Source organism: Stegodyphus dumicola, chromosome 4 (genome assembly GCF_044657685.1).
Source record: "Stegodyphus dumicola isolate Sdum_Otavi_A_Nest chromosome 4, ASM4465768v1".
NCBI lineage: Eukaryota > Metazoa > Arthropoda > Arachnida > Araneae > Eresidae > Stegodyphus > Stegodyphus dumicola.
Genome location: NC_140771.1, coordinates 244,169,134 through 244,241,222, shown reverse-complemented (window position 1 = coordinate 244,241,222; position 72,089 = coordinate 244,169,134). Strand labels below are relative to the sequence as shown.

Below are 72,089 nucleotides of genomic sequence, written 5' to 3'. Positions count from 1 at the left end.
TGGCTGCATTAACACGAGATTTCTAAAAAATCCATTAACAGAAATGCTTCATTCAAAATGAATTCTTTATAGATCTCTACCTAATTTAGCTATAATATCTCGAGATTTCTAAAAATACATTAACGGAACTACTTCATTTTAAATTCATCTCTTTAATCTCACCAATTGAATTAAAAATCGACTGCAACTTTGGCCTTATCTTAAAATTGCCAGTTTGGCATCATCATTCTTACTTGAGAAAAAGGCGAAACACCTTCCCATTAATTAATTATTGTTCACTGAACGGGGGTTGGTTTGTTCCACTTGAAAAGGCAACCAATTTCCGGTCAATGACGATAATTACTTGGTTTATTAGTTTTCATTTTCAAAGTTTGAATTTCTATTTTTCTTGATTTAAATTCAAGTAACTTTAAAAATTTTTTGGAATAAATTTCATACTTCTGGGTTACTTCATTTAGATGCATTCTACTAAATTTATCTTAGGAGGTAATATAATGAATATTTCTTTAGTAAATAAATTATTATCTTACTTTGCAGCTATTGCGCAAGTATTTCAATTTCAATGAATTTCAATTCATTAATTCAATATATATATATATATGATTGGTGCAGCCGATTGCAATGAAAAGGGAAGTGCACAACTACATGTTATAGCAGTCTCATATATAAAATTTCAACGTTTTACGGCTACTCATTCTTGAATTATGAGAGATATATACATAGTTACGTACGTACAGACGTCAAGGGAAAAAAACTCTTGTAAATGCATTTTAAATCCCTTTTACAACCCATTTTGGCAAAACAATCCTTTATTCTGTCCGTACGTAAAGATGTCACGTTCCTTGTAGGTTTTTGAATTCCTTGCAGGCTACTGAGGTTGAGGATTCTGTTGCAACTGATGATAAGCAACAACACTTTTTCTAGATTTCAGTCAAATATTATTGAACATTATTATCTCCGAGGCTAACGTTTCTATTACATGTCCTGTCAAGTTGAGCATCTATCTAATATTATCTTTTTTTTTTTTTTTTTTTACTTAATTTAGTAAATTACGAACGGCAACAGTTGAGGTTTTTTACATTTAGGTTTTGAGCTTGTTCTTTTTTATGAGAAAAATGAGAAAAAATGGTTTTGAGTTGCTTTTCATGTGTATGTGAGAATTAGTGATCTCGCGCAATTTATATTTTGAGTGTTGTTTGAGATGTCACTTGTTGGATTTATAAATAAAACTAAAAATAAGCTGTTTGTGTTGTCATAAGCTGTTTCATTGAAATTATACTCATTTCCATCGCTATTCTCCTAATATTCGAAGGCAAAACGGAATATGTCCTATGCCAGAATAAATGCCATGCGAGGTTTAATGTATTTTCATACTATCATAACACGAAGAGCTTTAAATCTAGGTTATTCTTGTCATCCTCACAGAAGCGAATGGAATGCGCTGTATAAATCTTGTCAGATGCTGAGTTTTTTTTTTTTTTTTTTTTTTTATCATCTTTGAGGACAGAGTGTGTTCTTGAGAGCTGAGGGCGGAATCTCAGGTCATCACCAAAACGCTTCTGTTCCTTGCTTTTTTTTTTTTTTTTTTTTTTTTTTTTAAGTATGTTAAAAGTAAGAATGTACTCTCAACTAGTACTATCAAAATGTGAAATAACAGAAATGCAGAAAATTCGAAAAGTACATTTGACAGTCAATTTGCAACAGTCATAATCGGGATACTTGGATGATAAAGATAAATTTGATTTTAAATTTTTATTTTGAAACAATCTTTGCAAAGACTTTAAAAAAAGGTATTTTTAAATATAATTTAAAAATTTTAATTACAAAGAGAGTATATGTTACCGGCAAAGTACGAAATCCAGTATTCTATATAATACCTAGGCATTTTATGGAAGGTCGAAAATTGGCCGCCAATGTATATGAAACGGTTAAACATTTCGCCTATTGCCTAGGAATTCTATAAAATACCAATATCAGTTGCACTTTAGCATCTGAGGCTGATGGTTCGATAAAACCATCGGAACTAGTCCTGTGAAAATTATCAGATATAACAACGCGGATTTGTGGTGCTTGACTTCTAAATTAATACTTGTTCTGCGTGTTATTTTTACCTAAATTATGAAATATATCTTCAAATTACTTATGAGACGGAGGGAAGTATATAATAATTGGCGCTATATGTTTATACTTGTAATGAGTGTGAAAGAAGATAGTTTCTACCGAACTTCGAGTTGGAGCTTCTGAAAGTATTTTGGAAAAACTACATAAGAAATCACAATCCATTTTATGTCATGTGAAAAACAAGTAATTATCGCTGTTGATCGGAAATTAGTTAACTTTTCAAGGGGAACAAACCAACTCCCGTTCAATGAACAATAATTAATAAATGCGAAGGTGTTTCGTCGTTTACTCGAGCAAGAATGATGTTGCCAAACTGGCAAATTAAGTTAGGCCCAAAAGGTAATTCCGTCAAGTGATGGGATTTATAATCAAAGTAGAGTACCAAAGAACTCATTCTGAATGAAGCATTTTCGCTAATACTAGATTATTTAGAAATTTTGAATAAAAAGCCAATTTATGTAGTAAAATTTGCAAAATACTTGAGTAAATTATCAGGACTTGTGTTCCTCTTTACTTGCTTTGGAAACATGAACTGTCCTGACTCGGAACAGGGAGCTTACTCAAGCTATGTTCAATAAATTGTGAAGCAGACAATACACACAGGAAGGGTATACGAAACCCTTTATTTTTCTATCTTTACAGAGATTTCCGGAACTTCGGAATACAGAGACCAACCACTTGTGGTCTGAACGTAAGAATATAAAATTACTAACTAAAAACTCTAACTAAAACTAACTTTGGATTAATATACAAGTGCCTAACTTCAAGATTGGCCGTTATTTAACAAAATCCGTATGTAGTACAGAGAGCTGCTAAAACTACGATACGTTTAAAATTATCAAGAGGATTAAACCTCTGGCCTTGAAGGCAACCAGCAACCGAGTAAAACTACTATGGCAAGCGGCCTGCTTCTAGTAACTCCTTCCTCTCTCTTGCTTGGCAAAAAGCCACAACTTAAGTACTTGGCGTTAGCAAGAGAAATTTGCATAAATAAGTTAAAGCTTTTAATTCTGGCCGGAAGTAGAAAATAAGAAGTGATAGTAAAGATTTAAAATAAAATAAACGTTAGTAAAACTTAGGATCCTTACAAAATGTCCCCCGACACCTTCGCTTTTCCGCTTGTTAATTCAAGACTATTTTTATAAAAATAAACATAATAAACAGTAGTAATCTTAATTGGAATTGTGAAATAAAACTCAAAGTAGTTGAAATAAACAGTAGAAACATAAGAAACATAACAATGCTATCTTTGAAAAAAAAAAAAAAAAAAAAATCAAATAAAAGTTGAAAATTGTGATATGTATAATAAGAAAGTAACATGTGAAATGTACATGAAGATATAAAAGGCCAGAAAATGCATTAATTAACTCACGTTCTTTCTAGTGGGATGTCGGTAAAGTGTTCTGTTCTGTGTCTTACTCAGAAGGGCTGTGTGTCCGAAATTCCGTTACCGGCAGTGGGGATATTTTGAATTATTCCAGGCTTTGAAACTTTTGAGAAGCTATTTTTGCGAGGGACTAGGAATGTTTGAGGGACGTTTGTTGCGGAGTTCTTATGTGAGTGAGAACGTCTGTGAAAATTTTGAATATACTAACTAGTGAATGGAAATTAATTAATTTCTGGCTAGGAAGATATACAACTGCGTGTTATAACAATCCCATACACAATATTTCAACGTTCTGCGGCTACTCGTTTTTGAGTTATACGTACATATGTGCGTGGGAAAAAAATCCCTTCTTAATCCATTTTCTATCCATTTTGCAGTTTTTTTTTGGGGGGGGAAGAGTCTTTTTTTCTGTCCGCACGTATACAGATATCACGCAAAATTATAGTTCAGATGGTTTCGAGAGCAGTCAAAATGGATATTTTCTTTCAAATATGATACCCGACATTTTTTGCGATTACTATACTTCCTTTACTGCGTAGAAGGAAGGAAAAATAGTCAAGAAGGCACATATCGGCACACAGGTGGACGTCTCCGGAATAAATAACGTTCTGGCGAACTGCCAAAGCCGCCCTTAGGTCTCCCTCTCTCTTTCTCAACTACAAATTCGATCGCTATTTAAATCCCTTATTAAACCGACGGATGTAAAAATGCTATTAGAAATTTTTTCAAGGAATTAGGTCCTGTAAATTCCAGTAAAATTTTCCTCAGTTGATCTACGCAAAACATAGACCTTTTTACTTCCTTTTGCTTCGTATACTTAATGTGCTCCTTTAAGCTGAATTTTAGAGATCTGCAGGTTTATGTTATATATCCAAGATCACACTGGCAAAGAGCTTAATAAATGTTTCATGAACGAAAGTGTTCTATTTCGCCTTTTACCAATGAGGACTTGATTTTATGTTGTTGTTGTTACTCAAGGTGATTCCCTTCTTATAAGGTCTCCCACTTCCCTAGCGTGCCTTCGTGGTGGAGTGGTTCTATACGCTGGGCCGGTATTCCAGAGGTCCGTGGTTCGATTCCCGGCGAAGGCGGTTGCTAATTTTTCATATCTCAGGCCTTCCAAAAAATCCTAATATCTCTACAATCTCACTTGTCTAATATCATCAGATCAAACCCACAAATTATTTATTACATTTAACACACAAAACGTTAATAATAAAAAGCAAAAAAAAAAAAAAAAAAAAGTTTTGTAAAGCCATCTGAGTAAAACTTAACATTGATATGATGAACTGAAGAAAATAAATAAAGTAAAATAAATAAATAGCTCTGAAAGTTTCTAGATTTCATTTTATGCCCAAAGGGGGGACTTTTTTTTTTTAACATTTTATATGTTACCTTTGTTTATTAAATATTACGTTCTTCGCACGTAAACCGTAAAATTCAATTCAACAGCAATATCGCAAAATATTTCGAAACAGCATATCTTTAGAATTTCCGATACACGGTCTCTCACGCTAGAGACATTTATTTTTCCGTACAATCTTCCCATTGCTCGCTTTGAAATCTTCGAATTTGTGAATCAAAAACTCGTTAAAGTTTGTCAAAATAGGAGTAGACAAAATAGATAATAAAATAAATTCCAAATTCTAAATTTGGGCTTCCAGACGCCCATATTCGAATGGAGGACTACGTTATTCAGAATTGGATGTCTCTAGGTACTGCTGTTTTTCACAGCGCGAGAAACATACATACTTTTATGCAGATTCTTTATTTAATTCTTTTAAATACAATGCAGGGCTCTAATATTTGGTGGCAACAATTTGAAAAGTGAAACGTCGTTTATAGTGAACCGCCATAATATGCCAAAACGAAATTAATAGCCCTTTTGGGCTAACACCCTTTGGACTCAAAAAGCAGAAAAATGAATGCCAGCTTGTAAGGATCTTAAGTTTTACTAACGTTTATTTTATGTTAAATCTTTACTATCGCTTCTTATTTTCTACTTCCGGCCAGAATTAAAAGCTTTAACTTATTTATGCAAATTTGTCTTGCGAACGCCAAGTACTTAAGTTGTGGCTTTTTGCCAAGCAAGAGAGAGAAAGGAGTTACTACTAGAAGCAGGCCGCTTGCCATAGTAGTTTTACTCGGTCGCTGGTTGACTTCAAGGCCAGAGGTTTAATCCTCTTGATAATTTTAAACGTATCGTAGTGTTAGCAGTTCTCTGTACTACATACGGCTTCTTGTTAATTTACGGCCAATCTTGGAGTTAGGCACTTGTTTGATTAATCCAAAGTTAGTTTAGTTAATATTTTTATATTCTTACGTTCAGACCACAAGTGGTTGGTCTCTGTATTCCGAGGCCCACCAGCGGCCGAGCGGTAAAGTCGCTGAACACTGGTAGTTCGGTCCGAGGTTCGAATCCCGCGAACGGGCTGGCTGCATGGGTGTTTTCGCGGTTTTCCTCATGTGTGACGTGTATACGAGCCAGTTTCCCTTAGAAAGTCCTGCACGAAGGCATCCCTCCTCTTAGGCAGATAGCCCTAGTGTGCTTTGCCATAATTAAATACACCACTCTGTATTCCGAAGTCCGGAAATCATTGTAAAGAGAGAAAAATAAAGGGTTTCGTATACCCTTCCTGTGTGTATTGTCTATTTCCCAAATTTATTGAACATAGCTTTAGTAAGCTCCCTGTTCCGAGTCAGGACAGTTAATGTTCCCTAAGCAAGTAAGGAGGAACACAGAACCTGATAAGCTCTTGACGCTGTATCGGGAATTTTAAACGTATACCGCTATGCAGCTTTTAAAATGTTTGTAATTTTGCTGTTCAGTTGTATATTGGGGAAGTGCGAAGAAAACGTAATTCTTAATAATAAAGCTAAAAAGACAAAAAAGAAGAATAAAAGGGGGGTTAGTAAGAGTGAGTGTAACAGGAGGCTAGTAGATTGCAAGTTCAGAGACAGGGTAAAAAACCATAAGAAAACCTTTTGGGAGATACATAAAATCTAAAACTTTTCAGATATTTTTATCTTTTTTAGTTCAAAGGGGCTTTGTCCCTGAAGGACTATTGTTTTCGTTTTGCGATTTTGCGTCGGACTCATAAATGTCGGTTCACTTTTCAAAGTGTTGCCACAAAATGTTAGAGTCCTGCATTATATTTGAAGAAATTAAATAATGAAAAATCTGCATAAATGATTGTCTATTTCTCGCATTGTGATAAAACAATGTTATATAGAGCCATCGAATTTTGAATGACGAAATCCTACTGCGAATATGGGCATCTGAAATCCCAAATTTGGAATTTGTTTTATTATAGATTTTATATTTTGTAAAACTTTAACGAATTTTTGATTTACAAACTAAATGCTTTAAAAGCGAGAAATGGCAACGTTATATATAAAAAAAAATACTTTTATCTCCAGCTCGCGAGACTGTGTATATCGGAAATTCTAAAGATATGCTTAATTTAACATTATTTTGCGATATTGCTCTTGAACTGAATTTTATGGTTTAAGTGCAAAGAACATGATATTTAATAAATAAAGGTAACACTCAAAACGTTAAAAAAACGCCCCTTTGGACGTAATTTAAAATCTGAAACATTTCAGATTTTAATTTTTTATTATTATTATTATTTATTTATTTGGATTTTGGATAGGCAAAGCTAATGTGAACAGCATGAAGACAGCTAGCAATTTCCTCAAGTATTTATGTTTGAAGACTTCGGGACTTCATGAACTTGCTCTTGTTTGTTTTGCGTAAATAACTTGTTAAAAAAATCCCACTGGAGGAAATTGTTTACAACTGAGAGTCTTTTTCTCTTCCATCTAAAATAATCCTCCTAGACTCAGCTCGAGCCAGTTGGCAACAGCTATGCTCCTAAAAACACTTTAATCTAGACTTTCAATAAATATCTTTAGTAGGTCAGTGACATCAGAATCAAGCCCACGTTCAGGGTTGAATTCTTTGCTTAAGCTGCAACTCTGAAGTTTTTTCCTTCCCATTTAGTTCCCATTTTTTTTTTTTTTTTTTAACCTCAAACAGATAGCGTATTTGTATATCCCAGTTATTCTTCACCATTTTGTCTGCTGATAACAGCATTGTTATTAAGAAAAGGTTCGGAAGAATAAATAAAATGTGAATTGTTTAAATGGTCTGTTGAAAAGCTTTACGTTTGTTGTAGCAAAAAATTTTAACCTGCAAATTTTGCGTCACAAGAAAGAGAGAAAGAATAAGAAATAAATAAAAAGAAAAAAAAAAAGGGGGCGGGAACCTCGCACACGTGCGTAACCAAGCAACCTATGCTTTGTTATGTATACTGTGTTAGAAAACGTAAAATGTGTATGTGTGGTATAGGCTAAAAAGTTTGCACTTTTTTTATGCATAATTCGGAAATTAAACTATACGATTTATCTTAATCATGAAAATAGTTTTATATTAATTACAGAGTAATTAATTCTCGTTCACCTTCTTAATATTTCGGCACATTTTTTTTCTAGAAACAAATTAAATAAAGATGGTTGTATTCAGGCTCTGATTCGGTAGCTGTAAAAAAATCGTTTCACATGCATAATTTTCATCAAACGTACTTTATAATCGATTAATACGCTGTTAGCCGAGCGGAGAAGATCGTTGACTCCTGGTATTTTGATCTGGACTCAAATCCAGGCAAGTAACATTGCTGGGACGTTTTCGCATGCGTAGACTAAATACGAGACAGGTTCCTTAAAAAGTTCTCTAACAAAACCCACCTTAAGCAAACAGATTTCGGGTTTTAAAAATTATAATAAATATTTACGTTTGCATGATGGATCCAAAGATAATTTCGACACTACTTTAAATACACTAGTTAACATTAATTTCATTAAGCATGTCGATTTTTACTTTTGCGGGTGGTATATAAATGAAACCATTTTTTTTTTCCTTCCACCCACAGTTCTTAGCCCAAAAAGGGCTATTTGTCTGAAAATGGGATTTTGCGTTGGTTCACTATAAGCGGCGTATCACCTTTTAAATTGTTGCCACCATATATAATAACCCTGTATTATTTTTAAAGAAATTAATTAGTGAAGAATCTACATGGATGTATGCACGTTCCTCGCATTGTGAAAAAACGACGGTACGTAGAGCCCTTCGGTTTTGAATAACGTAGTCCTACACTCGAACATGGCACCTGAAAGCACTAAATTTGATTTTCGAATTTGTTTTACTTATTTATTTACTTGTTTATTTATTCATGTTGTGTAAAACTTAAATAAATTTTTGATTAAGAAACTCAACGCTTTTAAAGCGAGAAGTGGCAATACAGTTCGAAATAAAACATTCTTTTTATCTCCAGTGCGCATGACTGTTGCCATTAGGAAAAATGTAAGATATTTACCTTTTAGTAGTAAATTCGGGTCTATGAAAGCAACGAATCACCGCGGCTGTAAATAAAATACTTTTATCCTGCACGCGTCTGCGTGTTGCCATTCAGTAAAGCCTAAGCTATTTTCAAATTTAATCTGCAAGGTTATTTAGTAATAAACTAAGCGATTTAAAAGCAATAAGCACAGTTCTTAAGGATATTTTATTCTACTTTTTAATGTGATTCAGTTAAATAAACATGCATTTAAATCATGAGATGTCTAATTAGAAATATTTAATATTCTTTATGAAGTTATACTAGCTGACTCACTAAAATCATTATATACTTTTCTTTTTTTTTTAAGATAACTATTTTAGGTGGCTAGTTATTAAAGAAATAATATAGCAAATATGAAAATATGTGTGGCAACCTCTAGCGCTCTGTCGGAAATTCCAAAGATGTGCTGTTTTTAAATATTTTGTGATTTTGCTGCTGAATTGAATTTTATGTGTCGTATGTTCGAAGAAAGTGATAAATAATTTAGGCATAAAAAGTTCATAATGAAAAGACAACAAAATTTTTTGTTAGCCATCTTACTAAGAAAACTGAATATGGATATGATAAACTGATAAAGGACAGAAAAAAGTATAAAAAATGTGAAAAATGTGTGCTAACACTTAACACTGCATTGGAAAGTCTAAATATAGGCTCTTCTGCAATTTTTTAAATTTTGTGATTTTGTTGTTGAATTGAATGCAGCATAAGTGTGAAGAAAACGATTGTTAATAATAAAGCTAAAAAGACAAAATAAATAAAATTAAAATAATAAATAACTATCAATAAAAATTAGTTAGCAGGAGTGATTGCAAAAAACAGATTGGTAGACTGAGAAAAACCTTAACAAACCCTTCTGAGCGACCGTTAAAATATGAAAAGTTCAGCCTTTCCCCCCCCCTTAATATGAAATTATCTTTCGTCTTATTTAGCATTATAATTGCATTTCTGGCCTAAAGTTATCCCTGCAGTTATACAGTGCGTTTCAAAATTTCCCGAACTGTCAAAGTAAATACAGTAAGACCCCGCTTAACGCTGTTTCGTTTAGCGCTGTTTCGGTTTAGCGCTCTTTTATTTCAACCCGGGGATTCTCCGAAATTGTGCGCAGCGCTAGGTTTCCAAATAACATATCCGAAACAGTGTAGTTGTGTTTCTTGCTTTTTATCATTTGAAACAACATTTGTTGACATTATTGTAAGTTTAAATTTGTATAATACTATAACGTATTTGTATATACAGTGACAAATATTATGATCTTTAGTTTTTATCATGGGTGATAGTAAAAAACAAGAAAGGAAAGCAACCAGAAAAAGCATTTCACTGGAAACTCAAATGCAAGTGATTAGAAGATTAGATTCTGGTGAACGTCCATCTCAAATTAGTGCTGCATTGATTTTGGCAACTTCAACAATAAGGACAATTCTTAAGAATAAAGAAAAAATACCGTCATCGGCAACTGCAACTACGTCCAGCTCTGCAACTAGAATTACCCGTTCTAGAAATAACATTATAGAGGAAATGGAAAAACGACTGTCTATATGGATTGACGACGAAATTGAACGCAATATGCCATTAAGCCAATCTATCATAATGCCTTCTTGACAAAAAGGCATAAAATTGGAAACCCAGAATAGACTGAATGATCTGACTGAGAATTTTATTTGTTTTTAAAAGTATATGCGTTTATATTGTTTTTATTTTTGTAAGAAATAAATGTTTGATTTTATTTTTATTAAAAAAAAATTATTAAATTTAATGCCTAACCATTTTTTATCCGTCTTCCCCTAACCCCATTATTTACATGTTAAGATAGCCTCGCTTAGCGCTGTTTCGCATTACGCTCTACTTCGATGGAACGTATCCCCCGCGTTAAGCGGGGTCTTACTGTAATGCAAAATATTCGCGAGTATTACTATTTGGGGTAAATGTATTTCAGGTGAAGTGGTTATTTGTATGATAGGGAGGAATATCAAACACAAGAGACTAGAGATGGGAAGAAAGGAAAATTAATGCTCCATGAGTATTTTTGAATGAACAAAATGAGGTTGTTCCGTTGCTGTTGTTGTTACTAATCTCCATGCCTAGACGAGGTCCACGAGTCCATTCACCTTCAAAAAATCGAAAACAAGCTTAGGGGACCTGTAAAGGTCCACAAGAGACAACTCCAGGCACTCAAGGATATGTGCCGGTGATGCGGGTGCATTGTGGCACTTAGAACAAATTGGGTGCATCTTGATACCAGTCTCAAAAGTAAGTCCCCTCAGGTGCCCACTGAAGAATCGGGAAAGTGTTGTCTGAACACATCTTTCGCAATCCATAGCAAGGGATCTTCCACGACAATCAGCTTGAGAGCAGGGATGACTCGGGGAAACGAGTCAAATTTGCCTGTCAGCATGTCTTCTAATGGAATGCAGTTCAAGATATGTCAGTGAATTGATAATTGGCAAAGGTTCTTCAGAAGCCTCCTTCGCCAGAATGTCTGCCATTTCATTCCCCCATATATCAACATGGGAAGGAATCCACTGAAGATGCACTTCACAGAGTGACGAGACCTGCCTAATGAAAGATATTTGATAGCGCTACGACTGTCAGACAAAATCCATACTGCCCTAAGATTTGTAAAGTACAAAACAGCATCTAGTCCCTCTTCGATGGCTATAAGCTCAATCTTAAAAAACCGAACTGAAGTCAGAATTTCTTTTCTTTATTTTAGCAATATTTCCATTTGTGCATTTAATGACAACACAACTACCGGAGCGAGAGTCTTCGCTTTTACTCCCATCAGTATAGATGAGGGTAGCTTCAGCGGGAATTGCATGTATAGTTTCCAAGGCAGATTGACGTAACAGGGCCGGAATATCATTTTTCTTGTTCCGTTTATCAGTTTAATAAAAGTTGAAAAAGATGTGGAAAAGGGTCTGAAACAGACGTCTAGTTAGCCCCGAGAGGCTGCTAGAGTACCTGATATTCTATTTAGCACTTAGAATAAAGTGGCGAGAAATATACGTCCTGATTGTGGATTTATTTATTGAAGAACACAGCTGTCATTTCCAGCATCTTCTTCATGTTTTATTTTGTCACTTAGTCGTCTTTTGTGTTTCTTCTTTTGCTTTTGCAATCAAAAAACGGAGAAATTTTATTTCATTTGTTGGTACTTTGTTTGAATCATTAATTAAGACTATATGTTACACCATTAAAATGAGAATGTTTAACCATTATTAGGAATATGTGGAGCCATAAATGGGAATAAGGTGAACCATAATTTGGGATTAGTGGGAGCCATTTTTGAAGATTACTCACTTCAGACCGCACAAAAAATTTTTACTTATAAAATCGGTATTAAGTCTCTAAGCTGTAGTGTAAGCAAGTCTATAAGATATAGCGATTTTATTAACAGAAAACATATATATATATATAACATCCAGGGATTCAGATATTAAAGAACGTTACAAAAGAAATGAGTTCCCAAATAACATTTTTTGTTAGGCTAAAGAAATTAATTTTTCCGGCAGTAACAAGATAATTTTGGCGCCGTTTGGGGGGGGGGAAGACTTTTCTTGAAGTATAGTTCAATTATTTCAAATTATTTAATTTCAAATAAATTCTATCTAACTTAGTTGCTTTTTTTCTTCTAGCCCAAAGTGGCAGTTTGCCCAGAAGGGCTATTAATTTCGTTTTGGCATTTTGCGTTGGTACACTATAAACGACTTTTCACTTTCCAAACTGTTGGTACAAAATATTAGAGCCCTGCATTATATTTAAAGAAATTAAATAATGAAAAATCTGCATGAATGTATGTCTGTTTCTCGCTCTGTGAAAAAACAACGATACCCAGAGATATCTAATTTTGAATAACGCAGTCCTCTACTCGAATATGGGCATCTGGATGCAAAATTTTAGAATTTCGAATTTGTTTTATTATCTGTTTTATATTTTGTAAAACTTTAACGAACTTTTTATTAACAAACTCAACGATTTCAAACACTGTACGAAAAATGAAGCATTTTTATCTGCGCCGTGTGAGATTGTGTACCAGAAATTCTAAAGATAGGCTCTTTTTAAATTATTTTGCGATATTTCTGTTGAATTTAATTTTATGATTTAAATGTGAAGAACATGATATTTAATAAATAAAGGTAACACACAAAATGCCCCCCTCCCCTATTTATTTTTATTTATTTATTTATTTATTTATTTATTTATTTTTTTTTTTTTCTAGTTCAAAGGAGTGGTTAGGCTATAAAGGGATGTTAATCTGGTAACGGCATTTTGAATCGGTTGACTTTAAATTTTTAACTCACTTTTCAAATTGTTGCCACCGAATATTATCACCCTAAATTGTATTTAAAATTAAATAATGAAGAATCTGATGCATTTTAATATGTTCTTCTTATCGTGAAAAAAAAAAAAAAAAAAAACAACGGTACCTAGAGCCATCAAATTTCGAATAACACTGCCCTCCACTCGGATATGTGTACCTGGAAACCCGAATTTGGAACATGTTTTATTGTCTATTTCGTATTTTGTAAAACTTTTTGTATTTGTAAAAAGAATTTTTATTAACAAACTGAAAGATTTCAAATCGAGCAATGGCAACACTTTACGGGGGAAAAATATCTTCAGCTCTCGAGACTGTTTATCGAAAATTCTAAAGATATGCTGTTTTTAAATATTTTTAGCCCAAAGGGACATTGGCCGAAGTGCTTTCGAAACGTGTATGTGTGCGTAAATAGAATAGCACCCTTTAAGGGTAATATAAAATCTAAAAGCTTTCAGAATTAAAAAAAAAATTTTTTTAGCTTTTCAATGTCTCCCATTGTACAATAAAGCAGTTCTAACAGATCTCATGGTTCTAAAGTTTTACTATGTTTTGTGAAGGTGGTTATCTCGCAGAACGTGGCCACCGTTCTTATTTAATACTAATGTTTAGTTATGTGATCAGATATCCTTTTAGAGGTGGTCGCTATGAGAGGTTTCACTGCCTTTATCATATAAATATCCGCTATGTTAACTGTAGTTAATTCCAACAAGCGCAGTTTTTAATGTTATTAGATTTGAAAGAAATATTATTGTTTTGATTATGAGAAAAAATATAGTTCTGCTTCGCTTAATTTTACTTTTATGGTCGGACAATTGTTTTGTTTTGTTCCGCACTTTTATCTAATAAGTAAGTGTGAAGGAATCTAGTGAACAGCTAAGCGAATAGTCGTTTAAGTTCAGTAACAGAAACATAAAACTCACGAAGGTTTAATTATCCTTTATTGCTCAAAATAAGGATTAACAGAGGACGCCTTTCTCAGAACGTACAACAAAGCCTCCACTTAGGCTTATACTCAAAATTAGAAGAAATAAGAACCTAACTAATGACTAACTAAAAAGATTTAGCCGAAGCTAACACAATTCTAAGTAGTTGGCCCCTAAATATCGAATTAGCTAGCGAAACTATCAAGGGTCATTCGGTCCAGCGTAGTAACAGCTTAGAGAGATGTGGAAAACGTGCGCTAATCAGAAACTCTTTTTCTCTCTCACCAAGTCAATAAAATTTCGACTTAAATACTACTCCTGCTCATTTGCATTAAACGCGATTCTAAAAACACATTTTGGCAAGGAATTTGTAAGCTGAAATTAAGAGAGATAGGAAAGGAATTTAAAAATAACTATTATAGACATAGGGTAAACCTTACATCTTAATATTTCACCTCTTGCCCCTCCTTTAAATACTATATTTCACTAAAGAACTTGTTATCAGATAATTATTCTTTGACAATATATTTTGTTTCGAAAGTTAAGTCTACACATGTCTACATTCTACAATATTTTCGAAAGGTAATCCATTTAAAATGCTTCATATGATTTAATTTCACTGTCATAGAAAGAAACGCCTCTGGAACAGAAATATGGAACCACTTTCGCAAACCAATCTTTACATGGACCTCGAATTGCCTACGCGTTATCCGTCTTAGAGCACGATTACTTCGTTATTGAATTTATAATTCTGGTCCAACAAAAGCACATTCCTGGCCGTGTGGCACAGGAATATGTACAGAAAAAGGAATATATCTTGTTGTTAGTGAACGTTTTCCACCAAAAAAAAACGTTCTTAATAAAATTACGAAAAAAAAAAAAAATAATAATAATAATAATAATAATAAAATTTAAATTAAAAAAAACACGAAAGCAGTGCCATTTTGCGGGCCATTATGATGCCTCATCAACATCAGTAGATCGGCCAAAGCGTTCTGCTTCTTGAATACTATAGTCCTTGCTTCTGGACTTTCGCTACCAAACCTTCACAGGTGACATGTGAATGCAGGGCCCGGACACCCGGACGGCTTAATATGACAAATCGGGTGTCGTCCGGTACCCGCACCTATTTAGAACAACACAACCCTGGCGACTTCCTGAAAGGGCTGCATCGGAAATATATTAATGGAGAATATGTGGTATTGACGTGGCCAAACAAGGGCGTGTGCATATATATGCTTCAGTATACAATTAATAAAATGTTTCATACATAGGTACATTGGTGGTATAGGTACATTCGATACATATGTATATTGGTCTAAGGGGTTAATGAGATAGGCAAACAATAAACACTTACACATTAAAAGAAATGAAACACTGACGCAACTGGCGCAATAATGCAGAAGATGACAATTAATGAATACACGTAATCGTGTGTCATCCTATATGACTATACATAAATTACTAGAAATGATATGCATAAACACATACAAATGATGGCGATAAATGAAAACACATAGTCATACATTATTCTACTGGACTATACACACATCAATAAAAATGATACGTTGACAGAAATGATACACTGAGAATGAAAATTGTGTATCAGTGTGAACGATGACAATTAAAGGTTACACATATTCGTGTATTACCTTACTTGGCTATACATATATATTAGTACAAATGATACACTTAAAGACTTATACATTAATGGAAATGACGTTTCGGTAGTTCGGTAGCTTTCGTCCCAGAAACTTGGTGGCCGCGAGTCCAAAAACAGATCAATCTGGTTTCGGACGTCCTGTGCAGAATGGAAGATAGCACCAGCAAGATGTAGCTGCAGGTGTGAAAAAAGATAAAAGTCCGAAGGAGTGATTTCGGGGCTATATGTTTGTGACAAAAGATCCCATTCGAATCCATAAAGAGTCCAGCCGGTGAATGCAGACACATGCGGTCTTGCATTATCTTGATGGAACATTACCTTTCAGCGTCTGAACTCAGTTCAACGTGTTCTCTTGATAGCCGCGTCAATACGGACTAGTACCTCACTGCACACCTTAATGTCGAGGGTTTTACTTTTTTCCAGATGCTCTTCGTGGATAATACCACGGCAAGCCCACCAGATACAAAGCATGATCTTTTTGTTAGTCAAATTGCCCCGGGAGCAGACCAACCCACTTTTCGGCCTGTGTCGTTGAAGCAAATCCACTTTTCCTCCCAAGTGACGATCCGGTTCAGAATTTGGTCCTCGCGCTGATATTCGAGCAGATTAGTGCAAGCCCGAACACGTCTGTTCTTATCTGCTGGAATCAGTTCATGCGTCACCCAGCGATTGAAGTTGTACGTCAAGTTTATGGGAAGCATAGTGCAACTAATGGACATGGCACTAACGTCTAGCTTTAACAAGCTCTCGAGTTGTTGCATACTGATCTTCTTCCACCAGTTCTCGCAGGCGGGCCACATCAACATCAGTAGATCGGCCAGAGCGTTCTGCTTCTTGAATATGGGTCCTTGCTTTTGGACTTTCGGTACCAAACCTTCACAGTGCCATATGATACAACTTTAGTGCCTAAAGCTGATTTATTGACATTCTGTAGCTGACTTTTTGCAACAGACCTGGAAGTATATAAGGTATTTCTTCCACTTTCTTAGCATGCCTTCGTGGTGCAGTGGTCAGCACGCTCGGAGCGTATTGAGAGGTCCGTGGTTCGAGTCTCGGCGAGGGCATTGCTCATTTTTCATCTCTCCTGCTTCGAAATAATTTAATGTTTCTACAAGTAAAAGATGGTTCTAATCTGGTAACCTGATAGTTCCATTTCAGACATCTTGTGCTTAATGCTAACGGTATTTTTTTTTATATAAATTTCACATAAAACATAAAACATTTCAGATTTTTTTCTTTTTCTTTTCTTTTTCTTTTTTTTTTTTTTTTTTTTTTTTTGTTTACATTTATTCAATCACGATAGCAATTACAGTTATACATGGACCAGACCAAAATGTCGTCAGGTTTAGCGACTTTTGGTAATTTATCGCTAAATTGCAAGATACTATTTACTCAGAGTTAAATAGATTCGCTCCTGTATTCTTATTTTTCCCTCAAAGCTTCGCCTCTTCAGATTTTCGCGTTATATTACGCAAAAGATACTACAATTTTAAATATAATTTACATGTATACAAAATTGCTAACAATACTCTTGAGCATTAAAAACGGGCATTTTTTAAAGCGGAAATTGTTTCCCTTTGAAAGAAAGGCTGTACGCTTGGGAAATGGGGGGGGGGCAGCATTTTGTTTCTGTTTATTCAGGCACTCGTCAATGTTTATGTTTTTCCATTCTAAGAAGCGGAAAAACGAACCATAACCAGTCTTCCCGTTATCTATTTACTCTGCAATCTATAATCTCTCAACATACTATAAAAAATAAATACCTCGTTTATCAAAAATAGAAAAAGCAAGCAAGAACCCATTATCAAAGAAGAGAGGGAAAAATGCAATGAAAAAAAAAATGTCCAACATAAGCCAACAACCAGCTTACACACACACACAAAAAAAAAAAGAAAGATTAAAAAAATTCTCAATAAAAGAAGGGAGGAAAAAAAGAAGCTCTCATAAAAAATTGCTCAATCCTTCCTGGAGTAAAAGTTGTGCCAATGCCCTAGTCCAAGGCCGCTGGCGTGCGTTGGCACAGAGACCGTTAACCCCTTGAAGCAATGGCACGTGCCTACTAATGTGTGGCAGTTGGTTGAAAACTTTCTAGCAATTTTTTTAGTGTTTGCTTTTTTATATTCGATTTTCGACCTTGGCCCTCATAATTGCAGACTTTTACTGACCTTGCCCTGGTGTGTTGACCGCCTCTGGTGATGATTGCGAAAGGGTAGTTTGATTATGGACGGGTAGGTAGGTTTCCATCGAAGAAAGTGGAAGATTCATTTTTTTCCCCTTGCTTCCGGTTTTCGTTTTATTTTTTTCTTCGATAGTTTTCCTTTTGTACGGTTTCGAAATATGCTACGAAAGAAAAGGAAAGCTGCGTTTTATTGTTTAGAAACGTAAACAGAAAAGTACTGCTAGTTTTTCTGGTAGGTTCTTAATAATGGTTTGTCAGAGACGAAGCAATTTAAATATTGCTAAAATATTTGAAGTGTGTTAGTGATTAATTTTGCTTACATAAATTATAGCAATTTTATTTAAAGCCCGATTTTAATAAACAGTCACCTTTTTCAGCAAACGATCTTTTATTACCGCTTAGCAAAATCGTCTACAAAATGTGCGAACAGCCTCTGTACAATGAACCTCAAAGGGCCTCTAGTTAAAGGACCTAAGGAAAATTAATGTTCTTATTCAAGAGCTACTGCAAATTTGAATAAATAATATTTATATATAAAATCTTCAAAATTTTACAGAGAGATTAAAAAACATTTGTTGTATAGAATATTGCATTAAATCTTTTTATGATTTTATTCTACCAGTTTCCGGTTCAGTTATTAGTTTCAGTTATTATTCCAGTTAATCTTAAATGGGCTCATTTAGAAAGCGTTGTTCATTTCTTCGTCCTTATTAGCCATTTTTTCAGCAGAGTCACCTGCATATCTTTAGGGCAAATACGTAGAATTAATGACAAAAATAGGAGATAAATATAGGCCGAAAAGTAAATAAAAGGCAAAGAAAATGGTAAGAATCATTATTTCAATTAAAGAAAGAACGAAACTCAACAAAATACTTCAAAGCTTTTGAAAGCTGTTGGATTTACTGCAAAACATTTTGGCTTTCCTGTAATTTTCATTCATCTGTTATTAGAAACAAAAACATTCTAGTTCAAAAACTTATATAGATAAATAAACATATATATATATCAAAACCTTAAAATAGTAATTTAGTAAAAGTACATTAAACTATCCAAGGAAGATGTTAAATTGTATAAAGAAATTGAGCATTTACAGGTAAAAGTAAAATACACAATGAAATGAAATGGAAACTGAAAAAGAAAAATCTGATGTGTACACCACATGACTTCCTTGTATGGAATATTAAATTATACGCATTTTTTCTTGCATTTCATTTAAACTTATTGGATTGAATTAAATCTACTTCGCCGACAGTGCATAAACCACAATAGAATAAATGCATTCTTTGAAATTCACTCTAGTATTTGTTTACCATAGCGACACTCTGGCGCTAGATTCACTTAACAGCATTAATAATTATATAACAGTTAACTTAAATATTTCGTTCATATTATAACTCATAATGCACAAAATTTATATCATTTAAATAATAGAATTATCTAATCGTTGCCACATGTTCTATTCAAATACTATAATAAAGCCAGAATGATGTATAAAATAAAACAAGCAAACAAAACAAAAAAGAAACAGTTTTTCACAGACGATTGAGTATTTCTCATTGAATTAATTCAGTTCTCACTTCGCGAGAAGGAAAAAATACATAAAAACTCAAAATATCTACATTAAAAATTACGAAGTAAATCTCAAACACTTATTTCCTCGAAAAAATTCCAGAAAGAATTAAGCAGGATTTAATTGGCAATAATAAATGAATGCGTTATCTTTGTTGTTGCGAAACTAAGTTTCTGTAGATTGGCAACAAATCCACTAGTCTCATGTTTCAAATGTAAACATCAATGGCCGCCATAAAAAAAAGGCTTAGCGGCACTTAGACAACTTTAAAATTGATGATAATTCTAAAAATATTGCATACAGATTTACTAAAGGCATAAAAACCTTAACCGGAAGATAAAAACAACATAATACAATCATTTTTAAAGCAAAAAATGTACAATTAACAAACATGTAAGAGTAAAGAAACTGAGATCACTGAGCCGGGTAACAGATTGGATATATATATATAAATATATTTATATACGTTTGGTGCGGGCAGATTGCAACCAAAATACGAGGTGCACGTCTACATGTTATAGCAGTCCTATATACAAAATTTCAACGTCATGAGGCTACTCTTTTTTTAGTTATGCGAGATATGTACGTACCTACATACGTTCGTACAGACGCCACGAAAAATTCTCTTCAGAATTAATTTTAAAGCAGTTTTATAATTTTTTTGAAGGAAAAGAGTATTTATTCTGTCCTTACGTACAGATATCACGCAAAAACATCGTTAAATTGCATTCGAAAGCGGTCAAAATGGATATTTTCGCTGAAATATGCTGAATGAAACTTTTCGCGATTACAATACTTCCTTTTTACTTCGTACAAGGAAGTAAAAATGAAAAATATCTTACATTCCGACGTATAACGCGCTTTTTTAATACAAAATATAAGCTCGAAATTTACAGGCCACGTTATACGTCGGATTTAAAAATGATAGATTTAAAAATAAAGAAAAGATGAGCATACAAAAATTAGATTTCCGCATGCAACATGCTGTTGGTTTAAAAGAAATGACTTTCCTTATGAAGTTAAAAAATTTCTTAACTCTGATAACATGAAAATATCATCTGATTCCTCTTCCATTATATATATCTTCGGGCACATCATCGAATTCTGCTTCATCTTCCCCAACACTGTTATTCTGATTCATAAATAATTATCTTCCGTTCCATCCAGATTCCTTTTTAATTATATTTTAAATCTAGAATCTTTAAATTTTTTTAATGTAGTGTAAGGATTATGTTAATTTTATTCACAGTTAAATTTTGAGTTAAACTTCCTTTCCTATCGCTTCTTAATTTCAGCTTACCACTTCCGGCCTGAACGTAGTTTTAGAACCACGTTTGAATGCAAATTAAGGAAGAGCGGTATTTAACAGCGAAGTTCTACTGTCTTAGTCAGAGATTCTGGTTAGCACGCGTCAGCCTTTTTTAGGCTATTCTCTCTTAGGCTATTATTACGTTCGGCCCTTGATAGCTTCGCAGTCAATTAGCGTTAAGCAGCCAACTACGTTAGAAGTTTGATAGCTTTGGCTATATCTCTTTAGTTAAGATTAGTTTATAAGGTATTTCTCCCACTTTCCTAGCGTCCTTCGTAGTGTAACGGTAGCACGCTGGGCAGGTATTCCAGAGGTCCGTGGTTCGATTCCCGGCGAAGGCGGTTGCTAATTTTTCAATCTCTCCGTCTTTTAAAAAATCCTAATGTCTCTATAAGTTTAGTTTAATTCTTAGTCTCTTAAGTTCAAGCCCGAGTGTCGGCTTTATTGCACAACTCCTAAACGGAGTTCTGTTAAATTTTAGTTGGAGTAATAAAGGGTTATTTCACCCTTCTTACTTGTTGTTTTCCACCCCACAAACTAAAGTGATTATTCGCTCACTAGTTCTTAAGATTCTTCGCATTCAACTGTAACTTAGAAGTACACAGTACAGAATCTTTACAGTAGACTACATTTTTAAAAATTACTTTTGAATTATATTGGTTTTCCATGCTTTTACAATCCACTCACACACTATTTCTAGGCTGGCATGACGCATTTGGTCACCTTTTCCTACCTTGTTCCTTCCTTTCCTTCGATGTTCACTTCAAAATCACGGCTTCAAATAGCTACGGAAAGAGAAAGCATCTAACTGTTCATTCCGCGAATTCATTCGTGTAGGAAATGAATTCTTAACTCAAATAATGTTCCCCTTTTCCCGAAACACTAGAATAACATTTATTGCCACACCTACACTGAATACAACGCACCCTCTTTACAGAATTATTTTTCTTACACACATATTTTTGCCCTTATTGCTTGTCAAATCAGTATAACATTGTTCGAAAGCTTGAGTAAAATCTTCGAATGAATGTCTTTAAAAGATAAAAGCGTCGCACATGCATCTTTCAGGTTTCTTCGTAGAGAAGGGGTTCGTGTTACACGGCGAATACACTAAAAACTAAAAAATTTAGCTTTAAAATTAGTTGGAAATTATTGGTGCGCCTTATACGCTGGAATACACGGTACGTTATTTACTCCCCATACTAAAAAAATTGTGCAATATATATGGTCTACATTAATTATAATATATATATGGTCTTTAATGTATATCATGTAAATTTCTTTTTCCTACATTTTTAATATTTCCTTTTAGTCTTACGTGAATATATTTTCATTCACCTTTTCTTCATTGTTTAATTGTTTTTACAAAGATTGCATTGTGTTAATTATTTTGACAAAGTTTGTATTGAGTTAATATAATTAAAGGCGAAAGTGTCGGGGAACAATTTTCTCAAGTAAGAGAATAAAACTCACTCTTATAAGAATGTATCCCGATTTTAGAAGTTGACTGTACAGCCAACTTCGTACTGAATTCTAATTAGCAATTTTACTTAAACTCAACTTACTTAACTTAAACTCATCTTACTAAAAAGCTTTTTTGTCATAATTCTTGCTTAATAAAAAGACGAAACACTTTCACGTTTATTAATTATTGTTAACTGAACAGAAGTTAGCTTGTTTGCCTTGAAAATTCAACTAATTTCCGGTCAATGACGATAATTACTTAGTTTATTGATTGCATTTTCACGTTTAATTATACCTTTTTAATGTTTCCATTTTAAATTTATTCAAGGCTCAATTCACAATTTCAATGGAATTCTAACGACTTTTGTCAAAGGCGATAATATACTAAATAATCTGTTAGAAAAACAATTGTTATTTTATTACTTTGCTGCTTATATATCCGAAAATGTTATCAGAAATAGTTTTATAGTTCTTTAAAGTTTTTTTTTTTTTTTCTTTGAAATTTAGAAATGACAAGACACGGAAACCGGAATGAGTAACCCATTAGCGAACTGAAAAATACTTTAAGAAAAACATTGCTTCTAATCTCATTGATCTTGTATAGTAAGTTTTATACGTGGCCAATGGTATTTCATACAGAATCGTTCATTGGAACGTGACCAATGGTAAAATGGATATGACCTCTTCTTATAAATTTCATCCAAACTTGCTAAAATTAAAGACAACTTTTGACTGACTGACTATCTTAAGGAAGTTATAGCAATGTTGTTGAAGGTCTTTGTAGAAATTTCTGCATAGTTTCTAAAATTCAAGTAGAATTTACGTCATGTTTTTTAATTTATAAATTTAATGCAGTTACGTACTTTTATAGAAGAAAAGGAGGCCTGAAGTTCGAAGAATTTTTCATGCCTTGCTCCTCCAGAGAATCAAGCCTTCCCTTCACCATATTGCAAAATTCCTTCTTGTGTGGGTAATAGGGGTTTGATTTTGTAGCTGGCTCCAAGCTTGCTGTGCATGGATTTCCGATGCTCTCCACAGAAAAAGCATTTGACCTGTGAGGCAAAATTTCTTTCGTTACTTCTGTGACAAAACTTAAGCTTGAAGCTACACATCTAGCAAAAGGATGAAATCACAGCTGAACTTTGTAATTCTAAATGAAAAGGCATACGGTGGAAAAAATTCTCAACTTTTTTTTTCCACATGTCTTGTAATTGCTGTTTGAATGAAGTACTGAAAAAAAGGGTGAGAGTCTACATTCACTTAAAATCGCATGTTAAAAAAATTGTTGACTTGGCTGTGGGGAGGTAAACTCGGTTCAAATAACATCGGTTGTTAAAGGAAAAAAAAAAAAAAAAAAAAAAAAGACTTTTCCCCTTACCGTTGTTTTACTCATCTTATGGCAAAAATGTTGACCCACTTTAGACTCCCCGTGTCTAGGGTCTATATTTGACATACCTCGAAATAGTCTTAGAATAGGGAGGCGTGCAGGTCAAAGGGTTTTTTTCCTGCTTTGCTCCTCCAGAGAAACAAACCTTCCCTTCACCTGACGGCAGCATGTTGGTAAACTCCTTGGTTGCGTGGGTGATAGGGGTTTGATTTTGTTGCTGTCTCCAAGCTTGCTGTGCATGGATTCCGATGCTCTCCACAGCAAAGGCATTTGACTGTGAGGTAAAATTTATTTCGTTTCTTCTGTGACAAAACTTAAGCTTGAGGATACACATCTAACAAAAAGATGAAATCACAATCGAACGTAAAATGAACAGGTGATAAATTCCAAATGCAAATCCCTCGACTTTATCAGCTTCAAAAAAAGCATTGAGAAAATGTCTAAAAAATGGTTCAACAAAATGCTGTCTCATTTAGTCGTCATAGGACAAAATATTTTTATTTTGAATCTATACCTTTTCTTAAACTATAAGGAAAGTTATTTACGTTAGAGACTATGAGCATACTAAGGAACGTAACCGATTGTAGATGTTTGTAGATCAGCTTGTAGAAGCCAGAGAATCTGTCGCATCCAAGTCAGTGACAAACAGATTAATTAATTTTTAACTTCGAAAATAAAAAAAAACTGTTTTAATGAAGACATTATAATGGAAAAGTAATGTTATACTCATTTTTGTATAAATGTATCATCATATGATCCTATTTCAGATGTCAAACGGGATTCATATGTTGGCGGGGCGGGATTAAAAAAGAAATTAACATTCAGTTTTAAATTATGATAATGGAATCCAATGCTATCTTAAGGGGACTCATACACCTTAAACCCCTTATGATCTTCGAATATGTGACTATTGCAAGAATTGGGATATTTTATTTAGTTTAAAAGCAATTACTTCCAACTTTTTACATCTGACTACATAATATAGCTGCTTTGGAAACTAGTAACCAGAAAGTTTGTGTTGCCACAAATATTTTTGTAATTTAATCCTCTTTGTGACAAAATATTTCGCCGTGTTTCCACCTTGCGCGCATGATATTTTAAAAATGGCTAATGGTAAATACTTGAAATTTGATGGAATTCTTTATATAGGCACTATTTTCTAACTGAACCAACAATCTGATGAATATTTTAATATTGAAAAATTTTATGGACGAAAACATTACAAATTTTTTTAACAAAATACATTTTATAAACTCAACTCAAAATAAAATAAAAATTTAACATGAAATTTTTTGAATTTTAGGTTCACGGTAGTTTCCAAATGTTATAAAAGCTTTATATTTAATATGGAATTAAATTATGAAAAACTGTGCGCGCAAGTTGGAAACATGACGAAAAATGTTGTCACAAAGCGGATTAAATTATAAAAATATTTGTGGCAACACAAACTTTCTGATGACTATTTCAGAAAGCAGCTATATTATGTAATCAGCTGTAAAAAGTTGGTAGTAATTGCTTTTAAAATAAATAAGTTATCCCAACTCTCGCAACAGTCACCTATTCGAACACCTTATTGGTTTTAAGGTGTATGAGTCCCCTTAACTTATTTATGCAAATTGTCTTGCTAACGCCAAGTACTTAAGTTGTAGCTTTTTGCCAAGCAAGAGAGAAGAAGGCGTTATTGGAAGTAAGCCGCTTGCCATAGTAGTTTTTACTCGGTTGCTGGTTGCCTTCAAGGCCAGAGGTTTAGTCCTCTTGCGACAGTCACCTATTCGAACATCTTATGGGTTTTAAGGTGTACGAGTCCCCTTAATTTCTAAAATCTGTAATATGTAAAATATATGATTATGATCATACTAAATTGTAGCTTGCTTAATTTTTGTTTAAACAGAAGTGAATAATCTTTATTATATATATATATATATATATATAGAGAGAGAGAGAGAGAGAGATATTTATCAGGAGCGAATTAAAGGAATAAATTTATTATGGTGTATAAAAGAGAATTTACTGGAATAGAGGTGATTCAATCTAATGGGAACATAAATTGGGGAAATTAGTTAAATACAATTTGCATAATAAAATAATAACCTAAAATTTAGGTTATTTATGAAATAGCTTACCTATAGGTTCATGTTCACGCGTACTTGAAGGTGTCTATTAGATCAGAAAAGTATCTGTACTTAAACATGTAATTGTTTATATGCATTCTAAAGCAGTTTGAAACTTAATTATTCACTGGAGTCCAACATAGCCCTGTTATTTAAATGGTTTCAAAAACGTCTTTTTGAAGTATTTAATTTAATATATTTCTTGTTATATAGGATCTCTATTCGTACTTCAAAAAATAATTACAGGTGCTGCATCATTTTTTCCCAACTTGCGTCGAAATAAACAAGAAGCATTTTTGTTGCAAGAAATAATTCTTTGCTGTGTCTCAATTGTATACGCACTAGATCAAGAAATTAATATATTTCTGTTGTCATAAATTATAGGTCCAAAACTGTACCCAAAATTGTAAATATGCACTGAAATATACGTTTGCACCAATTAAGCTGAAAATAAGTTTTACTAATAACTAAAATACTGGTAAATTTTTAAAAGACATTTGTATTTATTTCTATATTTAAATCATTTACACTCTAATGTTTCTGCTTACATTTGGAATATCAGAAATATATAATTTAATCAACTTCTATTAATAACATTATCTAAGCTTTGTTTTATACAAATAATTTTCTTGCACAATGCCCTCCACAAAAGACATATTCTAGAGACAAATATGTCTTCTTGTTTTTTGCAATAAAAAAAAAATCAGATTTGAGGTTGATGAATTGAGAGGTAGTTTCGTGATAAGTAAAATAAGAGTGTGGCGCAAAAAAAATACATTTAATCATCTGCGAAATTAACGTTACTTATATTAGAAACTTTGAAAATGTCTGCATACATTAATAAACTTTCTCCAACGAGTCCATCTTCAAAACTCAAACTTAATACTACTGGTACACTGAAATTGTGTAGCATTTAAACTGAACTGCTGCTATTAAAAATTGGGTGAATCTTTATAAAGTTTCTAAAAAATAGACAGAATTTATGTTGCGTTTCTTAATTTATAATTTAATACAGTTATATGAGTTTTTTAGAACAATACATATTGAAAAGTTGTGGGAAGCCTTTGCAAAGTCACGCACTTTATTAAACCTTTTACAAAATGAAAAATCTGATGTGTACACCACATGACTTCCTTGTACGGAATATTAAATTATACGCAATTTTTCTTGCATTTCATTTAAACTTAAAATGTATATGCATTTGAAGAATTATCTAATCGTTGCCACATGTTATTAAAGATAAAGCTAGAACTATGTATAAAAGAAACAGTTTTTCACAGACGATTGAGTATTTCTCATTCAATTAATTCAGTTATCACTTCGAGACAAGGAAAAATACATAAAAACTCAAAATATCTGTATTAAAAATTACTAATTATTAAAAATTAAATTATTAAAAATTAAGTAAATCTTAAACACTTATTTTCTCGAAACAAATTCTAGAAAGGATTAAGCATGATTTAATTCGCAATAATAAATGAAGGCGTTATCTTTGTTGTTGCGAAGCTACTATTTCTCTAGATTGCCAACAAAGCCATTACTCTGCTGTTTCAAATGTAAACAAGCAATGGCCGCCATCAAAAAAATTATTAGGCTTAGCGGCACTTAAACAACTTTTAAATTGTTGATAGTTCTAAAAATATTGCATACAGATTTACTAAAGGCATAAAAACCTTAACCGGAAGATAAAAACAACATTATTCAATCATTTTTAAAGCAAAAAATGGACAATTTACAAACATATAAGAGTAAAAAAACTGAGATCACCGAGCCGGGTAACAGAGTGGATATATATATATATAAATATATTTATATACGTTTGGCGCGGCCGATTGAAACCAAATACGAGGTGCACATCTACATGTTATAGCAGTCCTGTATACAAAATTTCAACGTTCTGAGGCTACTCGTTTTTGAGTTATGCGAGATACGTACGTACATACGTTCGTACAGACGCCACGAAAAATTCTCTTCATATTTAATTTTAAAGTAGTTTTATAATTTTTTTGAAGGAAACGAGTCTTTTATTTTGTCCTTACGTACAGATATCACGCAAAAACATCGTTAAATTGCATTTGAAAGCGTTTAAAATGGATATTTTCGTTGAAATATGCTGCCTGAAACTTTTTGCGATTACAATACTTCCTTTTTACATCGTACAAGGAAGTAAAAATGGACGAAAAATTTAACTATCCCTCTAATATTTTGATTTTTAAAGTGAAAAGAAAATATTTTCATTCAGAGGAAAAGATTTCCTGGGAGACAGGCCAAGAAAATGTCAGAAGCACAAGAAATATTAGAGGACATCAGAAAGCCAAGAAAAAGATGTCAAGACGCCAAGAAAAATATAACGAGTAAAAAACATTCAGGGGATAGGGAAAAAATATAGCCTGGAATTGATATAACTTTAATGGATAGTTTTCTTTTTTTCCTGAATGGATTAATTATATCGACACCTCTCCACAGAAATCTGCTTGAAAAAAATCATTCCTTCGAGATAATGTGTTCAAATGTTTGACATGCGCTTCTTTGTGGGAGAAAAAAGGGTAATATTTCCCATAGAATGACTCTCCCATACTCACCATATTCACTTCACAAAGAGAACACTCTGAATACATATACACACAAAAAAAGGGACATCTCTAAATCTTCTGTTCTACTGGGCCGATTTACGAAATTTAACTTGCGCTTTTCATGTCTCGAAAAAGCGACTTAGGATATAATATTAGATTTATATATAGTATTGGTCTAACATAGGTATTCTGACACAAAATCGGACTTTTTCCTATATGACACACTTCTTTTTTTCGATTCTACGACTCAAATTATGAACAGTTTACGCAGTATTAAGTACCCAGTTTTATAAAAATCGCATGAGTAGTTTTTAAAAAATTAGCTCCCAAGATTTTTAGCTCCTCAATATTAATTGAGCTTGATATATATTTATTAATATCTCTTTTTACTTCCTTGTACGAAGTAAAAAGGAAGGATTGTAATCGCGAAAAGTTTCAGGCACCATATTTCAACGAAAATATCCATTTTGACCGCTATCGAATGCAATTTAACGATGCTTTTGCGTGATATCTGTACGTAAGGACAGAATAAAAGACTCGTTTCCTCCAAAAAAAGGATAAAACTGCTTTAAAATTAATTCTGAAGAGAATTTTTCGTGGTGTCTGTACGAACATATGTACGTACGTGGGTACGAACATACGTACGTATCTCGCATAACTCAAAAACGAGTAGCCTCAGAACGTTGAAATTTTGTATATAGGACTGCTATACCTCGTATTTTGGTTGCAATCGGCCGCACCAAACGTATATAAATACTATATTTATATATATATCCACTTTGTTACAACAATTTAAAAGCTGTTTAAGTTTTAAATAACATGGCGGACATATTTGTTTACATTTGAAACAGCAGAATTGTAGATTTGTTGCCAATCTGCAGAGACTAAGCTTCGCAACAACAAAAATAACGCCTTCATTTATTATTGCGAATTAAATCATGCTTAATCCTTTCTGGAATTTTTTCGAGGAAATAAGTGTTTAAGATTTACTTAATTTTTAATAATTAGTAATTTAATTTTTAATAATAAGTAATTTAATTTTTAATAATTAGTAATTTTTAATACAGATATTTTGAGCTTTTTTATATTTTTGTCTTGACGCGAAGTGAAAACTGAATTAATTGAATGAGAAATACTCAATCGTCTGTGAAAAACTGTTTCTTTTTTGTTTTGTTTGCTTAATTTCTTTTTTTATATCGTTCTAACTTTATTATAGTATTTGAAAAGAACATGTGGCAACGATTGGATAATTCTTTAAATGATATACATTTTGTGCATTCTGAGTTACAATATGAATGTGAATTTTAAAGAATGCCTTTATTCTATTGTGGTTTATGCGCTGTCGGCGAAGTACTAGATTTAATTCAATCCAATAAGTTTAAACGAAATGCAAGAAAAAATGCGTATAATTTAATATTCCGTACAAGGAAGTCATGTGGTGTACACATCAGATATTTTTTATTAAATTTACATGGTTCCTTCTTTCAAAATTCAAAATTTAGGTTCAGTCCAAATAAAATTCGCAGCTATTTTTTGATTTATTTGTAATTATCAGTAATTTTTATAAACTTTTCAAAAAAAAATTTATTTTAGAATTATAAAATTTTTACCATCATTCTAGGCATGCATGCAAGAAATTAAAGATTTTGGTTCCAAATTTCACAAGATGTACTTGAATTTATAAACTGGCATCTTTTGAAATTTGATTATTTGTTACAAGCAACAATAATGCCAAATGTGATTTAAACACTTTATTAAAATTATTGGAAAGAATGAGAGATACGCATTTTTCTCCATTGTGGACAGTGGAAGGAAAAGCAAAATAGGTTACCGTAAATTAAGACTTCCACTAAATGGCTCAAACTGGAAAATGTGCACAAAGATATATTTTTAAATTTCTCAGTAAATTCCTCACCAAATTTTACAAAATTTAATATTTGAACATAATTTGAGTCCTAGAATTTGAATATAGAAAAAAAATCGATATGTCATATCAGAAAAAAGTCAGATTTTGTGGCAAAATATCTATGTTAGAACAATGCATATAAATGCATATATTAGAGCGATGTATATGAATCTAATATATATCCTCAGTCCCGCTTTCGTGACATGAAAAACGCAAGTTAATTTTCGTAAATAGACCCAGTGGAACAGGAAGTATAGAACTGTCCCATATTTTGTTTTGCAGAGTACACGTATATATATATATATATATATATTTATATATACATATATATTTAGTGAAAATATTCTCATAGACTATGCATAGAATATTTGATCTTTTTCTTTCATAGTATAAAACAATGAAATGCAAATACAGTTCTGCGAAAAATAACGCTGGAAATAAGCGAAAGTGGGGAAAAGGGGGGGGGGGTGAGAAGGAATGCAGATTTCGTGAATATTCTTGAAGATAATGTTACAGTTAGTTTGTTTCGATTTCAGTTTCTTTAACTGTGCACTCGAAAATTAATTTGCGTGTTTCAGAAACATGCATCTTTTGCATTTTTAGTGTAAAATATATTGAACTGCAAGCACAATTTTATAAGACCAAGAGAGAAAAAAAAAGTGCACAAAATGGAACGAGGAAAGATGCACATTTGGCGTGAAGCCGATGTTACCATTTGTTTCAAAGATACGTGCTTTCGTGCTTCCTTAAATGAGGAATTTTTTAAATGAAAAATCTGATGTGTACACCACATGACTTCCTTGTACGTAATATTAAATTATACGCATTTTTTCTTGCATTTCATTTAAACTTATTACATTGAACTAAACCTACTTTGCCCACAGCGCATAAACCACAATAGAATAAATGCATTCTTTAAAATTCACTTTGTTTACCATAGCGACACTCTGGCGCTAGGTTGACTTAACAGTATTATATTTCGTTCATATTATAACTCAGAATGCACAAAATTTATATCATTTAAAGAATTATCTAATCGTTGCCACATGTTCTATAAAGCTAGAACTATGTATAAAAGAAATTAAGCGAACAAAACAAAAAAGAAACAGTTTTTCACAGACAATTCAGTATTTCTCATTCAATAAATTCAGTTTTCACTTCGCGACAAGACAAAAATACATAAAAGTTCAAAATATCTGTATTAAAAATTAGGAAGTAAATCTTAAACGCTTATTTCCTCGAAAAAATTTCAGAAAGTATTAAGCATGATTTAAGTAATAAATGAAGGCGTTATCTTTGTTGTTGCGAAGCTAAGTTTCTCTAGATTGGCAACAAATCCGCTACTCAGCTGTTTCAAATGTAAACAAGAGCAATGGCCACCATCAAATTAGGCTTAGCGGCACTTCAACAATTTTAAAATTGTTGATAATTCTAAAAATATTGCAGACAGATTTACTAAAGTCATAAAACCCTTAACCGGAAGATAAAAAAAAACATAATTCAATCATTTTTAAAGCAAAAAATGTACAATATAAACATATAAGAGTAAAGAAACGGAGATCACTGAGCCGGGTAACAGAGTGGATCGGCCGATTGCAACCAAAATACGAGGTGCACATCTACATGTTATAGTAGTCTTATATACAAAATTTCAACGTTCTGAGGCTACTCGTTTTTGAGTTATACGAGATACATACGTACGCACAGACACCACGAAAAATTCTCTTCAGAATTCATTGTAAAGCAGTTTTATAAACTTTTTTTCGAGGAAAAGACTCTTTTATTCTGTCCTTACGTACAGATGTCATGCAAAAACATCGTTAAATTGCATTCGATAGCGAAAACTGAGATCACTGAGCCGGGTAACAGATTGGATATATATATATATAAATATATTTATATACGTTTGGTGCGGGCAGATTGCAACCAAAATACGAGGTGCACGTCTACATGTTATAGCAGTCCTATATACAAAATTTCAACGTCATGAGGCTACTCTTTTTTTAGTTATGCGAGATATGTACGTACGTACATACGTTCGTACAGACGCCACGAAATATTCTCTTCAGAATTCATTTTAAAGCAGTTTTTTTGGAGGAAAAGAGTCTTTTATTCTCTCCTTACGTACAGATATCACGCAAAAACATCGTTCAATTGCATTCGATAGCGGTCAAAATGGATATTTTCGTTGAAATATGCTGCCTGAAACTTTTCGCGATTACAATACTTCCTTTTTACTTCGTACAAGGAAATAAAAATTAATTTACGAACTTCACTAATAGGCATCTCTTTTGCTCTTAGTGGGAAACACTTAAATGAAAACAATTCTGTGAAAAATAACGCAGGATATATAGGAAGCTTAAAAAAAAATCTGAAAGTTTTCAGATTTTTATATTACGCCCAAAGGGGCTTTCTTCTAACTTTCCGTGTGCAACCTTTATTTAGTAAATATGTTCTTCACCCTTAAACCATAAAACTCAATTCAACAGCAGTATCACAAAATAATTTAAAAAGAGCATATTTTTAGAATTTCCGATATGCAGTCTCGTGCGCTGGAGATAATCCCCCCCCCGCCCATTATTGCCAGGGCTCGCTTTGAAATCGTTGAGTTTCTTAATATTTTGTAAAACATTAATTCTTTAATATTTTACAAAATATGAAATAGATAATAAAACAAATTTTTAATTTGGGCTTCCAGATGCCCATATTCGAATGGAGGACTACGTTATTCAGAATTAGATGTCTCTAGGTACCGGTGTTTTTTCACAGTGCGAGAAACATACATACGTTTATGCAGATTGTTCATTATTTAATTTATTTAAATATAATGCAGGGCTCTAATATCTGGTGGCAACAATTTGAAAACGAAAGGCCGCTTATACTGAAATGCTGAAGTGAAATTAATAGCCCTTCTAGGCTAACGTCCCTAAAAAAAACCGAGAATCCATAAACTGGCATTAAATCATTGCTCTAATTTATTTTGATGATATGTACTTTAATATGGTATGTGATTTTAATTTTTTAAACGGGGATTTTTGATATAAAAGATTAATTTACGAAGCCTTCATATTTGCAGATACCCATTAACACCTGATAATACCATAATACCATTCAACGCCTGATATTCTTGTTCCAGACAAGGCCTGCTATATTAAACATATTTTTACTTATTGTTTTAACGTTTTCAACTGTTAACGGAGTAAGTATAACAACAGACTGGTAGATTGTGAGCTCATCGAAGACGTAAAAAACATTAACAAATCCTTTTGGGCTCCCGTTATCATCTGAAGTCTTTCAGATTTTTTTATTTTTTAAAAAAATGCACAATGTTTTGAAGGGCCAAGAATTGGCATTTCTTAAACAAAGAAAAATTTGTTACGAATTGACCTTTCATTCAGAGGTCGTATAATCTTCTTTTAAGCTGGCATTTCTTCATATTGTTATCTATTTTGGCGTTAACATAACCGCACTGTTTGTAGTTTACTATGTATGGTAAGGGTCATCAATTAACAACACTCCCTGATACTTAAAATCTGTGCTGAGTTTTCTGAAAGATACTGCTGGCATTGGTAAAGGTCATATGATGACCGGAAGAAATAACTTTAATGATGACATGTAAATGTATATAAAATGCGCTACTTTTTTTCTTGTAATATGACCTTTATACGTTGTTCGCATAAAAACAACAATCAGAAGAAGGATCTACGAATTCAGTCAAAAATATTGATAAAACTTAATGATAAGCGCTTTTTTTTTTTATTTAATTTTGTTTTACTTTATTTTATCTTTTGCCATAAAGATCATCAACAAAATGTATGGCATCAACAAAAGGGCTCAAATTTATCTTCATTGAGATAAAATCCGAAATAAGTTTGATGTGTTTTCTCAACAATATTGTATATATTTTGCCTTTATTTCTCACTATAAGTGAATCAGTTGTAAACATAATAAAAACACGAGCTTAAAGATTTTATTTAGTTTCTCTTAGTTCTTCTTTTTAGTGGTTTAGTTGCTTGTAAGATCAAACATCAAAATTAATTTTGACCCCTTCTAAAAATTCCAGTTTTCTTGAAATTTTTCAGACATGTATATTTGCAATGGTAATAATATATTCCATACGTATTTCTTCAAAATTTTTTTATTATTTAATATCGAATTTTTTTGCATAACTTTGATTAACAGTCAAATCATCTATCATAAAATCTCTATGTTTACACTGTAGAGTAATCCATTTAATTTGATTAACAAGTTATTTCATGTTAATTAGCTTTTCTGTCTTTCTCGCTATACATGGTTCCAGCCAGAATGTTAATTTCTTGTTCGCGCGTATTCAAATAAGGTAGAAAACGATAGTACTTAAAGGGAGGTTTTGGATGGTAAAATTAGAGCGTATTCCGCCTGCTGAAGGCCATTTTGCTATTTGATTTCTTAGAAGTTTATCTGCGACGCTGCGTTATTCTCGCCAATAGGCTTGGCATAGGTCCGAGCCCAATTTGCCTGTTTCCTGTCTGTGTACCCTTTTCTGCTAGCTTACGATGAATTTAGTTTTAATTTCGATTCTCTTACTTTTTGATTTACGTCATAAATGCTGGCTAGTTAAGCCTAAGATGTGTCATCTGTTAACGTTATCTGAGTTAAATAAAAGGGTGCTTTGTAAGGTATTTCTCCCGCCCTCCTAGCATGCCTTCGTAGTGTAGTGGTCAGCACGTTGGGCGCATATTCCAGAGGTCTGTGGTTCGATTCCCGGCGAAGGCGTTGCTCATTTTTCCTATCTCCGGCCTCGAAATAACCTAATGGCTCTACCGTGGCGCCCGAACTAAAAGGTGGTGGATGATGGTTCTCTATACCCAGGATTTGGCGATTGGATCCCCTAAATACCCCAGTCGTCCTTTCAACGGGGAAGTATGTAAAGTATTTCTCCTGCCTTCGTAGTGTAGTGGTAATCTTCGTAGTGTAGTAATGCGCTGGTCGCGTATTCTAGAGGTTCGCGGTTCGATTCTCGGCGAGGGCGATGCTCATTTTTCATCACTCCTGCTTTAAAAATAACCTAATAACTCTACATCTTTACTCCCTTCACAATTTCTGTGTTAATTTCCAAGACATAGGGTTAAGTCGCTTATGTCTTTTTAGAGTTCTTATAGTTTATGTTACCAAAGAGAATGAGACTCTATAACATCATCAAACAGACCAAACACTAGCTTTTAAGCGATGATTTTCCGAAATTTGTAACATAATTTACCGAGTTTCGGCGAATTTCAAATACCTTTCGAATTTTTATCTGTGTGCTATAATTATGTGCTATAATTATGTGCTATACTATGTGCTATTATAGTGTTAACAGCAGTGGATTCTTAGATCAAGGTAATTAATCTTTCGCTGTTAGCAGCCCCGTGAGTTTAAGTTGGGATGAGATCGGATATATTAAACAAAACATAAATTTCGATTAATTGAACGTAAATTTATACCATCCGATTAAAAAAAAACACCCTCTTAAAAAATGACGTCAAGCATATTTCATTGGGGTAATTCGAAGAAAACACAAAACACAAGGTATTTTTTCTAGATTCAAAAAGTAGTGATTTTCTTTCTTTGTTACTTTTCAACGTTATCTAGAATAAAGAGGAAAAAATTAAATTATGTAAAAGTTCTTTTAAGTTAAATCATATGCAACTAAAATACAATGGTGGAGAGCTCATATCATCAACAGAAAACAGAAAATTAACAGATTTTCAAGGAAGAGTAGAAATACTATTCTAGAAATGTCGTATTTAAGAAGGATGACATTCAGTTTAGTTAAAATTTCCTTTGGCATATTTGATTTAATATACGCCATTGTAAGAGATTTTTCTTCTATTATAAGACCAAGAAGATTACGACAAATAAAAAAATCTGGAAGCATTCAGAATTTTATTTGGATCGAACCTAAATTTCGAATTGTGAAATAAGGACCCATGTAAGTTTAATTAAAAAAATAGAAATATTAATAACTGTGTAACCAAATTCAATTAATACGGAGGAGCTAAAATTTGATGAGCTAATTTTTTAAAATCTACTTAGGCGATTTTTACAAATTTGACACTTTGGCATAATTTGAATCGCAGTATCGAAATATGGAAATAAATCGGTATAGCATTTCAGAAAAAGTCCGATTTTGTGTCAAAATGTTAGAACAATGCTATATATAAATTTAATACATATCCTCTTTACCAAGACCTGTTGCCATTTACGGAAGTGAATGTTGGATACTTAACAGAGCAGAGAAAGCCCTGATACCAACTTTTGAAAGAAAAATCATAAGAAAGATCTTTGGACAAGTACAACAAAATGGTATGTGGAGGATTCTCATACCATTTTGTTCATGAATCATATAGTTCAATCATGAACTTTATTTTATATATAGTTCAATAAATTATATATATAGTTCAATAGATTTTATCATATATAGTTCAATAGATTTTATCATATAGTTCAATCATGAACTATATGATAAAAAATATTGGAAATATGGCGAAACTGATATTGTGAGAATCGTAAAGGCGTCTCGTATCAGATGGCTGGACTATGTGTTTAGAGATGATGATTCATTTCCAACCAAAAAGATAACCCTTTCGAGAATTAAGAGAGTAAGACGAACAGGAAGACCACCCACTAGGGGGATGGATAGATGATGTCGAACAAGATTTAAGGTTAATTGGAGTTAACCGATGGAAGACTATTGCGCCGAATGGGCTCAGGTGGAGGAAACTTGGAGAGACAGCCTTGGCCTACTGTAACAGGCTGTAGAGCTTATGAAGAAGAAGAAGAATGCATATCCTAAATCTCTCTTTGAGACTTAAAAAACCAAATATGGATTTCTTCAACCATCCCATTAGAACGGATATATAGAACTGTCCTTCCCCCCTTTTTTTGTGTGTGTGTGTTTGTGTGTAGACGGTACATGGGCGATAGTAGCAACTCTTACCAACACATCATAGATAAAGAAAAGTGAGGAATATGAAAAATAAATATAATGAAAATGCAACAAAAACAGATAGAAGGAATCATCTTGACTCGTAAATGTGCGTAAGATACGCGGTGCAGTTACAGTTTTATTTTTAGATATTTTAATGCGCATTAAGGGTTTTGGGGACTGCTTTTTATGGTGTATTTTTAAAAGGCAAAAAAAGGAAGGGCTGGAAAGAAAAGATTCAAAATATAGTAAAAAAAAAGTGGAGAAAAATACATATTTTGAAATTCTCTTTAAGCTTAAGATGAATCACCTTCGCAATGATGAGAAGATAAGATCTGGGATATTATCTAAAATAAACAAGGATTTGAAAAAGCGGCTGGGGGAAACTGTAGATTGATGATGGGTTGAATTCAAAATTTAATATCAATAACCATTTCAGGAAGAAGAAAATAGTTTTGAAGAGAATTTGCAGGTGAAAACAGTTTTTTTTTTTTTTTTACTACATTTTCAATTTTTAATGTTTGATATCCTTATCCTATTATTTACGAATATATATTTAGATAGCTAATTTTAGCAGAATTATAATTAAAATTACTTTATTTCGTCGTGCAATGCAGCGCGGAGACATTTTAAAAGAAAGTTAAGCCGGAAAGTAAAAATACAGAAGCACGTGCATTTAACATTGAGTAAAAGTTTTTCTCGGTAATTTATATTTAAATTGAATGAATCTAATTGAACACTATGTTAGCTGTAACCGTAATTCTACTCTTTTTGCTTTCCAGAAATCTCGGGAAGCAGAAATTACTAGAAGAATCTCGCGCGACCGATTGAAAGCTATAAAAAGCCAGGGAGAGAACATCTCAGCTCACTTGCTTAGTTACTGTTATTGCAGTTGTTTAATTAGCTGCTGTTGTTAATGTGGCGATTTCAACGTGAGATTGGATTAGCTTTCTCTTTAAATGCGCTGTGAATTGCGTTCTGGTTAACGTTCTGTTAACGTTCTACTGATTATATTGCGTGATATTGTGAACACTTGCAAGAATGTCTCTGAGGAAAATTCGAGCGTTCTGTTATATTTCTTTTGATAAGAATAAATTTTATTAACCTTTTTAAACTTTTATCGGACTTGTGTATTCAGTCTATTACGAACCCACAAGTACGCAACACTTTTGCTGTCAGAAGAGGGATTCGAAACCACGCCCACATTCGCAACACTGCCCCCCTCTCAAGGACTGCGAGAGGTCTCGGGTTCAAATCCTGGACAGGCTTTCAAAAAGTGTTGCGTGTGTATGGGTTCGTAATAGATTTATCAGGTTCAATGTTCCGTCTTACTTTCTTCGGGAACATGCAAGGACCTGACTCGGAACAGAGAGCTTACTAAAGCTATGTTCAATAACTGTGGGAAGTAGACAGGATACACAAGAAGGGTATACAAAACCCTTTATTTTTCTCTATTTACAATAATTTCCGTACTTCGGAATACAAAGACCCACTACTTGTGGTCTAAACGTAAGAATATAAAAATATAACTAAACTCTAACTTGACTTTGAAATAATAAACGTGGAAGATTGGCCTTATATTAACAGGAAGCCGTATGTAGTACAGAGAACTGTTAACACTACAATACGTTTAAAATTATCAAGAGGATTAAACCTCTGGCCTGGAAGGCAACCAGCAACCGAGTAAAACTTCTAAGGCAAGCGGCCTGCTTCGTCTAACTCCTTCCTCTCTCTCGCTTGGCAAAAAGCCACAACTTAAGTACTTGGCGTTCGTCAGACAAATTTTGCATACATAAGTTAACGCTTTTAATTCTGGCCGGAAGTAGAAAATAAGAAGTGATAGTAAAGATTTAAAATAAAATAAACGTTAGTAAAACTTAAGATCCTTACAAATTGAATGCACTGGAACACACAATTATTATCGACGCTATACGTAACAAATAATGTGTGCGTGTGTGTGTGATTATGGCAAAGCCTCGAGGGCTATCTGCCTAAGGGGAGGGATGCCTTCGTGGAGGACTTTATAAGGGAAACTGGCTCGTATACACGTTACACATGGGGAAAACCACGAAAACGCCAATGCAGCCAGCCTGTTCGCGGGATTCGAACCTCGGATCGAACTACCAGTGTTCAGCGACTTTACCGCTCGGCCGCTGGTGGGCCGTAACAAATAATGTAAGAAACATCTAGGAGTGAAACAGTCTGTGTAACAATAAATTTCAAAATGCAGAAATATTGCTTCCGAATGCGTAAGTTTATTACTTTATTCACTCGAAAGTAAGAGCTGCCCCGTAAACATGATTCCCCTTATATTTTTTGTACAAATTCTGACGTAAATATTTGATATACTTGTAAATAAGTTATAGGGATTTATATTTATTTTAAATAACGAATTTTATTAGTCCAAAGGGGCTTTGTCCTTGAAGGACTATTGTTTCCGTTTTGCGATTTTGCGTTGAATCACTATAAATGTCTGTTCACTTTTCAAACTGTTACCACCCAATGTTAGAGTCCTGCATTATATTTGAAGAAATTAAATAATGAAAAATCTGCATCAATGTATGTATATTTCTCGCATTGTGATAAAACAACGATACATAGAGCCAGCGAATTTTGAATGACGTAATCCTTCTACGAATATGGGCGTGTGGAAGACCAAATTTGAAATTTGGAATTTGTTTTATGATCGATTTCATATTTTGTAAAACTTTGACGAATTTTTGATTAACAAACTCAAGGATTTCAAAGCGAGCAATGGCAAAACTGTATCGAATAAAAACTATTTTTATCTCCAGCGCGCGAGACTGTGCATCGGGAATTCTAAAGAGAGGCTCATTTAAAAATTATTTTTCGATATTGCTGTTGAATTGAATGCTATGGTTTAAGTGCGAAGAACGTGAGAACGTGATATTTAATAAATAAAGGTAACACACAAAACGTTAAAAAAAAAAAAAAAAAAAAAAAAAAAAAGATCTTTGGACATAACTTAAAATCTGAAACATTTCAGACTTTTTTTTTAATTTGTTATTTTTCTTATAAGCCTTCATTCCCCTTCATTAATTGTCAATGCCATAATATTTAAACTTGGTAGCGGGCGTGAAGGAATGCAAATTCTACCTTGAAGAAAGAGCTCAAAAACCGAGGTTCAGTAGAAAAATTAGAGAGACTTAGGCTATTGCCGTCACCTCTGTTGTGTAAGCGTCTGCTCCCGGAATTACTGCTGGTTTTCGTGGCATAAATGCATTTACTTGCTCCCACTAGTTCCAACGAAGGTTTAAAAAACCGGAATTATCTACGCCCTGTAGCTTAGTTCTACTACTTGTGTGCATATCTTCGAATTTTTAGTTTAGTTCCGTTATTTTAGTTACCGCCCAAGAAGAGTTGTAGTGTGTTAGCGTCGAGTTGACGCATTATAAATTTTAAAAAGTGTAACATAAAGGGTACTTTTAACCATTCTTCTATGCAATTACTACTCTTCCAGTTCTCACACAGAAGTTAGACAAGTGGACTCTACGAAGTTTCTCATTAGAATTATTATTTTTTTTTTTGGAAGATTAGAACGAAATGTAAGCTTTATATTCAAGCTTTTTAACTATCATATAAAATCAAAAATTAATGAATGCAGTACAGCTTATATATATATAAAGTAATTATCTGTGTGGCTTAGCTGTTACGGTGTACTTAAATTCTTTCCCCCCCTCACAAGTTTATTTATTAAAATATCCGACTACGAGACACTATCTGATTTTACACACACACACACACACACATATATATATAAAAGACGATGAAGGTGAAGGGAGTTTTTGTTTGTTTGTTTGTTGTTGTTGTTTTCAAATAAATATGATGTGTCCTCGAAATACTAACTTTTCATGTAACTGAGACTTTCTTTTAAATTTTCAAATTTCAAGTAAGTTTTTCTTTATCATATTAATATATTTTCCCTGTAATATCTCTAATCTAACATTTAAAACTAATCTGAATTGGTTTTGCCTATGGGTAAAATTTACAATCAGCGTAATAATATCAGGAATGAGGAATGGTATTTTTATTACAAAATTATCAGAAGTTCGAAGAAAAGACAAGGCATTTTAACAGTTTTTGTACGTCATCCATATAAAAACTATAATTATTCAATTCGAATTTCAAAAACCTATTTCAGTAAGGAATTAGAAAAAATTATGAAATTTCTTCAAGCTGTGAATGTATTGCAGTTAGAAATTAAAGCTATGACACATATAGCATATCATTCGTTTTTCTTTTAATCATACATTTTATTTCTTATATAATTAGATCATTAAATGATTAGTATTTCTGTTTAAAAAGTTAAACATGAAGGAAAGCAAACACGGAAAGGAAACTAATCTCACGCCATGAAGGAAGGAATAGGATGTCGTGATACATCAGGCTGCTAAAAATAACAGATGTGTTTATGCAGCTGATTACACATTTCATTATATAAAGGATTATTTTAATTCGATAGGCATAAAGATCCATTACAGAAGAAATTCCAGTTTTGCGCCCCTCTCTTTCCCCCCCCCCATGCAAATTGGAAAAGCAATTCATATCATTGTTGGTTTAACACATTGGTGTCCCAGATTACAATAAACAGCTGAGTCGTTGTTGAACAAATCAGTGACTGAATGCAGAGGCAGTGCTTTTGGCTATTGAAATATCACACAAAAGCATCGAAACTCACGTAAATTTCCCTGATTAGGATTTGACGAGGGGCTTCTTTCAATAGGCAAACTAAATTGCTGCTCGAACGCGAAGAGGTGGAACGAATCGCTGCTGTAAAACGCATAGAGAATGTTATTGGAAGAAGTTCCGGCAAATACACCTAAAGTTCGCACATCTGAGAGGAGAACATCCTCGATGAAGAAAAGTGCAGACAGCTCGGAGAGCATTGCTGCTACCCTTGCTGACATACTTAAGGTATTTATTGAAATTCAGAAGTTATTTACAGAATATTCCATCATGGACATTCTCGTTAAAATCACTCCAGGAAGGCTTGGAGAAATCAAGAGAGCTTCAACTCCAATATACAAAATCTTTGCGTTGATACATATTTTTGAAGAAATATTTAGTGGAGGGAAACACTAGCAGTTTAATTTAAGCACCTTGTGATGTGTATTCAACGTATTTTACTTTGTGGTGGTTTTGCTTGGCAATTGGTATTTATTACATTTCTGTATTTATATCTGTACTTTAGTACTTGTTATTTATGTAGGATTACATTTTTTATAACTCGTTATGCTGCCCTGTTGACTCACACTTGTCTTTAATTGTGATACCTTGATTGTATGTACACTGCGGGAAAAAAAAAAAAAAAAAAAAAAAAAAAAAAAATCTGAAAGGTTTCAGATTTTAAATTACGTCCAAACGGGCGTTTTTTTAACGTTTTGTTGTTACCTTTACTTATTAACCATCACGTTCTTTGCACTTAAACCATAAAATTCAGTTCAATAGCAATGTCGCAAAATAATTTTAAAATGAGCATATCTTTAGGATTTCAGATAAACAGTTCCGCGCGCAAAGATAAAAAGGTTTTTTTCCGCCTCATAGAGTGTTGCCATGGCTTGCTTTTAAATCGTTGAGTTTGTTACTCAAAATTCGTTAAAGTTTTACAAAATATGAAATCGATCATAAAACATATTCCAAATTTCAAATTGGATCTTCCACATGCCCATATTCGTAGAAGGATTACGTCATTCAAAATTCGATGGCTCTATGTACCGCTGTTTTATCACAATGCGAGAAATAGACATACATTTATGCAGATTTTTCATTATTTAATTTCTTCAAATATTATGCAGGACTCTAACATTGGGTGGCAACAGTTTGAAAAGTGAAACGGACATTTATAGTCATTCAGCGCAAAATTGCAAAAAAAAAAACAATAGTCCTTTAGGGATTGGATTGGATTGGATTATTCAATTATGGTAAAGCACACGAGGGCTATCTGCCTAAAGGGAGGAATACCTTCATGGAGGGCTTTCTAAGGGAAACTGGCTCGTATACACGTTACACATGGGGAAAACCACGAAAACGCCCATGCAGCCAGCCCGTTCGCGGGATTCGAACCTCGGATCAGTCCTTCAGGGGCAAAGCCCCTTTGGACTAATAAAAAAAAAAAAGGGACAGTTTTATATCTCCTGTTCTACTGGGCCGATTGACGAAATTCAAATTGCATTTTTCATGTCTCGAAAGCGCAACTTAGGATATATATTAGATTTATATATAGCATTGTGCTAACATAGGTATTTTGACACAAAATCGCATATTTTCTGAAATGGCATGCCATCTTTTTTTTTTCGTATTTCGATTCTACGACTCATTTTCTGCCTAAATATTAAATTTTGTGAAATTTGGTTCGAAATTTGCAGGGAAATTCAAAAATTTATCTTGCCGGATTTTTTTCTGTTTGCGCTAAAAGTAATTTACTTGGCGAACTTCTTAATTTATAACAACCTATTTTCTATTCCTTGTTTTCATTGTAGACGAGCGGAAAAAAGTCATCGTTCGTACTTTCAATTCATTTTAACAAAGTGCGTAAACCACATTTGGCGTTATTATGATTCAAAAAAAAGATGCCAAATTTCAAAACGTGCCAATATGTAAATTCATGTATATCTTAGAAAATTTTATATAAAAAACTCTAATTTTTTGCAGGTTTGCCTAGAAATCCATCTACTTTAAGATGATGTTAAAAATTTTATAGGTTATAATGCAAAAAAGTTTTCGAAAAATTTATAAAAAATATTTAAAAATACAAATTTAAATAATAAATCATAAAAATGCGCGAATTATTATTTGAATTAAGCCTAAATTTCGAGTCCTGGAAGAAAGAATCAAGTAAGTTTAATAAAAAAAAGAGATATTAATAAATATATATCAAATTCAATTAACATTAAGGAGCTAAAATTTTGAGAGCTAATTTTTTAAAAACTACTCGAGCGATTTTTAGAAAACTTGGTATTTTGGCATAATTTGAGTCGTAGAATCGAACTATGGAAAAAAATCGCCATGTCATTTTAGACAAGTCCGATTTTGTGTCAAAATACCTATACAACAATGCTATATATATAAATTAATACATATCCTAAGTCGCCCTTTCAAGACATGAAAAACGCAAGTTGAATTTTCTTAATCGGCCTGGTAGAACGGGAAATATAGAACTGTTCCCTTATTTTTGCGGGCACTTCGGACGGGAGTCTACCCGGTGGCATTTGGTTCGCGGAACTGCCAACCGGATGGTCCAGGCGTTGGGTTTGGGCGCCTTGTACAAACCTCCCATGTGGCCTGTCTGGTTTTACTCTGGATAAGGGCGGACGTGACCCTATATGCTAATTAACTTAATAGTAAAGGGGAGAATGATAAAACTCCTTACATGAGACGCCATCTGCGTTCAGCATTTCGGAGAAAACGACCTTATTTGTTGTGGTGACGCTCCGCTACCTCTCAACTCAACCAGCGTAGGAGATCACTGACAGACATCGCATCTTAATACTGTATATTTTCCTGGAGGATAGGATTCGTCACCAACAAGTGTCATCTCTTTATCTAGAGGGCTAAGGTGTGCAGGTGCGATGTCAGATGACGAATACAATCGTCCTCTATCATAATACGTGATGTCATGCTCGCATTATGACACCACGTTTTGTGGTGGGCTCCATTCATGTAGTGAAGTTCTGTTACTTCTCATCTCCACCATTGCAAGAGATCCATTATAGCCCTCGCATTATAGCATTGTGCATTTTCCTGGAGGAGGATAAGATTTGTCTCCAACGAGTATCGTCTCTTTCTCTGGAACGCTGGATGCAGATGTCAGGTAATGAATACAATTATCCTACATCAAAGTACGTGGCGTAAATCTCGCATTATGACACTATGTATTCTGGTGATGTTCCGTTACCTCTCATCTCCGCCATCGCAGGAGATCCGTGACAGCCCTCGCAATATAACTGACGAAAATACAACCGTCCTCCATCATAATACGTGGTGTCATTCTCGCATTATGACACCATGTATTGTGGTGGTGCTTCGTTCATGTGGTGAACTGGATGTAGATATAGTGTCAGGTGGCAAATGCAATCGTCCTCCATCACAGTACGTGGCGTCAATCTCGCATTATGACACCATGTATTCTGGTGGTCTTCCGTTACCTCTCACTTCCACCATCACTGGAGATCCGTGACAGCACTAGCGTTATAATTCTGATTATTATCATGAAAAACGATAGGATTCATCACCAGCAAGTGTCATCTCTTTCTCTGTAGTGCTGGATGCAGATGTAGTACTGGTACCGGATGACAAATACAGTCATCGCAATACGTTGTGTCAAAATGCGAGATCTATCATGGATTTCCTGGGACAGTTACAATGGTAGGCAGTTGATACTGGAACAACGGCTATAACTCATCCGATATGAATTCCTGTGACTGTAATCTCTTAGCCAAAATGAAAGGGCTCCTTCTAAAATTCCTACGTAAAAGCAGAGAGGAGGTTATCCGGGCTTCAAGGCATTCGCTGTGGAGTATCAACAGAAGGTACAACACTTACTAGTAATTTGGCAGAACGTGGTAGACAAGGAGGCCATTATATAGAAGGACTATAAGCAGTGCTTAAATTGCGCCGGACCTCACCGGAGCCCGGCTCCGGTACTTCTCAATTTTTAAGATAAATTTACGATTTTAACCGAAGCGCACCGGAGCCCTAAATAAGATGAGCTCCGGTACTTCTTTTTATAAAATTAACCACAATTTAAAGGGAAAAAATTAGAATTCCTAACTTTTTAGTTTAACAATAAGCAGACTTTGCAATACTTTATTTCCCTAGAAATACGAACTCATGAGAACATGAGACGTTCAAGTAAAGTCCCCTCACTCACATGCGGAAAGCTTTCCCTTTCAGAAGGGCAATACATTTGGGGGGGGAGTTTGTTTATGAACGCGTAAATTTCTCGCCATGCCATCATAGCTACTATATTGTTATCGATGCTTACAGTTAGTTGTTCTCGCAGGAAGGAAAATTTGTATTCTTAAATGTGCGTTAAGTGACAGTGAGTACGATAAGAGTGAAATACTGAGATAAACTGCTCATGCACGTCCTATACATCGTCTTCCCACAGTATCCACTAATGGGGGGAACCGTAAACAGCAACTTTACATTCATCCTTAGGAGTCAGATTCAGGACTCATTTTACCCCTGACACACATCTGCTTGATGGCTATAATTATATCAGTTAGAGAGCCGCGGTCAAAGAGAACGTTCTCTCTCCAAAATTCCCCTCATTTTTTGTTTCCACCCACTCATACCCTCATTTTGTTTCACCTTGGAATTTTCATCAGCTATACTTTAAGCATATTTAATTTTTGTGATGATAAAAGAACTCCGCCCCTACGATCAGAGCTTAAATTGGGCCGGAGCCCACCGGATCTGGGCTTCGGTGTTTCTTAGTTTTTGCTTGAAACAATTTCAGTTTTTTTTTTTTTTTTTTTTTTTTTTTTTTTAAAGCAGCAAACGTGAAAAATATGAAGCGTCCTCGCCGGGACTCGAACCCTAGATCTCTCAAATACGCGTCGAGTATGTCGAGTCCAATTACACCACCAAGGCATGCGGAAAGGAGGAAGAAAATATCTTACATACTCCCCCTTTTAAAGAACGACGGAGGATGAGGGGTTCAAACCTTGGCGGAGACGAATTATCGTCCACCACCTTTTAGTTTAGGCCGCACTTGTAGAATCATTAGGCATTTTTTTGAAGCATAGTCGTAAAAAATATTCAGTGCCTTCACCAGGTCTCGAACCCTAAACCTCTGGAATATGCGCCGAGTATGCTATTATTACACCACGAAGGCATGCTGGAAGGAAGGGGAAATACATTATATATTCATTTTAATTATTTACTGTAATACTGTATTATTTACTGTATTTTTAACATAAAGGAATATTACTTCTTCCTTCTAAGCCTTCTGGTAGTTTCTGGAAATGCAAAACTTATTTTCGTCAGTTTAAACTTAACTCGATGCTGACGGAACTTACGTTATCAGAAACCAATTTTTCTTCTCCGATTTTTCGTTCCCGCTTTAACGTGACCTGCTTTTCTGAACTTGCATGTGTTTTTTGTTGGCCAAATCGCAAGATTCTTTTTGATTTCGTGTCGAACCCTCTGCTTCTCGTCGCAAAATTGAATGCCAAGATATTTACTCAGTTGCTGGGAAAAAGTGACTGCGGGGTTGATTTCTTATCGATGTTTTCTTGCGCTAAAATTCTATTTTTATCATTTTTGATTTTACCGCAGCAGCTCCATTTGTCAATTTCAAAGGAAATATTATCAATAAGCGGTGCAGAAAATAGGTTTTATATCAAAGAGAGTTATGTATTGCTGCGTGTACCTTTTCGTAAGATTAAAAAAATTATTCTGAAGCTTTTTTACAGAAGTATACAGAAGCGGATTTACAAAATAGGGAGGCTTGGTGATAGAACTTCCTCTGAATGCGGCCACCCCATCCTCTAATTCCTTGCAATGGAATAGATATCACTTGGTGGGATTATGCACATTATTTTGGGAAATAACCTAATAGTTTGCTACTTTTTTAATTAAAGATATTTAAACAAAAAAAATATATTTCATCTTTCTAGATGTTTTGTTTTCATGGTTTCCCTTTTCTATGTGTTGCGCAAAATATAATAATATATAGCTTGCCGTCCAATCGGAATAAAGGTTAGCGACTCTGACTGCCGTACCGAAGGGCCCGGTTTCGAATCCCGGAGAAAACATGAATATTTGTAAACGTGTAGTGTCTGTGCGGTATGGGGGCACTCTAAATATGCGGCTAACTGAAAATTCTCTCGAGAAGTTAGTGGTAAGGGAAGATGGGTGGGAAAAACCTCGGACCTTTCCCCTTTCCCTGCGGCGCTGTCTCTCAGAAACTGGGTGCGGAACTGACCTAAAGTCGGGCTGTCAAACTGGGATGGAAAGGAAAACCTGAAAAATTTATAATTCTGATAACTTAAAGACTAATGATTCTGCATTTACTGAATTTACTACAGTTATGAGAGCAAAATAATTAAATTTTTTATTCATTTAATAATCGAAAGGCCTATCAGCAGCCGAGCGATAAAGTCGCTGAACACTGGTAGCTCAGTACGAGGTTCGAATCCCGCCAACGAGCTGGCTGCATGGGCGTTTACGTGGTTTTCTCCGCGTATAATGTGTAGAGAGCCAGTTCCCTTAAAAAGTCCTCCACGAAGGCATCCTTACCCTTTCGCATATAGCCCTTGTGGCTATGCCGTAATCACATAAAACCATAAAAACAAAAACCATTAAATATTCAAGTCATCAAAATATCATGTGATATCCCGAGCTTCAAATGTGGCGATCATACGTTATCAGAGATTGATTGGTTAAGTTAGAGTTAGTTCACAAATCAAGACTTGGCTAAACGGTGGCTCACCAGCAGGCGAGCGGTAAAGACTTTGAACGCTGGTCGTTCGGTCCGACGTCGGAATCCCAGTGAACGGGCGGCATAATCCAATAGACCTACTCGTTAAACGGTATGAGTCACCCAGGAAAGTATAAGACAGAAATGCAATATCTGATTTTTGAAGCAAGATACTAAAAGTATGAAAATATGAAACTTAAAGCTTTGTGTCTCCTTTTAGTCCTGCATTTTTAAAACTTGGATTTGTTATAAAAAAAAAAAAAAAAAAAAAAAACTTAATTTTTAAGGATTTTAAATGCTATAAAAGGGCAGGGTTGGATTAACCATTCAGCAAAATAAGTACATGCTTAGGGCATCAAGGAAAAAAGGCATCACAAATGGGTCCTTAAGAACTGAACAGAAGGGACACCGCAAAAAATTCCCATTGCCAATTTTACCAGGGAATATATATGACACAAGTAAGCCAAAACCGACAGAGGAGGAATTGAAAGGAAAAAACAGTTGGAAATTTATGTAAAAGCACCAAAATCTTTTAATTGTTTATTTAAAATTCTTAATCAGGGCTTGACAGAAGGATAAGGAGGCCTCAGGCACATAATCCTTTTCCACTGAGTCTTTTTATTGTTAATAGATGTTCTGCATTTACTTTTTTATTGCTATCTTTATTTTTACTATTTATTTAAGAAGTCTTCAAGATTTTGGAAAGTATTGCTCGAAAGTATATTGAAGCACAAGTGAAATAAAGTCATATCATGAATTTCGTGTACATGGGGGGAGGGATGATAAAAATTGAGAAAAATACGAAATAAAAATAAACTATTTTTGCTAAATTTTTTGCTAAATTATAATTAATATAATATACAATATACTGCATTCTGAAGCAAAAATTAATAGCATATTAAATAATTTTAATTTAATTAATTAAAATATTGTCTCCTAGGAAACGTAAAGTATTATTTAGGTAGTAAATGTGTGCTATAGTGGAAATATACAATAGACTGCATTCTGAAGCAAAAATTAATAGCATATTAAATTAAGCACTAGCATATTAAATAATTTTAAATTAATTAATTAAAAGATTGTCTCCTAGGAAACGTAAAGTATTATTTAGGTAGTAAATGTCTGCTATAGTGGAAATCAAAAACTGGAATTTGGAATTATTTAAATTGAAAGTTATAAAGTTATATGTATGTGTGTATGTGTAAAATGAAATTATATTTCCATCTATATCCAAATAATCGAAGAGAAAGGCACATTTGCAAATCGCTAAATGGTGATTACGTTATTTAAGTCGAATATCTTCAGACATGAAAAGACGGCAAGATCTGTAAGAAAATCTGTTGTCTGTTTTGTATGCGCGAAAATACGAATTCGCCTGTAGGTTATCCGCCAGATTTCCCCTTTTCGTTATTCACCCTTTCCTTTGTGATTGCAGATGCAACTTAAGTGCTGGCGCTAACAACGTCGTTAAAAGGCCATCGTTAAATGGTAATCATGTAAATAGCAGACATCACACGGAAGTCATTTCTTTGTTCTTTTATGCCGGAAGGGGTAGTGTCTAAGTAAGGCAATTTTGAACCTTTCTGCTAAAATCTTCTTCGCACTGTGAGAAAGCACTTTTTTCCCTTCTTTTTTGTTGCCGAAAGTATTTTTAAACTCCTTCCCGACTGAGAAAAAAACGCATTGTTAGCAGTGAAGTCCATCTGTAACTTTTATTTATATATAAGAGCGTAAAGGTTATGGAACAGAAATTAGCAGATTACGAACAGATTACGCAATGGAAAAGCAAAAATTTAAGTTAGTAAAATATATTGATGGTTTTTCTAATAAACTTTAATTTTGGTAATTCAAAATGTATCCCCAAGGTATATATATATATATATATAACATATCAAACAAGGTAGTAATTACAATATTGAACAACCAATTTGGTCTAGAAAACATCTTGCGCAATATGCTGCAACATAAGTAAAATAGAAATTGTAGTAAGCTCGCCTAAAAGTTACCAGGAGCTGAACAGAATCAGATAAAAAAAGTAAGCGGAAAATGGTAAATTAGCCTAACTCGACTTCCAAACTGGCTTTTCAAGGGAAATTTAATTTGTTTGAACGTCGAATCAAGCTAACCCCATTACGCGTTTCGCCGAAACAGGCAATCGAAACATTTTCGCTACAAAAAATTTTTTAATTTAGACAAAGTGTCTTGGAAAATTTTAATAGTCTCAATTCTCTGTTCCAATTTCCCGACGCGTCCGCACAAAATGACACATTAAAGTGTTAAAATATGTAAAAACTATTCCGAAACATCTTAAATCTAGACTAAAATCAAAATAAAAATCAAAATAAAAATAAAAATAAAAACAAAAATAAATAGCAGTCTGCTATTAGTCCTAAATATACAAAAAACATACGGGCTGGGCCTGCAAGCTTAAAGATTAACAATTTTATATATTTTAGAAATCTGTAATGAAAATCTGTAATTAAAATAAAAGAAAATTAAGATGATAACCAAAAAAGTGGGTCTTGCTAAGACCAAGAAAAAGTTGTAACAAAAGAAACAAAAAACTGATATATATATATATATATACTACCATTCATCGGTAGATTCCGCCAATATCAGTCAATAGTTAACGAGTTACATAGTAGGCTGTTCGCCCATTTCTAGACGATTTTCATTGTATTTACAGAAATATTTCACTTAAAAAATTAAGAGTTTTGAATGTTCTGTTTGATAACCTTTATTCTTCGCTATATTTCTACACCGTAATTTCCAAGAAAATAAACCCTTTTGTAATATCGGAAAAGATATTTTATCCTTTCTAAAGTCCAAGGAGGATTGTAGGTCAATGTTTGGACAATCCACAATTTAAAAGTCCAAAAATGTATTTTATAGATCAAAAGATTTAGTAGGGACATGAGTGAAAGATATGACCTTGATACACTTTTCTTGTTCAACTTTTCGCAGAAATTCACGGTGGATTTTCTCGTGCGGCTACTTGCTTTGTCTTGATGCAGTTATACTGATGAATGGCATTCTGGGTAAAGAGAAAGTATTCCATACTTGAAAATTTGATATAAAATATGTTCCTGATAATATGCGGAGTTGACCTCAGTATTTTTCTCCACCCTATTTTTAATTTGCCGTTATATGAAAAAAAAAAAAAAAAAAAAAAAAAAAAATCTGATGTGTACACCACATGACTTCCTTGTACGGAATATTAAATTATACGCATTTTTTCTTCCATTTTATTTAAACTTATTAGACTGAATTAAACCTACTTCGCCGACAGCGCATAAACCACATTAGAATAAATGCATTCTTTAAAATTCACTTTGTTTACCATAGCGACACTCTGGCGCTAGGTTTACTTAACAGTATTATATTTCGTTCATATTATAACTCATAATGCACAAAATTTATATCATTTGAAGAATTATCTAATCGTTGCCACATTTTCTATTCAATTACTATAATAAAGCTAGAATTATGTATTAAAGAAATTAAGCAAACAAAACAAAAAAGAAACAATTTTTCACAGACGACTGAGTATTTCTCATTCAATTAATTCAGTTCTCAGTTCGCGAGAAGGCAAAAATACATAAAAACTCAAAATATCTATATTAAAAATTACGAAGTAAATCTCAAACGCTTATTTCCTCGAAAAAATTCCAGAAAGAATTAAGCATGATTTAATTCGCAATAATAAATGAATGCGTTATTTTTGTTGTTGCGAAGCTAAGTTTCTCTAGATTGGCAACAAATCCACTAGTCTCCTGTTTCAAATGTAAACTTCAATGGCCGCCATTAAAAACAGGCTTAGCGGCAATTAAACAACTTTAAAACTGATGATAATTCTAAAAATATTGCACACAGATTTACTAAAGGCATAAAATCCTTAACCGGAAGATAAAAACGACATAATTCAATCATTTTTAAAGCAAAAAATGTACAATTTACAAACATATAAGACTAAAGAAACTGAGATCACTCAGCCGGGTAACAGAGTGGACATATATATAAATATATTTATATACGTTTGGTTACAACTTTTTACAGCTGACTACATAATATAGCTGCTTTCTGAAATAGTCATCAGAAAGTTTGTGTTGCCACAAATATTTTTATAATTTAATCCGCTTTGTGACAACATTTTTCGTCATGTTTCCAACTTGCGCGCACAGTTTACAACATTCTGTTTCATAATTTGATTCTATATTTAATATATAGCTTTTATAACATTTGGAAACTACCGTGAACCTAAAATTCTAAAAATTTCATGTTAAATTCTTATTTTATTTTGAGTTGAGTTTATAAAATGTATTTTATTAAAACATTTTTTAATGTTTTCGCCCATAAAATTTTTCAATATTAAAATATTAATCAGATTTGTGGTTCAGTTAGAAAATAGTGCCCATATAAAGAATTCCATCCAATTTCAAGTATTTACCATTAGCCATTTTTAAAATATCATGCGCGCAAGGTGGAAACACGGCGAAATATTTTGTCACAAAGAGGATTAAATTACAAAAATATTTGTGGCAACACAAACTTTCTGGTTACTAGTTTCCAAAGCAGCTATATTATGTAGGCAGCTGTAAAAAGTTGGAAACAATTGCTTTTAAAATAAATATAATATCCCAATTCTTGCAACAGTCACATATTCGAAGATCATGAGGGGTTTAAGGTGTATGAGTCCCCTTAAAGCGTTTAATTTTGGCCGGAAGTAGAAAATAAGAAGTGATAGTAAAGATTTAAAATAAAATAAACGTTAGTAAAACTTATGATCCTTACACAATTTGAAATGTGATACAACGCATTTCAGTGTTTCAACGCAAAATGCCGTTTCGAAACTAATACTCATTTCGAGAGTAACGTCTCTTTTAGGCTATTAAAAGTGGGAGAAATGCAGTAAACGTAGGAATTTCTGACAACGTTAAGAATATGATTTTTTTTTTCGTAACACTAGAACTGGATTTTTTTTAGTGGTTATTTTTTTTAAATTTTCTTAGTTTGCTTATTGCAATTTAACGCTTAAAAATTAATAACTATTTTCTTTATCCTACATTATAAATGCAAGCAAACCGTAAGCTCTTAACTAAACGATTAATTGAGTGGAAGCAACTATTAATTCTGCAGTCGAGCGGTTAAAGCAACTGAAGACTGGTAATTTCTTCTAGACTGAACTGAGGAAATGGTCACTTGTAATAACAACGATTTGTATAAAAAAAAAAAAAAAAAGTAAAAGGGAGGCAGATTCCTTTAGATAGAAGATCTTTCTTGGAAGCCTCCTTTCTAAGATAGAAAATCCTTGTCTAATTTTCGGTAACGAAATGCATAGTTTAACATCATACTCCTTAAAAATGCTTGTAGAGTCATTAGGATTTTTTGAAGCAGGAGACCTGCAATGCCCTCCTCGGGACCTGAACCTGGACCTCTCGAATACACGCTGAGTCTGCTAACTGTTACACCACGAAGGTATGCAGAAAGGAGGGGAAAATTCTTTATATACTCCCGCTTTTAAAGGGCGATTGGGGATTAGGGGACCTAATCGCCAAATCCTGGTGGTGAAGAATCACAATCCACCACCATTTTTAATTCGAGCGCAACTGCAGAGTCATTAGAATTTTTTGAATCAGGAGACTTGAGAAATTGCAATGCTCTCGCCGGGATTCGAACCTGGACATCTCGAATACTTGCAGAGTGTGCTAACTGTGACACCACGAAGGTATGCAGAAAGGAGGGAAAAATTCTTTATATACTCCCGCTTTTAAAGGGCGATTGGGGATTAGGGGACCTAATCACCAAATCCTGGTGGTGAAGAATCACAATCCACCACCAATTTTAATTCGAGCGCCACTGCAGAGTCATTAGAATTTTTTGAATCAGGAGACCTGAGAAATTGCAATGCTCTCACCGGGACTCGAACCTGGACATCTTGAATACTTGCAGAGTGTGCTAACTGTGACACCACGAAGGTATGCAGAAAGAAGGGAAAAATTCTTTATATACTCCCGCTTTTAAAGGGCGATTGGGGATTAGGGGACCTAATCGCCAAATCCTGGTGGTGAAGAATCACAATCCACCACCAATTTTAATTCGAGCGCCACTGCAGAGTCATTAGAATTTTTTGAATCAGGAGACCTGAGAAATTGCAATGCTCTCACCGGGACTCGAACCTGGACATCTTGAATACTTGCAGAGTGTGCTAACTGTGACACCACGAAGGTATGCAGAAAGGAGGGAAAAATTCTTTATATACTCCCGCTTTTAAAGGGCGATTGGGGATTAGGGGACCTAATCGCCAAATCCTGGTGGTGAAGAATCACAATCCACCACCAATTTTAATTCGAGCGCCACTGCAGAGTCATTAGAATTTTTTGAATCAGGAGAAATTGCAATGCTCTCGCCGGGATTCGAACCTGGACATCTCGAATACTTGCAGAGTGTGCTAACTGTTACACCACGAATGCATGCAGAAGAGAGAGAGAAAATATGCTATTCGAAAAATTTGATTCTTGTATGAAGGTCAGTTGTTTGTAGATGCTCTGTCTCTTTTTTCTGGAAACTGTACATTTGTGCCTGAAGATGCAGTAATAGATACGTTTGCTGAAAGGGGAAGAAGGGTGTAAAGTTTGTAGCCTTTTCTTCTAAAGTTCCCTTCAGAAAAACATTTCGAAGAACCGACCTTTATAGTCTAAGAAAAGAAAAGGTAGATTCTTCTCTGCTAATTCTTTCGTCGATGCGTTATTTTACTTCATATCTTCCAGCCTTACCTAAAGCAAGGCGGCGAAGTTTAAAAGCAACAAAAAACACAGAAGAGTTGAGAAGAAAGCAAGTTTGGGGAATATCGACTAAACCTCCCCCTTCTAAAGTGGGTGGAAATGGTTTACTCGCTCCACCCTCCTCGCCTCCAGGAGGTTCCTACCAGATTCTGCTTTTTTATTATTTTGTTTCCATGAACGGTTGGTTGAAAGTCGGGGTGGTTGCTTGGTTAGTTTTTTAGTTTGTGTTGGACTTCTTAAGATTACGTGGACCTGAGAAACGGAATACGGATTTCTTTTCCGTGTTACGGGGATACTTTTTTTTTAACTCGGGTCAGCAACTTGTTGGATTCTGGAAAGTAAGTTATAGTTGTTTCTATTACTGTGTTTACTCGCGTAATAGTCGGGACTTTGTTTGCAAATTTTTCATCGTGAAAGTCTAGGTGCGACTATTATGCAGGGAAATCTGCTATAAAGTATTGTGCACATTTGAGGATTTCTTCCGCTTCAAAAAGGAAGTGCGACTATTAAACGAGTAAATACGGTACTGTATTTAATTTGTATTTAGCGCGAAAGTTTAAATCTTATTCTTACTGAGAAACATGTAAACATTTAAATCTTATTCTTACTCTTTAAACATAACACGGTGTTTCACTTTTAGCTGGAAATGCATTTTTTTTATATTTCATTGCATTTACAAAAATATTTTACGTAAAAGTTTTGTGTTTCAGATATTCTGTTTGGTACTTTACTTAATTTGCATGCAATAATTGTAGAATTATCAGCAATTTGAAAGTTTAATTGACACTAGGCGTAATGAGGACGCCTTTTGTTTATATTTGAAACTTTTAGTAGAATAGTGAATTAAGTCAGATGGTGTCCCAACTTCAGTGTCCTTTTGTCCAGTGGGACCAAAAGTAAACTTTCGGTTTTGTACACCGAACATTTTTTCTTCCTGCCCATTGGTAGAATTGCTTGTTTTAGAGTAAAAATTCTAATTCTAATTTTAAAAAAAGGGGGGGGGGAATCTGAAGGCCTTTCAGATTTTACATAACGCCCAAAGGGACATTTTTTTAATGTTTTGTGCGTTACCTTTATTTATTAATCATCATGTTCTTCACACTTAAACCATAAAATTCAATTCAACAGCTCGCAAAATAAATTTAAAATGAGCATATCTTTAAAAAATTTCCGATATACAGTTTCGCAGGCTGAAGATAATTTTCTTTTCTCCCGTTCAGTGCTGCCATTGTTCGCTTTGAAATCGTTGAGTTTGTTAATCAAAAATTCGTTAAATTGTCACAAAATATGAAACAGACAATAAATCAAATTCCAAATTTCAAATTAGGGCTTCCAGATGCCCATATTCGGTGGAGGATTCCGTTATTCAGATGTGGATGGCTCTAGGTACCGTTGTTTTATCACAATGCGAAAAACATACATACATTCATGCAGATTCTTCATTATTTAATTTGTAACACGGTGCGATAATATTTGGTGCCAACAATTTGAAAAGTGAAACGGTCATTTAAAGTTTTCGACTCAAAATGCCAAAACGAAATTAATAGCCCTTGGGCTAACGCCCATTGGGCTAAAAATTATTTTTTTAACTGTATTTGTTGTTGGTGTTTTCTGTATTTTACAATTTTTAATGAATATTTTTCGAGTTTTTGTGTGCTTTTGTGTGCCCATGGAGTTAAAGCTGAAATGATTAAATGAGAAATATATCTCTAATGAAATTCAAGTTTAAATGAAGTGCAGTAAAAAACGTGTATCATTTAATAAGCCGTATAAGGAAATCATTTGGTGTCCACATCAAATACTTTGATACAATAATATAATTTAAAAATAGGTACGGAACCGAAATCCTTGTATGAGCCTTTTATTTCTATTACTTGATTTTGTTGTTCAGTTTTGCCCTTTGTTAAAGTTGTTTTAAGGGAAGATCAAGAAGTACTGGGTTGAGGAGCACCTAAAACACCTGTAACAATAGACAGAATTGAAGAATAAAGATTAACAACAGAAATACAAGAGCTATAATTATTTTGCTCCGTATTTGCTTTAAAATGAAGGCACTGCATATCCAGAGGTATTTTTAAATCTGAAAGAAAAGCTAATTTTAATTAATTTAAGAGAGGTATTTTTAAATTTCTGTATGAGAGATGGGATTTATATATACTAATACTTTTAAGATTTAAACTTTATGTGCATTTCGTATTCAGATGAGGAGATGCAAACTCATCTATTAATATATATATTAATATTTATGTTAAATATTGTGACCTTAAAATTTTATTCACAATGGAGACGTGTGCATGTGCAAAAAAATGTATGAGCATTTCCTTTCAATCTTGGATCTGTATGCTTGGAATAAATACTGTGACTTCAAAAATTTTTCGCATAACGTAAATACGTGTATGTAAAAATGTATGTGAATATTTCCTTTCAGTTTTGAATATGAGTGCTTGAATTTTTGAAAAAGGAAAGATAATTTATATCCAATTAGAATTTAAAAAGTCTGATATATACACCACATGATTTCCTTGTACGGAGTAAAACTTATTTCCCCGACTTTCATTAGAGATAGTATATTTCTCATTCAATTAATTCCATTCTCACTTCGCGACAAGGCAAAAACACATAAAACCGCAAAATATCTTTATTAAAAATTCAAAGGTCTAGAGAAATATAAAACATTAAATACAGTTAAAAGGAAAAAAAATTACGATTAAAATTACAATTTCTACGCAAAAACAAGCAATTCGACCAGCGGGCAAGAAGACCGATTCTTAAGTGCACAAAACTTCACTTCTTTTCCAACAAAGCATAAAAACATGGCTGGAAGTGGAAAATAAGAGAGGACACTAAAGTTTTAAAACATTAGTACAACTTAAGATCCTTACAAACATAACTGCTGTTTTCTTAATCTAAATTTTACAGTTAAAATTAATTCTTAAACATTCCAAGATAGGATCATCTTTATGCTAAAACTCTGATAGTTTTTCTGAAACAGCGTTGGGATTTGTTGGGATTATTCGGAATAAATAAATAATGGGTTTATAAAATTGTTATATTTGTGATATTCTCTGAAGAATTTTCAGGAATTTTCCCTGAAGAATCAATATCATCGTGTGAACGTTCCAAAATCTAAGGACTTTTTAAAATTAGACTGAAATATTAACAATTAATAGGATTCTTAAAAATTACTTTTGAGGAACGAGAACAACTTAATAGGATTCTAAAAATTGTATTTAATCTCAAAACTACTGTACTGAAGATTTATATTCTATATTATTTAAAAATTTAGTACAAAATTTCTTGATTATGTTTTCCATATTATATTTCTCTTATTTTGTTGCTCTAATGCTTTGTCTTTCCAAAAGGCATTTTCGTCGCTAACTCCTATTCTCTTTGAAGGGGAGGGAATATGTATAAGTTAAAACTATGCAAAGCAAATTTGATTTTAATTGATAATAGGCTCTTTTACTCTCCATTTTAATTTCAGGATTTCCACTTTCGGTTTTAAAAATAGTAACTATTTATAATATATCTTTCTAAACTGCTTCATTCGAAATTAATCTGTATCGTATTGCCTTGCATAGCGCTGCAATGCAGGGAAGTTTTAGCCAATTAGTGTAGCACTTTTCCGCTTGCTTGCTTCCTACTGACACGCACGGCCCATTTCTCTGTTTCATTTATTGTTTTAAGATATGCTCAGTTTCTAAAAAAGTGAGGTCCAGATTGTGCCCATAATTATACGTGAATCAGAATATGCATCTCAAGAATTATTTTGCCCAGAAAGAAATCGTTTTGCATATACAGCTACTTCGTCTGCAAGTTTAATCATTCAACTACGCAATTAGTATTCTTTATGCCAGCGCCATCTACAACCATCGGCATAGTTAAAATTATTTGCGTCTTCTTACCCACATTCATAAATTATTACATACACACACACATTTATCCAAAAATTAATAATATAACATATACCACGAGGTCTCTTGAAGGCAGGAAAGACGATGCTAACGAAGAGGGCGGCAACGAGGGCCACAACCTCAGTAATAATGAGATATGAAATATAAAGATGTCCCGTGAAAATGTGATATCTTATCTCATTGTCTCACCGACTTTTCAATTGTTCATTTTTCTAAAATTTCATTTAGATTTGAATTTAAATTGTATTTGCTTTACTATTACTAGCTATTGCTTGACAGACAATATTCCTTTACCTATTTACTTCCATTCTTCCCGTCTTCGTATTCATTTTTTAATTTTTCTGCTTAAAAGAATTTTTTTTTTTTCATTTATTCTATTTTGACCTTTTTGAAAATTGGTTCTTAAACTTCATTGTTGACCAGGTGTAACTGTTGACCACACACTCACCACCAGCTGAGTTGCTGTACCCCCTGTTATATGACTATCAGCATTTGTACTCAGTTGATGGACCATTCTATTGCCGCTAGCCCTATCCAAAAATCTCTATAGAATATTAAAATTTGTAGCGGAATTTATAAAGTTACTTCGGAAGATGGGTATTTGTGACCTGTGGTTAGTAAAGAAACCCTGTCAATACTTTAACTGTGCTGAATGATTATTATTATTATTATTATTATTATTATTATTATTATTATTATTATTTCAGATTGCTTTTAGATTTTCGCCCTTTTTCGCCGGGTAGTCTATGACAGTTTTTAGTTTACCACGCACTGGAATTCTTAGTTTTTGCCTAAATTTGCTCTGTCTGTTAAAAGAAGTTATATTCATTTCCTTATTTTGATTATTAATGAAATCATTGCTGCTAAGGCGGCAGGATTCTAAAAATTATCTTACTTTCCCTTTTTGATTAAATTTTCATATATATGAAACTAATTATTTACTTGCCTTTTTGTATTATTTTAGATTGTATTTATTTTATATAATATTTCATTTATTATTCTTGCAATTTTTATGAGGTTTAGAATTAGTTTTTGGGTTTATTTAGGTTCGCATGCTTAATTCGTGTCGGGGAAGTACCCATGGAGGTTTGGAATTCTAAATTACTTTGGCTGTGTACTTTTAGTTTATTACAATTTTTTTCCTATAATGGATTTGTTTTCTAAATTTCTCGAAAGTTCCTTAACTATTAAATTTCTGATCTTAACATATCACTACTTTTGGTTTTGTGTATTTCTTAACCCATATCTATGCAGATGACGAAACACGAATTGGGTAATTGAAGATTTAGGTTTGAGGGCAACTTCCCCTTGAAAAGATCTGTCTCCAGCTTGCTCAACAATTATTCATTTTATTCAAATTAAAATTTATTTAAAAAAATTTAAAGTGTTAAGATTAAATTTTAGGATTGTATTACTTTTTTCTAGTATTTACACCTTGCACTTTATTTACTTATGGTTTCTGAATTTAATGATATTGCAAATATCATTAAATATATAATTAATCAATTTATTTTGTTTGCAATTGAATATGCATAATTTAAAATTTTGATTTATTTTATATAAAAGAGATTAATATAATATTGTGTTTATTGAACTTTACTAATTATTTTTAATGAAACATTACATATAAGTTTTTAATTTAAATTTAAAAAAGAAATAAAAGGTATTGATTGGGTTAATGCCATCTTCAGACTGATAGAGTTTCAAACCGATGGTTTAAAGCCACCCTTTTTTGGCTCCCTACAATAAAATAAAAATACCGAGTGTAAAAAGCCGGATTATAGAGAAAAATATGACTAAAAGCTGTGCATTCACAATCCTTTTCCCAGAGCAACTAATGTAAAAATTGAATTCTTTGTGTTTGCTTCTAATGAATCAAAAATGCTTAATTCATTTGAATGCTTAATAAATAATATATTTAACTATTTAAAAAAATGTGAAAATTTTTACTCCTTTGAACGAATTATAGGACGTATTTTAAATGTGAAAAATTCTGGACAACATATTTTAACGGAAATACTCATTTTTCGCGTTTCCGAACCCATTTTGACGACTTTATTTTCTTTATTGTAAAATGGATATAAAATGGATTCAGAATGAATTTTTTCGTGACGTTTCTACGTACGTATTATCAGGACTTGTGTTCCTCTTTACTTGCCTCGGAAACATGAACTGTCCTGACTCGGAACAGGGAGCTTACTCAAGCTATGTTTAATAAATTGTGAAGTAGACAATACACACAGGAAGGGTATACGAAACCCTTTATTTTTCTATCTTTACAGAGATTTCCGGAACTTCGGAATACTGAGACCAACCACTTGTGGTCTGAACGTAAGAATATAAAAACTACTAACTAAAACTCTAACTAAAACTAACTTTGGATTAATATACAAGTGCCTAACTTCAAGATTGGCCGTTATTTAACAAAATCCGTATGTAGTACAGAGAGCTGCTAAAACTACGATACGTTTAAAATTATCAAGAGGACTAAACCTCTGGCCTTGAAGGCAACCAGCAACCGAGTAAAAAACTACTATGGCAAGCGGCCTGCTTCTAATAACTCCTTCCTCTCTCTTGCTTGGCAAAAAAGCCACAACTTAAGTACTTGGCGTTAGCAAGACAAATTTGCATAAATAAGTTAAAGCTTTTAATTCTGGCAGGAAGTAGAAAATAAGACTTGATAGTAAAGATTTAAAATAAAATATACGTTAGTAAAACTTAGGATCCTTACAGTATGAGCTGGATGCTTAATTCCAAATTTTGAAATTAAATGTCCCGCTCAATTTTTGTCATACGGAAGTCAAATTTCTTATAATTTTATTTTTTAATAACGAGCACAAAACTTTCCCAGCTATAAGTATAGGAGCCGGGAAATCGTATTCAATGATAGATTTTGTTATTTGGCCAAATTTTTAGCCCAAAGGAATTGATTTACCCAGGAGGGCAATTTCGTTTTGGTATTTTGCCTCGATTAACTTTTGAAACTGTTGTAAATAAAATGATAATATGATCTCTGGCGATCGTACTTTTGCAATCGTCTGATATCTCTTTCCCGGCAGGCCTTGCGATAAATGTTTATGTAAAAAAATATTTAGAATTCGGAATGTAACGGATATTTTTTGTTTACTGGGATAGTTTATTCTTTATTCTTTTTCTCGGATTACACGATTAATTATTCTTGGATTATATTTCAGTTTAATATGTTTATGTATGAGATGTGTTGGAAATAAAAATAAGAAAAACTTGGACAACATGGTTGTTATGTGAGAATTATGTTTTTTCTTTAGTGCGATATAATACAGGGTGTTTATAAAGTCCCGGACCCATTTTGATGTTTAATAACTCATAAAATAATGAAGATATAAACAAACTTATGGCATTTATTGATGGAATAACTTATATATTTTCCTTTTCAGGTTTGAATATCTTTACTTTTGTAAATATCGTCTGCGCGTGCGGCTAATTTCAGATAATTTCATTTTCCAGTCTAAATATCTGTACTTTTCTAAATACCGTTTGCTTATTAATTGCATTTTTCTCTCTTTTGTTTTTGGCATCTTTCTGACATTGTTCATCGCTATAATGTGCGCATATGGGGATGTGAAAACACCCATGAATACCGTGAGGCACAAAGGGAAGGGATTCCCCAAAGGTAATGTGTTGTCTGGACTAATGCACGACCGAGTCAGTAAGCCTTTCTTTTTTTTACGGAAAAACGGTCTCATCAGTCGTATACTTAGACATGTTGGAAAACTTCGTATTTCCACAACTAGAAGAGCTTCAGCCACATGTCTTTTTGCAAAAAGATGGTGCACCACCTCATTGGGGTACCATCGTTCGTAGTTCTTTAAATGACCATTTTACAGGAAAATGGATTGGGCGAGGAGGTCCAAATCCTTGGCCATCCAGATCACCTGATACAACGCCGCTGAACTTTTTCCTTTGGGGATTTGTAAAGGACAAAGTTTGCAGGAGGAAATTGTCGGAACATTGATGACCTAAAAGCCAGAATTACAACCGCAATAGCCTCTGTGGATGCCGACATGCTTGCCGGTACCTGGCGTGAAATTAAATATTGACTTGATATTCTCCGTGCGACGAAGGGGGCACACGTGGAAGTTCATTGACAAGGGTCATGAAACTTTTTGAGTCTATCTAACCATTCATGTTATTAATTTTAATCTATCTTTATTATTAGTTATGAGTTATTAAACATCAAAATGGGTCCAGGACTTTAAAAACACCCTGTATTATTTTTCTGATATTACTGTTGAAATAAATTTTATGGTTTAAGTGCGAAGAACATGATCTTTAATAAGTAAAGGTAACACACAAAAGTTTTAAAAAAACACCTTTTGGTCTAAAAGCTTTCAGACTCTTTTTTAAATTCGACTGTGTTAAAACATGAATATTTTCATCATTTAAAACACTTTCTGTAATTGGAAGTAATGTAATATAATATAAGAGTGAGCTGCAACTCTACTAGCCGATATTTATCAGGCTTATGGTAGGCCATGTAAAGGGGTGTGTAGACGTTTGGTACTGCTGATTGTGGGGGGGGGGCAGGTGCATAACTAGATGTTATAGCAGTCCAATATACAAAATTTCACCTTTCTACAGCTAATCGTTTTTGAGTTATACCGTATTTACTTGCGTAATAGTCGCACCCCCGTTTTGAAACGGAAGAAATCGTCAAAAGTGCACAGTATTTTTCTCTGCATAATAGTCGCACCTAGATTTTCACAATGAAAAATTAGCAAGAAAAGTGCAACTATTACGCGAGCAAACACGTTACGTACATACGTATAGATGTCACGAAAAAAAAAATCCATTTTGAAACCATTTTAAGGTATTCCTTTATCTGCTAGAATGCACAAACATCAGGCAAAACAGTTGTTCAAATAGATTCAGGAATAGTCAAAATGGATATTTCCGTTGAAATATGATATCGGAAATTTCTCGCAATTAAAAGATTTCCTCTACTTTGCACAAAGACTTCAAAATAATAAAACTGAAAGCATTACTGTAATTTGCCGGCGTATAAGACGCACATCCTTTTTATCAACATTTTTGAAGGATAAAACTTTATTACTGATCATTGTAATGAATTTACAGTATTTTAAATGTAAAATAATACTTTCTGAAAATACCCAATATATCTGGGAAAGAACACCTTTTAAGCTCATTCGTCAAAACCCAGACACTCGTATCCAGAGCTAAGTGAAGAGTCGCTTGAAATCTCTTCTAAATCAGCATCTGAGTCCTCATACAACAAATTTTTCCTCTGTACCATTCAGTGCCTTACTAATGCCACACTTCTTAAATCATTTAACCACTGTCTCTGTTTTCACAGCATCCCATGAAGCTTGAACCCATTCGCAAACGACGCAATTAGTATCGACGTATAAGATGCAGTATCGGCGTATAAGACCCAACCCGTTTTTCAGACCTAATTTTCAAAGAAAAAAATCTGATGTGTACACCACATGACTTCCTTGTACGGAATATTAAATTATACGCATTTTTTTTCTTGAATTTCATCTAAATTGATTGGATTGAATTAAATCTACTTCGTCGACAGCGCATATACCACAATAGAATAAATGCACTCTTTAAAGTTCACTATATTTGTTTACTATAACGACACTCTGAATGCTCAAAATTTATATCATTTGAAGAATTATCGTTGCCACATGTTCTATTCAAATACTATAATAAAGCTAAAACGATGTATGAAAGAAATTAAGCAAACAAAACAGAAAAGAAACAGTTTTTCACAGACGATTCAGTATTTCTCATTCAATTAATTCAGTTCTCACTTCGCGACAAGGCAAAAATACAAAAAAACTCAAAATATCTGCATAAAAAATTACGAAGTAAATTTTAAACACTTATTTCCAGAAAGGAAAAAATTCCAGAAAGGATTAAGCATGATTTAATTGGCAATAATAAATGAAGGCGTTATTTTTGTGTTGCGAAGCTTAGTCTCTCTAGATTGGCAACAAATCTACAATTCTGCTGTTTCAAATGTAAACAAATATGTCCGCCATGTTATTTAAAACTTAACAACCGCACTTAAACAGCTTTTAAATTGTTGATAATTGTACAAATATTGCTTCCAAAATTACGAAAGGCATAAAAACTTTAACCGGAAGATAAAAACAACATAATTCAATCATTTTTAAAGCAAAAAATATATAATTTACAAACATATAAGAGTAAAGAAACTGAGATCACTGAGCCGGGTAACAGAGTGGATATATTTATAAATATATTTATATACGTTTGGCGCGGCCGATTGCAAGCAAAATACGAGGTGCACATCTACATGTTATAGCAGTCCTATATACAAAATTTCAATCTTCTGAGGCTACTCGTTTTTGAGTTATGCGAGATACGTACGTATGTACGTACAAACGGACATTCATACGTTCGCAGAGACGCTACGAAAGATTCTCTTCAGAATTAATTTTAAAGCAGTTTTATAATTTTTTTGAAGGAAAAAGAGTCTTTTATTCTGTCCTTACGTACAGATATCACGCAAAAACATCGTTAAACTGCATTCGATAGCGGTCAAAATGGATATTTTCGTTGAAATATGCTGCCTGAAACTTTTCGCGATTACAATACTTCCTTTTTACTTCGTACAAGGAAGTAAAAAAGTGCGTCTTATACGCCGGCAAATACAGTAATTGAAAATTTTGATCGTAAAGAGTCATTTTGTTGAATTTCTGGATTTCGTAACCAGACAGACGGGTGACTCGAAAAGTGGTAATAATTGTTAGGGACTGCGCTAACCGTCGCACGCATCGGACACGGTGCTCAAGCGGGTCGAGCGTCACACCATTGTGTCGCAAGATAGATGCGGTGTTATGTGACCATGGTCCGCCCTCCTTGCTCAAATAATGGTGTGTCGATTGAAAGAGGTAACAGGGGCCACAAAGGGCTGAAGCTAGTTCGTGGGTCACCCTCACGATTAGTGCCTTTTCATGGGCCCTAAATAGCCTCTTGGGGTGAGTATTGTCGAACACGTTGTTGACTCGAACGAGGTGGTTATTCGTTGTTGCACAAACATTCTGCCATCGCCAATTGTCGTCGCCAAATAAATCTTTCCCGTTAATGCAATAAATTTTGTTATCCAAGTCGAGAAGAGCCGCTATATTTTATTTCGCCTAATTTTGAAAAATTACAATGAGTAACTTAATTTTCAATACATGGAAAAACTCGTATTAATATCTCAAGGAGAAGGAATACATATTGTCTTTTCTGGCATGTAAGCCAATGTTTTTAAGAAGAAAAATATAAACTTTTTACAGAAGTTTCGGAAATAAAAATACTTACGAAATATTAAAACAAACAATATTCCATGAAATTTTCTGAAGGAAAAAAGTAATGGTGGTCGTATTGTGATACTGAAACGTGTTAAAAATAATTTGTTTTCCAAGTAAAAATTTTTTTAAATTAATTTATATTTTTTAAATGGTAGATATAGACGTAAAGTCAACTATCATCTCACTATTGTTCATTTATTTTATTTTTATCGTACAAATGCTGCATTTGAACTTTGGCAGCTGAGGATCATAGTTCGGTAAAACCACCGAAACTAGTCCTGGGAATATTTCCAAATATAACGCTGAATTTTTTTCTTTTTTGTTTGACTTCTAAATGAATATTCTGAATACAAAGAACTGAACTAGAAAAAAACTGAAATAGAAAACTCAAAGAACTAATTCTTTAGTGATTTTATTTATAGACTTCCCCTTTTCTGTTTACAAAGCTCGAAAACTTGTTTATCATTATATAATAAACAGAGAATTGACTTTTACTCTAGACATACCTAAAATTGCTACATTTAGATAAAATATAAGGGTGAATATGCTTAAATATTTAGAATTTATTCCTTCAATTTTCTCATTTTAATAGAAAGGGAAAGTGAAGGAATAAATATATCATAAGTCATATACAATATATATCTGCATAACGTATATGCCGAATAAAATTATATATTTTCTGATTTAGTTGATTGGTCTTACCAAAAAATTAATTTTTTATTTTATGATTTACTTGTTATAATTATGCATTTATTGCACCATATCATGAAATTTTTAGCAAGATTACCATAAATAATTATGTACTTTTACTTTTTTAAATGAAAATAGAATTCCATTTTAATTATAAGTTAATAAATTACTTAAGTTATTAAATTTATGGTAAAAGTACTTTCTAAATCAAATAAACATCCGAGAACTCTTTGAGGTATGCAAAAATGGAAGGTGCATTTGATTAAAGGATAATATGTGATTAAAATACGATAATGGAAGATCCTGGAATTAAAAACTAACAAAAAATTATATTAGAAATTTTCAATCTGATTTATCACTCCTGTCTTCATGTACATTTAAAAGGTTTATGGTTGTAAGTCTTAAATTTGAACTATAATTAAGCTTTCAGAAGCTGGCAGCAACTTGTTATTTTTATTCTTTTTCGATCACAGAGGCGCCATGCTTATGTTCTTTGCTTAATGAATGCTATGCTAAGTCTATTAGTTTCAGGAAGCGATACATGATTACAATTATTGTAATATTTTCTCTCAGTTTGATTAGTATGCATGATACAGTTAGATTATGGCAATCTCATTTTCCATTAACTTAAGTGTACATTGCTTGAATCAGTTAATTCTAATGTAAGCAGTTCTAATGCAAAACAGTTTTAATAAAAGGTAAGCCGTATAGGCTTTATAAAGAGTAATTAAAATCAGTGCAGCTGTAATGTAAAAAGTAAAATGTAAGGCTACAGAAGTAAGTGTATTAACTATGAATGATTGAGTTCCATCGTAAAAGTTTATCGTCAAATATTTTCTTTATATTTGACCAAATTTTAGACAGGCAAATTTTCAACAAACTAGAAACTGATAAATAAAATCTGGCAACTAATAACACATAAATTAAAAATAATTTTTTAAAATCAAACTTTATGAAGTTACGTTAACATAAGTACATTATGTTTTCACAAGGTATCCGTAATTAACTAGTCCTGTGAAAATTTCCAAATATAACGCTGATTTTTTACGCTGTTTGACTTTTAAATGAATCTTCTGAATACAAAGAACTGAAGAACATAAATTAAAAATAATTTATTAAAATCAAACTTTATGAAGCTACGTTAACATAAGTACATTATCTTTTCAGAAGGTATCCGTAATAAACTACTCCTGTGAAAATTTCCAAATATAAATATAAGCTACGTTAACATAAGTACATTATTTTTTCACAAGGTATCCGTAATTTTGTATAGAAATTCAATATTGATTACAATGATTTAATATACCAGGAAATTTCATTATCAAATTTTCTACTAACAGTGATTTTATACTAAATAGTGTTTAAAATAAACATGAAATACAAATCTGAAAATTTTAGGGAAAAAAAGGAAACAAAGCGCTTTTCCGAAATGCTTCAAATGCTCTCTTATAAATTCCATCAATTAATTCAATTAATTTATTTTAAAATTTAAAGTGTAATTTAAAGTGTTGTTAAAGTGAAGCACAGATACTCGAATAGAATTAAAATTTTATAACGTAGGATTTAAAAAAAAAAAAAAAAAAAAAAAAAAAAAAAGGGGCTAACATTTTCAAGGAAAGGAGGGGGTGTAAAATAAAAGAAGAAAAGCACTTTTGTAAGACACTTCAAATATTCTCCTTTAAATTTCATTAATTCATTTATTTTAAAATCTTTTAATCTTATTTAATAGTAATTAAAAAATTGAATAGAATTAAAATTTTATAAAATGTAAAAAAAAGGGGGGAAGCTCGTTTCATTTGAATTTCTTATTGAAAAAAAATTCTGACAAAATCACGAATAAAGACTCAAAATAAAACTAAACTAATAAATGGATTTGTAAAAATGCTCTAATTCTGAGGAAGAGATTATCTCTTCACTAAAAAAGTAGAAGAAAAGAACATATATTAAATTAGAATTTTGCAGGATCTGTTTATGTAATCTGCTGAATAGGTTGAATAAACCCTGGGAAATTTTTCAATATAATTTTTTAATGAGTTTCAGTTTCCAAAAAATTTAGTTGTTTAAAGAGCTATTTCGCCAAAGGTGTCGCCAACTCAACCCCCTCGTTCCTGCCTCCCACCCTTTCATAACCTCTTTCACCCCCTGTCTTTTTTTCCTTTCCCCTTTCTTCTGCAGTTGCAGATGTCATCACATTTTTGTATCCCTCCCCTTCTCCCATCTTCAAAAAATAAAAAGGCTTCCAGCACACTAGTCACACTCCCCTAACCTGCTGTCAAAGAGTTCCTGTTTTTAAGTTACGTCCACCCACTGTAAGAGCACACAAAGGATTGCGGAACCCCTAAAAAAACAGCAAAAAGTATCATTCTCATGATTATGGGTGATAACAATAAACAACACGACCTCAGGATGGTCTGGATTCGCTGGATGGACGGAAAAAGTTCGAAATCGTTAGTGTTTACAACGAACTTACTGAGGAGGCTAATTCACTCATACTGGTGGCAATCTGTACGGGGAAAAAATGAATCCAGATGTTAGAATGTGGTACGTGATTTCGGTGTATATGCTTGATTTTTAGCGGAAGCAAGGACTGCAGAACAGCTGGTAAGAGTTAGGACAGGATGATTTAGTTTCGTAAATAGTAATTTTCGTTTTAGGTACGTAGTTAAAGGGTCAAATCTCTGAAGCATTTAATGGGTTCAAGGTGTATTTTTTAATAGTTTTATACGTAGTTCAAATATCCAGCAGAATGGTAATTACCAGGGGCCACTTGAATTCCTTCCGCACCCTTACCCAGATTGATAAAGGTGTCCGCACCCTTACCCAGATTGATTAGCTCGTCGAAAAGACGTTCCCTAAACTACATTTATTTTGTCTCTCTGGTCGGTAGAAGCAGAATTATTATGGCTGTTCTTGTTCTACGTCATGAACCGAAATTTTTGTTTAAAAACGGAAGCTGATGTCTAAAGACATACAAAGTTCTTTAAATAACTTTAAAATGAGAGCCTCCCAGACAGTATAGTGACTATGGAAGCCGACTGCGGTACCAATGGGCCCAGGTTAGAATCTTGGAGAAGGCATGGTTTGTAACTGTGTCCATCTCTCCATAGGAGGCAAAGATGGCCCCCCTGTTAGGTGCCTCCAGAATAAAGTGACAACTTTAAAATGAGAATTTTCCATTTGAATGCTTTTGGTGAGGTTCAGAATATGATTTTGAACATTTCTGTTTGTTATTAAGTGCTCGGGAACAAGACTAGCTTTGCAATTTAATTTTCCTACTTGGCATTATTTGCTTTTCCTTCTGTTTGTCTTTGCATTTACATTAAGCCCATTTTTTTTTTCAACTTTTCTGTTAAGAAAAAAATTTTGGAGTGGCCGTAAAAGTAGGCACATTCCTATGAAGATTAGCTTCTAATCTGGGGAAAAAAAAAAAAAAAAAAAAAAGCGGCTTTTACTATTCCGGGGCACCATTTATGAAAGTACCAATTTAAGGTATCCGACTACTTTAGGACTACCCGATTACCCGACCAACCGACAATTTAAGGTATCCAACTACACCAAAATCTGGGTAGGGAAAATAGCAGAATTGGTGTTTTTGGCACAATACTTTGTAGAGACATTAGGTATTTTTTTGGAAGTAGGAGTCATGAAAAATTACGACGCCTTTGCCGAGAATAGAACCACGGACCTCTGGAATAAACGCCTAACATGCAGACCACTACACCACGAAGACATGCTAAGAAGGCGGGAGAAATGCCTTATATACAACCCCCTTTTAAAGGGCGACTGAAATTTTAGGGGACCCAATCGCCAAATCCTGGGTGTGGAGAATCATCATCCACACCCTTTTAGTTCGGGCTCCACTCGTAGGGACATAAGGTATTTTGGAAGCAAAAAAAGATGAAAAATATACAACTCCTTCACCGGGAATCGAACCATGGACCTCTCGAATACGCGCCCAGCATGCAGACCACCACACCCCGAAGGCATACAAAGAAGGGGGAAGAAATATCTATAACTTTTTAAAATGATTAAAAACAAGTCATAAACATCAAAACATATGATCAAAGTAAATTTTTTTGTTTTTTCTTACATTTTGAGTTAAAATGTGTTAAACTTCAGGTTTAATAGACATGTTTCGCAAAAGTATTTATCAATATTTTACTTTTACATTTGCTACATACATTTATTAAGGAATAAGAAATTAAATGAACTAAAACCTCAGTAATAAAGTAAAATCTCTATTAAATATACCTGTTTGAGTACACTGTCTAGGTATTTTTCCAGAATTCTCTTTTTTCATTTTCAAAATTGCCTGAAAAAATTTTAGATATGTGCATAAACCTTAACTTTTAGTACATTGAATTCACAATATTTTATAGAATATTTTTGGGAAGTTTCACAAAATTTTTATAGTAACATCTTGAGTTAAAAAATTTTTTTTAAGTAAAAACTTAAAAAAATTAAGTTTAAAAAAATAACTATAATGCAATGCAAACGCAAACAGAAGGAAAAGAAAATGTTGCCAGGTATGAAAATTAATCTCACATCGCCACAAAGAGATTACATTACAAAAATACATAACTCAAAACATCTTCATTAAAAATTGTAAAATACAGGAAAACCTAAATCACCAAATACAGTTAAAAACCGTTAAAAAACAATTT

The 72,089-nt window shown here is 33.3% G+C and overlaps 1 non-coding gene across 1 annotated transcript; it reads left to right on the top strand.

The window, feature by feature from the left end:
• The first annotated feature begins 34,995 nt into the window (after positions 1 to 34,995).
• Positions 34,996 to 35,068, top strand: TRNAM-CAU (transfer RNA methionine (anticodon CAU)). Its single transcript has one exon. It is a non-coding gene; the product is annotated as a tRNA-Met (tRNA).
• Positions 35,069 to 72,089: the final 37,021 nt, after the last annotated feature.